Source organism: Megascapheus bottae, chromosome 16 (genome assembly GCF_031878675.1).
Source record: "Megascapheus bottae isolate mThoBot1 chromosome 16, mThoBot2.hap1, whole genome shotgun sequence".
NCBI classification, from domain to species: domain Eukaryota; kingdom Metazoa; phylum Chordata; class Mammalia; order Rodentia; family Geomyidae; genus Megascapheus; species Megascapheus bottae.
Window position 1 is genome coordinate 6,163,482 of NC_143524.1, and position 70,931 is coordinate 6,234,412.

Sequence of the window (70,931 nt, forward strand, 5' to 3'; positions counted from 1 at the left end):
ATCTATTATCTCCAATGAACCACCACAAATCAGAAGTGGACATGTGGCTCATGTGGTAGAGCACTAGCTCTGAACACAGAAGCTCAGGGACAGTGTCCAGGCCATGAGTTCAAGCCCCAGGACTGGCACACACACATGCATGCACACACACACACACACACACACACACAATTTTAAATGAGGGAAAAAAATTAATCCTTAAATTTTCCATTCTCTCTTTGATTTCTTCCCAACACCAATGTCTAAAATGGCAATGGTGCAAGAAGAAACAGTCAATCCCATCTCTCTCAGCATGCCCAGGTTTCATGCCCTGAAGTTTTGTATGGCAAAGCAAGCAGACAGGGCATCTGAGTGTCCACAGGCATGCAAGATACTGGAGCTTAATTGATATCTTTTTCTTTGAGGTTTTTTTTTTTCTTTCACAGGACAAATAGTTCAAGAAAAATAAAGGACAATACTTCTGTGAAAATAACACGGTTTTAAAGAATTCCCAAGAGCTGGTCCAAAGAAGACCAAAATAAAGAGGAAAAATCAAGATGGTATCCTTCTACATGTAAAACTAGCCAAGTGTATAAGTGGAGAAATAAATGCCACCTACATTCATGAAATAAAATATACCAATTTTCCCGAAATAATTGATGCTTAATTCCCATAAAACAAATGCTTGTTTTGTAAAAATAATTATTTCAAAAATTGCTCCAAAATCATCAAGAAAGCAGTAAGGGCATAGGTGTTTTGAGAAAACAAATATTATTATTATTCAAATGATCTAACAATGTCATTACTTGGTATCTATTGAGAAGAAATAAAATTAGCATGTCAGATAGATTTCTGTACTCTCATATTCATATCAGAACTGTTTATAATAACCATGATGCTGATTATTTATTGCTCATTTATTTATGGACAGTTGATTTACCAGCCACATATAGATGAGCAGCAAAGAAACTTTGGCATATGTATTCAATGAAATGTTATTCAGACATAAAGAAGAATGCAATCATGCAGTATGTAAGAAAGTGGGTGTAACGAAAGATAATTATGTTAAGTAAAGTAAGTCATGTCTGAAAATGTCATAATGAAAGCAATTACTTTGTGCAATTCATATACACTAATAAAAATGTGGCATGTTTATACAATGGAATACTATTTGTCTATAAATCATAAAGAAATCCTGTATTTATGATGACATAATGAACCTAAAGGACATTATGGTAAGCACAGAAAGACAAATAATACATGATCTCATTCATGGGAAATCTGAAAAAAAATGGCTCTCATAAAAGTAAAAAAAAAAAATAGAATTAGCTGGGTGCTGGTGGCTCACACCTGTAATCCTAGCTACTCAGGAGGTCAAGATCTGAGGATCACAGTTCAAAGCCAGCCAGGAGGAAAAGTCCATGACACTCTCATCCCAATTAACCACCAAAAAAACCACAAATGGCACTGTTGCCCAAGTGGTAGAGCAATAGAGTTCAGGGACAGCGCCCAGGCCCAGAGTTCAAGCCCCAAAACTGATAAAAAAAAAAAAAAAGAATTGTACGAACTGGAGATTTGGCTCAAGTGATAGAATACAAGCTGTGAGCAAAACTCTGAGCAAGTTCCTGAGGCCCTGAGTTCAAGCCCCAGTAAGAGAAAGAAAAAGAGAGAGTGATTATATAGTGAACTCACAAAATTTGATGCAAAAGCCACTTCGCTTTTTAATACATGCTATATCACAGAAGAGAATATGAATACAAGTTTGTGGTTTTATATGTACATATTCACAGTGTATTGATATACAAAGTACCCTACTGCTACAGTAACAATGAATTTTGTATATATTCTTTGTGTGTGTTTCTGTGTATGTACGTGAATTCATGCTCTTGGAGCTCAAGAAGAGTGCTCTACCACGAAAGTCACAGCTCCACGTCTGGCTTATTGGTGGTCTCAGAGACTTCCCTGCCCCAGGCTGGCTTCAAATCACTGATCTTGGGATCTCAGCCTCACGGGTGGCATGAGCCTCTGTGCCCAGCTAGAGCAAAATTCCTTTCACTTATTACACATATAAATAGATTTAAACCCTCTTGTACAAGTGTTTGAAGACCATAGCAAAACAATTTTCCACTCAAATAAATAGAGCAAGTCAGTCACTTGGTTCTGAAAGCTTTGAAAAACAAGTACAGCATAAAGTTCAATGTTCAATGAGCATTTCTTAGTCTTTATAGGGTCCAGATCTAATCATTGTGAATAATTGCTAGGTTAAGAGTTGTCAATAAATAACTGAAAAGTTAAAAAGAGAAATTTTTTAAATAAAAAAGGAAGAAAAATCATTGAACTGGACACCATGTTTCCTGTTTGTAATCCTAGCAAATTCAGAAACAGAGATGTGGAAGGATTGTGGTTCAATCCAACTCAGGAAAAAAGTTTGCAAGACCCCATCTCAATCAATATAAATGGAGTATGGTGGTATACTCCTGTCATCTCAGCTGTGTGAGAAGTATAAATAGGAGGATTGTGGTCCAGGCCAGGTATAATGCAAGACTCTATTGGGAAAATGATTACAAAAAAAAAGGCTGGGGGGAAGTGGCTCAAGGCTCAAGGCTCAAATAGAGGTTCAGGGACAGTGCCCAGGCCCTGAGTTCAAGCCCCATGACCTACAAAAACAACAGCTGGTGGTGTGACTCAAGTGATAGAATACATGCAAGGATCAGAGAGTCCAAATCCTATGATAGAAGAAAAAAAAAAAGCAGCTTTGAGAAGCTGCTACCACAAAAGGCCTCAGGAGAAAAAAAGGAAACAGGAAATTAGTGAAGTTGGGTAAGCATTCAGTGGAGACCTAGAAGCTGGGCTGCACTAGTGAGAGCCTGTGAGCACGCAGAGCCAGCACGGAAGCTTAGGACTTGACTAAGAAAGAGAAACATCTCCAGTACCTGGCACTGAAGTGGACAATAATACCCGTTCCTACGTGTTGGAAAAATGTAAACAGGTCTGTCATGGCTTTAAAAAAGAACTTCAGGTTGGGCCCACTTATAATCCTAGCTAGTCAGGAGGCTGAGCTGTGAGGATCAAGGTTTGATGCTAGCCTAGCCAGGAAAGTCTGTGAGATTCTCATCTTCAATAAATCTCACACACACACACACACACACACACGCACCCAAGCTGGCAGTGGAGCTGTGGTTCAAGTGGTAAGGCATTCAAGTGGTAGGGCTGTGGTTCAGGTAGTAGTTTTAAGCAAAAAGAAGCTCAGGGACAGTGCCCAGGCCCAGAGTTCAATCCCCAGAGCCAGCAAAAAATAAAGGAAGGAAGGAAGGAAGGAAGGAAGGAAGGAAGGAAGGAAGGAAGGAAGGAAGGAAGGAACTCAGCTACTATATGAACAGGCCCTGCTAGAGTGGTTCTTACGAAACAGCCTACTTCCTTTAGTGATAGCTAGCCAGACCCACACCCACAAAGCACAACTTCGTTTTGTTTAACACAACATCACAATCACAAATTGCAGAATAAAGGATGGGTTGAAGAAGCACAGTCATTGCCTCAGTGCCAAACTCATTGCTAACTTTTCTAAGGTTCTAGAAATTGCAAAACCAGACTAGAAGACTTACCAGGAAAGACTGATAAATGAATGACTTGGCTGGTGAGAAGACATGAGCTCTTAGTTATTCAAATGACCAGTTGAGGACTGGGGCAGAATGACCTGCAGAACAAGGTCATAGTCCTTACAAATGTCACAGCCAGTGGGGAGGGAATCATAGACATGTGAGTGATTTAGGGAAAATTCACCATGTGCCATGGCGATGGAAATTAAAATAGGTAAATGCTACTTGGATGGATGACAAGTCACAAAAAGTTTCACTACAGACACGAACCTTGTGTCCGATGAGAAAGGATAAATCTAACTTTATAAGACAAGAGAAGGCAGGTAAAACAATGTGGACAGACAATGTAAGGAAAAGCTGAGCACCAGGGACTCATATTTGTAATCCCAGCCACTCAAGGTCTGAGGACTATGGTTCAAAGTCAGCCTAATTAGGAAAGTCTGTGGGACTCATCTCTCCAATTAACTGCCTAAAAGCTGGAACTGGAGATGTGGCTCAGGTGCTAGATTGCTTGAACAAAAAAGCTCAAGGACAGAGTTGAAACCCCAGGGTAGCATTGTAGGGAGCAGTGTTTAGTTTGAGTAACCATCTTAGCCTGTGTAACTCCATCTTATTTTGAACAGCCATTCTGTTATGTATGTAAAAGTACAAACTGACCTTGCTGGAAAAAGAAAACCAAAACAAAACTTATTCATACCAACCTGACCATGAAAAGACTTACAAAACAGTTCCCAAAATCGTCAGTTTTCAATAACAGGCCAGGTGGAGGCATCCAATCAATAGAAGCACATATGTAACTGTACAATTTGTAACCAATCAGCCCGTAGCAGCTACTAGTAACTTAGCTGGAAACCCCCTAGACCTAACTTTGTAAACATATAAAAACCCCTCCAGGCTCGAGCTTGTAATAAAACTCTCACATGCATTACATCGGTCAGCTCCTTGGTGGTCTCTGCCCCCCACCCCAAAATCTGGGCATTACAGCACCACACACAATAAAAGGTGATAAAATATTGTGCATGTGAAAAAAAAAAACAGGAGTTGTTATTCCAATATATTTCACAGTTAGAAATCACACTTCTACTGGACGTGGTGGCTCATACCTCTAATCCTAGCTACTCAAGAGGCTGAGATATGTGGATCACAGTTTAAAGCCAGCTGGAGCAGGAAAATATGGAAGACTCTTATCTCCAATAAACAGCTGGAAATGGAGCTGTGGCTCAAATGGTAGAGTGCTAGCCTTGAGCAAAAGAAATGCAAGGACAGTGCCCAGGCCCTGAGTTCAAGCCCCAGGACAAGCACAAAAAGAAAAAGAAAGACAGAAAAAAAAATCACACTTCTTAATCTGGTTTCCTGATTACTTGAAATTTTGTGTCTGTGTCTTAAAATGGCCTAATCCAGGAGCATGAAACTAAGGGCCAAATAAAATGTGCATTTCGATATGTGAGGGTCCTCTGAAACACTCAACACTTCCAATTCTACTCCCAAACTCCAATACCTCTTCCTCCTACGAGCTTCTCCATGTCCACAGTGAAAACTCCAGAGCAGCAACTCAAATTCAGAAGGATTGCACCATTTCTGAATTCTCATTTTCCTTACATCCTACATCCCAGTTCTCATTATCCATCTTGAAATCTATCTGGAACCTAACTATCCTTTACCACCCTGATTGCTTACTCCTGTGTGTGCCTGAGTCTCTGCAATCCCTAGTTTCTTGATTCTACTTTTGTTCTAATTTCCACACGAATGCTAGAGGTCCTTTTCCACCTTTAGGTATATCCTGACCCTCTTCTTCCCACCATAACCTATCATCTGTCCCCACTCCATATGAACCTAAAATCTTCCAGGCTCTCTGTATTTAAAGTTTCCAGAGTTGCAATAACAAATTACCACAAATGTAGATGAATTAAAAAAATGGAGAAGTATTGGCTTGCAGTTCTGGCATTTTCTTGTCTTTATGAGCATAATTCTTGGAGTGGTTTGGTTTGTAGACTCCGCCTGCAGCGTCATGAGAGTCTCCTTGTGTCTGTACATGGTAAAAGAGCACCTTGATAATCAAACCTTATAAAACTGTTCCTTAACATGAACCATGAGTAGTTGACCTCTGCCTCTCTTTACAACCTCCTGCCGCCCCTTGTCCCCAAGCAATCCACCTTCTAGACATACTGAACTTCTTTTGGCTCTTCATATGTACTTAGGAATTAACTATGGAAGTAAAGGACCTTCATGATGGAAACTTTAAAAACCTCAAAAAGGAAATTAAAGAAGAACTAAGGAAGTGGAAAAACCTCCCATGCTCCTGGATTGGAAGAATTCACATTGTGAAAATGGCAATCCTGCCAAGGGCTATCTACAAATTCAATGCAATACCCATCATTATCCCAACGTCATTCTTCAATGAAATAGGGGAAGCAATGCAAAAATTCATATGGAATAATAAAAGACCCTGCATAGCAAAAACAATCCTTAGCAGAAAGAACAGCACTGGAGGAATATCAGCACCAAACCTCAGACTCTATTACAGAGCTATAATAATTAAAAAAAAAAAACAGCTTGGTACTGGCACAAGAACAGGCCTGAGGACAAATGGAATTGAACTGAAAACTCAGAAATCAACCCAGAGACCTATGGCCACATAATCTTTGATAAGGGAGCCAAAAAAATAGGATGGAACAAAGACCCAGCAATCTCATTCCTTGGAATTTACCTAAATGTCCAGAAACAAGGGCATACTAAAAAATAGGATGTAAAAAAGCCTCTTCAACAAATGATGCTCGAAGAATTGGTTAAGCACCTGTAGAAAACTAAAGTTGGATCCTTCTATGTCACCTTGCTCTAGAATTAATTCCAAATGGATCAAAGATCTGGAGGTAAAAGCAGAGACCCTGAAATCTTCACAGGAAGGAATAGGAGATACACTAGGACTCCTTGGCACAGGTCGAAACTTTCTTAATAAAGACGCAGACACACAACAAATTAAAGAAAGTTGGGACAAACAGGACTGCATTAAATTCCAGAGCTTCTGTAGGGCAAAGGACATAGCTAGCAAGTTAAATAGAAAGTCCACAGAGTGGGAGAAGATTTTCACTAGCCATACGACAGACAAGGGCCTCATATCTAAACTATACTTACAGTTCAAAGAATTGAATCTCTCAAAAACAAATCCTCAAAGAAACAACCATCTCATTAAAAGGTGGGCTAAAGACTTAAAGAGAGTCTTCTCTGAAGAGGAAATAAAAATGGTCTATAGACACATGAAGAAATGCTCGACAACCCTGGCCATAAAAGAAATGCAAATCAAATCAACTTTGAGATTCCACCTCATCCCTGTTAGAATGGTCATTATCAAGAAATCTAATAACAACAGATGCTGGCGGGGATGTGGCCAGGAAGGATCACTACTACACTGTTCGTGGGAGTGTAAACTCGTTCAATCACTATGGAAAGCAGTGTGGCAGTGCCTCAAAAGACTAAACATAGAGCTCCCTGTGACCCAGCAATCCCACTCCTTGGCATTTACCCAATCGTCCAGAAACAAGGACATACTAAAGCCTCTAGCACAATGATGTTCATTGCAGCATTATTTACCCTAGCGAAGATATGGAACCAACCCAGATGCCCTCAATAGATGAATGTATCAAGAAGATGTAGTACTTATACACAATGGAATCCTATGCTGCCATTAGAAAGAATGACATCGCCCCATTCATAAGGAAATGGAAAGACTTGGAAAAAAATTGTATTTAATGAAATAAGCCAGACCCAAAGAAACATAGGCTCCATAATTTCCCTCATTTGTAATTATTAGTATGCATCTAGGATTCTCCTAGCAGAGGATCGCAGTAGCTCAAAAGCTATGTATATATGGCCATATAGGATGAGGCTAAGTGAAATGAAGTCTAGGATAGGGAAGAGGTTTATCTTCATGGTTGTAGTTTTCAAATGTACTATGTGAAGTTATTTCTTTTCTCTTTTTTCCCTTTTTGGTTCATTTCATGTTGTTACTGAATCTGACTTTGTTACCTGGTATATTGTATATATGTTTTTTTGAAATAGGGAAGAGAAAGGGAAAAACAAGATGATTGGGAGGGGCTATGGTACCACATACATAGAAAAAGCCAGAAGTAGTGCTGTGGCTCAGGTAGTGGAGGTTTAGCCTTGAGAAAGTCCAAGAACAGTGCTCAGGCCCTGAGTGTAAACCCCAGGACTGGCAAAAAAAAAAAAAAAAAAGTAAAAAGTATAAAAAGTGATTTGGGCTGGGTGCTGGTGGCTCACACCTATAATCCTAGTTACTCAGGAGACTGACATCTGAGAACTGCAGTTCAAAGCCTGAGCACTAAAGTCCATGAGACTTTTACCTCCGATTAACCACCAGAAGACCAGAAGTGGCGGTGTGACTCAAGTGGTGAACACTAGCCTTGAGCTGAAGAGCTCGGGGACAGGGTCCAGGCCTAGAGTTCAAGCCCTACGACTGACCAAAGAAGCAAAAAAAAAATGATTGTGACTTTACTGTGGAATATAATTATTCCACAGTAATGTGAAATATGAAACATATGTAATTACTTAATCTCAATAAAGAAATTGTTGAAGAAAAAACAACAAAAAATAATATTATTTAGGGACCAGGAGTGTGCCCTAGTGGTAGAGTGCTTGCCTAGCATGCACAAATACTTGGATTCGATTCCTCAGTATCACGTACACAGAAAAAGCTGGAAGTGGTGCTATGGCTCAAGTGGTAGAGCACTATTCTTGAGAAAGCCCAAGGGCAGTGCCCAGACCCTGAGCTCAAGCTCTGGCACTGGCAAATATAAATATATATATAATTTAAATTATACAAAATTAATGTCTTCCTATTAAGATGTAATCAAATGGGTAAATAGCCAAAAAAAAGTTTGTCCTTCAAATAAAGAGTGCCTACATGTTAATAAAAAAATAACTAATCCCATTTTTAAAAAAAGAGCAGAAATTCAAATCAATAAGAGCAGAGATGTCACAGGAAATATTATGACAAAAAAAACAAGAAATTCAAATGATTATGAAGGACTACTTTCAACTACACTCACTAAAGAAGGAAAACTTAGCAGAAATGGATGGATTCTTTTTTGCCAAAAGTGATCCAACAGAAAAAAGAGGACTACAGACCAGTTTCTATGATGAACACAGATGTGATGCTCTTCAATAAAATACAATCCAACAGAATCCAGAGACAAATAGTCACACATTATGACTAAATAGACTTTGTCCCACAGATGCAAAGCAGGTTTAACATATGTGAATCATAAATGTAATTCACTGGATCAACAGAGCCATTATCAAGAACCACATGATCATCTCAATAGATGTGGAAAAAGCTTTTTTTTTAAAATGTTTTTTGGCTGGTTGTGGAGCTTGAACCCTGGACCTGGGTGTTGTCCCTGAGCTCTTCAGCTCAAGGCTACCACCCTACCCCTTGAGCCATGGTGCTACTTCCGGTTTTCTGGTGGTTAATTGGAGCTAAGAGTCTCACAGACTTTCCTGCCCGGGCTGTCTTTGAACTGTGATCCTCAGATCTCAGTCTCTTGAGTAGCTAGGATTACAGGCATGAGCCACCATGCACAGCCAGAAAAAGCCATCCAATCCACAACATCCATTCATGTTAAAAGCTTTGGAGAACCTAGGAATAGAAGCAACACTCCTTAAAACAAAAAAGGCTATATATGAGACACCAACAGCCAACATCATATTAAGTGAGGAAAAAATTGAAACCATTTCCCCTAAAATCAGGGGAAATCCCTGAAAGCAAGGATGCCTACTCTCTCCACTCTTTTTCAATATAGTTCTGGGATGGTTAGACAAAGCAATAAGTCAAGAAAAGGGATTCATACGGGGAAAGAAGAAAATAAACTATGCTCATTTGCAGATGACATGATCTAAATGAGGACCCAAAAAAGCTCTACCCCAGAAATCCTAGAGCTGATCAAGCACTTCAACAAAGTAGCAGGATAACAAATCAACCCACAAAAATCGGTAGCCTTTCTATGTGCCAACAATGTACAAACAGAAAAGGAAATAACCCATGAAAACAATGCCATTTGCATAGCTTCAAAAAATAAAAAAAGTAGGAATTAAACTAACCAAAGATGTTAAAGATCATTCTAACAAAAATTATAAAAATCGGGCCAGGTGCCTTGGCTCACACCTGCCATCCTACCTACTGAGGAGGCTGCGATCTGGGGATTGAGGTCCAAAGCCAGCTGGGGCACTAAAGTCCGTGAGGCTCTTATATCCAAGTAACCACCAGAAAAGTGGAAGTGGAGGTGAGGGTCAAGGGTAGGGCGGTAGCCTTGAGCTGAAGAGCTCAGGGACAGCACCCAGGCCCAGATTCAAGCCCCACGACCGAGACACATACACACACCATTTAATTAAAGAACAAACCATTGCGTTAGGCCAGCAAAGGAGGCTCTGTACACTGAAATTCCAAGCCCTGCTTGTTGTTAAACCACCAGCAAAGAAGGGTGGTGAGCTTCACGGTCAGTGGCTTGGCCTGACTCACCCCAAAGTCCATGCCTAATTCAACGATCTGTCCATGTATGGCTCCAATTACTAAGCCTCAGCGGACTGAAGGATTGGTGGCAGAAGCTACCAGTTCTTTCCCAAGGTCCATGTTTCCATTCTTCATTCCGCCACCCAGGAGAAAAACGAAGAGACGCCGTGCTGCACCGCCCCCTCGTGGACGACCTGGCCCTTCACGTCCCAGACGCCCTGCTGCACCGCCCCCTCGTGGACGACCTGGCCCTTCACGTCCCAGACGCCCTGCTGCACCGCCCCCTCGTGGACGACCTGGCCCTTCACGTCCCAGACGCCCTGCTGCACCGCCCCCTCGTGGACGACCTGGCCCTTCACGTCCCAGACGCCCTGCTGCACCGCCCCCTCGTGGACGACCTGGCCCTTCACGTCCCAGACGCCCTGCTGCACCGTCCCCTCGTGGACGATCTGGTCCTTCACGTCCCAGACGCCCTGCTGCACCGCCCCCTCGTGGACGACCTGGCGCTTTGTCCCAGACGCCGTGCTGCACCGCCCCCTCGTGGACGACCTGGTCCTTCACGTCCCAGACGCCGTGCTGCACCGCCCCCTCGTGGACGATCTGGTCCTTCACATCCCAGACGCCCTGCTGCACCGCCCCCTCGTGGACGATCTGGTCCTTCACGTCCCAGACGCCCTGCTGCACCGCCCCCTCGTGGACGACCTGGCCCTTCACGTCCCAGACGCCCTGCTGCACCGCCCCCTCGTGGACGACCTGGCCCTTCACGTCCCAGACGCCCTGCTGCACCGCCCCCTCGTGGACGATCTGGTCCTTCACATCCCAGACGCCGTGCTGCACCGCCCACCCGTGGACGATCTGGTCCTTCACGTCCCAGACGCCCTGCTGCACCGCCCCCTCGTGGACGATCTGGTCCTTCACATCCCAGACTCCCTGCTGCACCACCCCCTCGTGGACGATCTGGTCCTTCACATCCCAGACGCCCTGCTGCACCGCCCTTCACGTCCCAGACGCCGTGCTGCACCGCCCCCTCGTGGACGACCTGGCCCTTCACATCCCAGACGCCCTGCTGCACCGCCCTTCACGTCCCAGACGCCGTGCTGCACCGCCCCCTCGTGGACGACCTGGCCCTTCACATCCCAGACGCCCTGCTGCACCGCCCTTCACGTCCCAGACGCCGTGCTGCACCGCCCCCTCGTGGACGACCTGGCCCTTCACATCCCAGACGCCCTGCTGCACCGCCCTTCACGTCCCAGACGCCGTGCTGCACCGCCCCCTCGTGGTCGATCCGGTCCTTCACGTCCCAGACGCCCTGCTGCACCGCCCCCTCGTGGACGATCCGGTCCTTCACGTCCCAGACGCCCTGCTGCACCGCCCCCTCGTGGACGATCTGGTCCTTCACGTCCCAGACGCCGTGCTGCACCGCCCCCTCGTGGACGATCTGGCACTTCACATCCCAGACGCCGTGCTGCACCGCCCCCTCGTGGACGACCTGGTCCTTCACGTCCCAGACGCCGTACTGCACCGCCCCCTCGTGGACGACCTGGCCCTTCACGTCCCAGACGCCCTGCTGCACCGCCCCCTCGTGGACGACCTGGCCCTTCACGTCCCAGACGCCCTGCTGCACCGCCCCCTCGTGGACGACCTGGCCCTTCACGTCCCAGACGCCGTACTGCACCGCCCCCTCGTGGACGATTTGGTCCTTCACGTCCCAGACGCCCTGCTGCACCGCCCCCTCGTGGACGATCTGGTCCTTCACGTCCCAGACGCCCTGCTGCACCGCCCCCTCGTGGACGATCTGGTCCTTCACGTCCCAGACGCCCTGCTGCACCGCCCCCTCGTGGACGATCTGGTCCTTCACGTCCCAGACGCCCTGCTGCACCGCCCCCTCGTGGACGACCTGGCCCTTCACGTCCCAGACGCCGTGCTGCACCGCCCCCTCGTGGACGATCTGGTCCTTCACGTCCCAGACGCCCTGCTGCACCGCCCCCTCGTGGACGACCTGGTCCTTCACGTCCCAGACGCCGTGCTGCACCGCCCCCTCGTGGACGATTTGGTCCTTCACGTCCCAGACGCCCTGCTGCACCGCCCCCTCGTGGACGACCTGACCCTTCACGTCCCAGACGCCCTGCTGCACCGCCCCCTCGTGGAGGATCTTGCACTTCTGCCCGAGAAGCTGCCTTGCCCCGCTGGAACCTGGAGTGATAAGGGGAAGGGAGGGTGGGTGAGTGGCCAAATCTTACCTACAGAGCCTAGAAAACAAGAACACCCACCGACGCAGCCTTGTCATCCTAGCTACTCAGGAGACTGAGACCTGAGGATCGCAGTTCAGAGCCAGGCAGGGCCACAAGCCCATACGGTTCTTATCTCCAATTAACCACCAGAAACATGGAAGTGGCACTGTGGCTCAAAGTGGTAGGATGGTAACCTTGAGCTGAAGAGCTCAGGGACAAAGTGCAGGCCCAGAGTTCAAGTTCCAGACAAGGCAGAGGAAGAGGAGGAGGAAGAGGGGAGGGGGAGGGGAGGGGAGGGGAGGAAGGGTGGGGGAGGGGAGGGGGAGGGGAGGAGGGGGAGGGGAGAGAACTTCAGGAAATGGAAACAAAATAAAGAAGACTAAAGACAAAAATGTCCTGATGTCCTGAGGGAACTCTATAAGAATTTCAGGGTCATTTACTTATCTTTCCACATTGTCAGAATTCACTGAATAATAACAGACTCACAACTTATAGCAATTTTGTTAGAACCAATTACTGAAGCAATTAATACTCAGAGGCAACTTAAAGGCCAAGGCCAATGGTAGCATAGGTTCTTTACTCCTATCTTTTTTTTTTAACCAGTCCTCAGGTTTGAACTCAAGTCCTGGAGCTCACTGGACTGGTATTCTACCACTTGAGCCACTCCTCCACCCTGGCTTTCTGTGGTTTACTTTGAAGATGGAATCTCATAGACTTTTCTGCCCAGGCTGACAATGGACCATAGTCGTCCAGATCTTAGTTTCCTGAGTAGCTACAATTACAGGTGTGTCACAGTGAAACAGGAGAGGAAACTTGTGGATGGGGACGGGAGGGAAAAAGTGGGAGAGAAAAAAAAAGATGTCCAAAAAAAGATGTACTCAACCTCTCTGTATACCAACTTACAATAGCAAAAAGAAAATGAAACTTTGTTTTTCTTTTTTTTTTTTGCCAATCCTGGGCTTGAGCTCAGGGCCTGAGCACTGTCCTTGGACTTTCTCAAAGCTAGAACTCTACCACTTAAGCCTCAGCACCACTTCTGGCTTTTCTATGTATGTGGTACTGAGAAATCAAACCTAGGTCTTCGTGCTTGCTAAGCAAGCACTCTACCACTAGGCTAAACTCCTGGCCGAAAATAAAACATTTTAAGGAAAGATTACAAGTGTAAGCTGCCAGCACCAAGCTCTTTACACTAATCTTAACTACAAAAAGTCTCTCAGATCACACAGAGACACTTCACAATAAAATAGAGGTTCCACTATGAGCTAGGAAAGGGTTAAAGCAAGGACCACAGGGTTCAAAGAGGCCTTGTCTGAGGGAAAGAGCTGAGAAGGGTACAAGATGCAGAGCGAGTCGCTGCAGGTGGCCACAGAAAGTACTGGTAACTGAGTACTTGAAGCCTGGTTGTGCCAAAAAGCAGTCTGATTTCAGGCAGAGTTCAGTCCAGGCACATAGCTGATTTTCAGGCTGATTGGATCCCAACTGAGGCAGCGTCATTGAAGTGGATCAAGTCAAGCAAGGGGTGGAGCTGAGCAGAAGCCTCAGAGGACGGAGTCGCCCATCCAAGGAAAGTCAGATCAGAGGTCAGTTTGCTTTCATCTCTTCATATACCAAGGTTTCTCTGTATCTCATTCAGGAGAGGGAAATCAATCCTAGATCTGGTGGTTTTGATAAGTTCTTGGGCCTGGTGTGTCTGATATGGGTTTGGTAAACCCATGTGATTTAATTGTTTGTGGTTGTCAGGAAAAATTACAAAAGTCAGGTAGAGGGAGGGAAAGTGGGAGAAAAACATGAGAAGGGGTATCAATGTTCAAAAAGTAATGAACCTACTACCTGACGAATGTAACTGTAACCCCTCCGTATGTTACCCTGACAATAAAATGCAACTTTTCTTAAAAAAGAGTACATTTCATTTTGGACCCTGCCACCCCTTTCCTCACTCTCTCCCAGCTTTGTCCTCTGCTCCCCACACAAAAGTTCCATAGAGGACCACTGATTTTCTTTTAATTACACTATTTGTCAGCGTGTCGAGAGAGGGATTGTTTACTAGCATAAATAAGATGAAAAGCCTTCTGTTTTGGCATTCATACTCAGGATAGAATAGCTTAAGTCAAAGCCCGACGGAGGAGTTGGGGCCAGGCCAGGCACCAGCTTAAAGCTACTGATTTACACAGCTTCCTGGAACCCAGCACAGGCCGGGTCAGTTCCTCTTCTCCACCCTGACTGCTGAGAGATGACCCATGGACTCTGCATGCAGGCAGAAGAATCCCAGGTGTGTGTGTGTGTGTATGTGTGTGTGTGTGTGTGTGTGTGTGTGTCCTGTTCTGGGCCTTGAACTCAGGACCTGGGTGCTGTCCCTGAGTTTTTGTGCTCAAGGCTAGTGCTCTACTACTTTAGCCACAGCTCCACTTCTGGCTTTCTGGTGGGTCACTGGAAATAAGTGTCTCATGGACTTTCCTGCCAAGGGCTGGACTTTGAACCTCAAGCCTCATCTGATCTCAGCCTACTGAGTAGCTAGGATTACAGTGTGAGCCAGGGCGCCCGGCCCTCCTTCTTTCTTTCTTAATGATGAGTTACAGAGGCTTACAACACAGGCTCTGAGCAAGTGGCGTTTAAATGTGGTTGCTAGTACTGTCTCTTTTCCATGAGACTAGATGGTGCCTGTCAGATTCCACCAGACAGACTTGATCCCAGCCACGGGGCTCTAACAGATATACACAGTGTGTGAACTTTGTGAGATCTGCCAAGTGGTTAGAAGAACATCTTTTTTTTTTCTTCTTAATATGATGTCTTAAATACCTTTTGTCAATACAAAAGAATTTGCATTTAATTTGGCAGCAGCGTGTTTTGTGAGCTCAGTGGAATGCTCCATTAACCAGTTGTTTCTGTAAGGTGGCATCTGCTGCTCAAAGCTCCTCTGAAATTGTTTTGGTAATCGTGTCCATTAAGTCAGCTTACAGGATTCATATTTATGAGTGTGTGTGCGTGTGTGTGTGTGTGTGTGTGTGTGTGCGCGCGCGTGCATGTGTGCCAATCCTGGGGCTTGAATTCAGGGCCTGGGCTCTGTCCTGATCTTTCTTCTTAAGGTCAGCACTCTACCACTTGACCCACAGCTCCACTTCCAGCTTTTTTTTTTCCTTGGTGGTTAAGTAGAGGTCCAAGTCTCACAGATTTTCCTGTCTGGGGCTGACTTTGAACCCCCATCCTCAGATCTCAGCCTCGTGAGTAGCTTAGAGGTGTGAGCCACCGGTCCTCAGCTGGGATTTTTTGATTCAAACAAGTCCTTAGATGATGCTTCTTGAGACTAAGAGGCAGGTCGGATGCGATTCTTGATGCTCTCCCAAGAACTCTTCGCAGCTTTTGCATTGGGTTTGATGCTTATTCTGAGTTACTTTCACACCTGCAGGTTGGCAGCTATCCATCTTACAATTTACGTTACAAGTGACTTGATTCTTCTGCCAGTTGTCCTGTGATCACGCAGAATGGCCCTGAACAACACTGTGTCTACATAGGCTATTGATTGCTGAGAAGCATTCCAGTTTTATCTAAAGTGAAATGAGTTTGCCTTCATTTCTTAGATTTCTGCTTCTTGCACCCCTAAAAAAATGCCAAAGGTATTAATACATCCAGTAATGTAAAAAAAAATCGCAATGGTCTTTATCTATTGGTAGTTTCACTCAGGTTAAATGACACGGAGGTGCACTGTACTATTTTGACATGTACTATTTGCTGTGATAAAGTCATCCTTTCTTGCCAGGTGTTGTGGCTCACGCCTGCAATCCTAGCTACTCAGAAGGCTGAGATCTGAGGATCATGCTTCCAAGTCAGCAAAGGCAGGAAAGTCGATGAGACTTTCATCTCCAATAAACCATTCAAAAACTGGAGGTAGTGGCTGAAAGTGGTAGAGCACTAGCCCTGAGCAAAAGAGCTCAGCACCCAGGGCCTGAATTCAAGCGGTAGGTACAGCACTAAAAGGGGAAAAAAGGAAAAGAGCTGCTAACTTCCTTGGTGGTTCAATTTCAAAGGGCCGCTTCCAGGGTCTGGAGGAAACATTCCTGGGCTGAGAAGCTGGGGCGCTGCTTGCTTTTGAGAAGCTATAGTTGCCTGTCAGAGAGGCAGAGAAAGAACTGGAACTGCAAGGGTTCTAAAGGGAAAGGGCTGAAAAAAAGTAGGGAAAGTCTCTTCCCTTTTGGTCCACAGTGCCAGCTAAGCTTATTTTTCTTTGGATTCCCCTTTATACACCAAAAACACAGCCTGAGAGCAGCCTCCCCTTCCTTTCGTCTTTCCTCTGCCCTCACACCCCAAGGGGAGGAAACAGCTGCCCGTAAGTGGGGCACAATGCGTTCCTACTGCAGAATCAGGCCTGGGCCAACCTCAATAGAAGCTTTATAGGAGAAGAGAGGGGAATGTTTTTATTCAGACTTAAGTGAGGCTTTTTTCTTAGCTTTTTCTTTTGTCCCATATATGTCTATGTGCATGTGTGCGTGTGTGCATGTGTATGTGAACACACACACTAGTCCCGGGGCTTGAACTCAGGGCCTGAACTCTGTCCCTGGGCTTTTCTTGCTCAAGACTACAAGACTGGCACTCTACCACTGGAGCCACATCCTACTTCTAACTGTCTTGGTAGCTAATAGGAGCTGAGTATCTCACCAGCTTTCCTGCCCAGGCTGGCTTTGAACCACAATCCTCAATCTTGGTCTCTTAGTAGCTAAGATTGTAAGTGTGAGCCATTGGTACCCAATGCATCCAAAACAATTTTTTTTGAAGATGTAGAAAATGTGAAAGAGCAGTATAATAAAAACTTACATAACTCACCACTTAAGATTCCAAGTTTGTAAACTGTGTTTATTGTGTGGGGGTATACAGCCCTGCGTCGGTATCCATGGAGAATTGGCTCGATAGTCCACTTCAGATGCCAAAATCCATGGTTGTTCAAGTCACTTATATAAAAATGGATGACTATTTGTATTAAATCTACAGACCAGGGAAGTGTGGTGGCTCAGAACGATAATCCTAGATACTTGAGAAGCAAGGATTGAGATCTGAGGCCAACTCCAGTCAAAAATAAAAGCAAACACACACACACACACACACACACACACACGTCTAGGCATGATGGCACAAGGCTTGTCACTCCTGCACAGTACACACACACACAAATAAGAAGATTAAAGTCCAAGCCCTGCTGATCATTAAGACTTTTGAAAATAACCAACATCAAAATACATTGTACTCATAACCTAACTTATTGGCTTGAGATCTCTTTGTACAATTACTTAATAATGATAATAAAAAGAAAAGAACCGACACAGAAAGGGGCTGGAGGCATGGCTCCAGTGGTAGAGTCCCTGCCTAGCAAGCAACTGGTCCTGAGTTCAAATCCCAGTAATGCCAAAACAAAAAGATAAAGAAAAAAAAAAAGCCTCCCAAACTTACATATCACCTCCTAAATTCCTTAAATCTTCTTTAGACTATTTGTAATACCAATGACAATGTAAATGTGACATCGATGGGTTTTAGCCCAGACCGTTTAGGGAATGGTAAATGGGGACCTTGTATGTGTGTGGCTCAGAGCAAAGGAGACAGATAACAAAAGGGAGGCAGACTAGATTAGAGAGCCGCTGTTAGCAGCAAGTTTCTATGTTCTTATTATAATTCTACACTCACTGAACAATAATAACTCCCTTCCTCCCCTCTCAACCCAGGAAAAGCTCTATTCTAATTTCTGCATATTTTAATTTCCCCTCCCTCGGTGGCTCCTGTAAGTAAAAAAATACACAACATTTCTCTTCTGTGCCTGGCTCCTGTAACTCACAGCATTTTTCAAGGCACATCTGTGGCATTGCCAGGGCGAGCCTTCTTCCTTAAGGCTGAATCATGCCGCTTGCATGACTGTGCCATTTCTGTTTATATGTTGTCAGAGGATTTTTACCAAGATGTCTGATTCAAGGCCAGTGCCTCCAATGCGGCCACCAGGGGGCACACTCAGAACGCCAAGGTGCCTGGGGGGAGGTGAAGGAACAGCCCCCCTACTCGGCTCCCCCCCTCACCTTGGCAGGTACCACTGCACATTCAGAAAGTCGAAAATGAGCTGATGAGCAGGGCTGGGAATAGAGGAAGACAGCCAGGAGGTCAGCACAGCAAGAGGGCCTCTCTGAAAGCATGGTCCAGTCCATCAGATAGAAAGGCACCGCAGGCCACCAGCTGTCCTCCAGCCTGGACCACCAGACACTGGGCGAGGTGGTACGGGGAGGTTGCTCTCAGTAAGGCTTGGACTCCATTTCCACCTCTTCCCAGCATCTGTCTTGCACGTGTCTCTGGTAAGGAAACTGAGGCTTAGGGTTCTTAACAGTTTGTTCTGAATAAGTACTGGAGACTGAGCTGCTGGGGCCCCTGAGTTCAACATGGACCCCATAAACTTCTCTTCCGCAGGCCCAGCAGCCTGGTTTCTTTCCCCATGCCGTGACAAGTATGTCTTGGGTCTCATTCCCTGGTTCATCTGTGAGTCTTGCAGCTCACCTGAGACCTTGTGGCCTCTATCCTGTGACCTCTGGTAATATCACCCAAGCTGGCCCTAGCTGTTTTTGAAGTCATCTCAGGCTGATCAGAATTTCCACCAGTGTAAATACCTCTGCTTTCCTCCCATGGGCTGGGACTGAGCCCACCCTTAACCACACTCACCCCCCCCCCGACACACACACACACACACACACACACACACACACACACAGGCGCATACACACACACAAACGTCTTTGGATCTGAGTCCAGGAACTGACATTTATCCCTGTCAAATTCTTGTTCATTCATCTGACAAACAGTTGTTCAGTGCCCACGCCGTACTGTGCACTAGAGATACAGACTGAAAAGACAAATCCCCTCTCCTGAAAAAGTTTATACAGGACCTGGGAATGTGGCTTAGTGGTAGAGTGCTTGCCTAGCATGCATGAAGGCCTGGGTTTCGTTCCTCAATACCACATAAACAGAAAAAGCCAGAAGTAGCGCTGTACCTCAAGTGGTAGAATGCTAGCCTTGAGCAAAAGAAGCCCAGGCCCTGAGTTCATCAAGCCCCAGCACTGGGAAATAAATAAATAAAAGAAGTTCACATATACCAGCGCTGGTGGCTTGCACCTGTAATCCTCACTGCTCAGGAGGCTGAGATCTGAGGGTCACCATTGCAGGCCAGCCAGGCAGGAAATTCCATGAAACTCTTATCTCCAAGTAACCACTGAAAAATTGGAAGTGAAGCTAAAGGACAGTGCCCAGGCCCTGAGTTCCACGAGCTCACACCAGCATCAACCACAGCAGTACCCACCAGTGGGTAAGGAGCGTCTGTGTGCCAGTTACACAGGGCTGCCACTGTGGCTGTCCCTTATCCGCCATGACAATGCAATTCAGGTGCTGCTGTCCCCATTTCACAGATGAAAAAATCAAGATCCAAAGAGTTCTGAGTTTGAGTTGCAGAGGGGATACATAACTCAGTGGTAGAGTGTTTGTCTGCCATTCACAGCCCTCTACACACACACACACACACACACACACACACACACACAGAGCTGCTTCTGCCAAGCCCCACCTCCAATCTGACATCTCTCCTACCCCAACCCAGAAGGGAAATTGGAGCACAAGGCAGGGTTAGGCCAGTGAGATAGAGCCTCTCAGGCTCTGAGCTTCTTCCCCAGTATCGGTGCCTTCTCTTCTCCTGCGTCATCTTCTCCCAGAGGCAGAGCGCATGTTGGGTCACTCAGCTCTTCTGCCATGCTGAGGGAAGCCAGAGCCAGAAACAAGCTTTCCTCCTCTTCCAAAAAGTGAAAGGCTTCCAACTGTCAGCCAGGAACCAGTGACACACAGACAGGATGTGGTTGACAACCTCCCAGCCCCACCTGCCATCTTCACAGCCCTGTGGGGTTGTTGTTTTATTTGGTTTTCATTGTTGGATTGGGGGGAGTGTTACTCTTTGGGGTTGGGGGTTGGTACTAGAGTTGAACTCAGGGCCACAGGCTTACTGCACAGATACTCTACCACTTGAGCCACGCCTCCAGACCTTTTTAACTTTAGCCATTTGGGAGATAGGGTCTCTTGTTTCTGCCCAGCCGAGCCTGCACCGTGAGCTTCCTGTTTATATTTTTACATAGCTAGGCCAGCAGGGTCTCACCATCATGTCAGGTCAGCAGTTGACATAAGGGTCTCACTAAGTTTTGCAAGAGGTTAGGAGATTTTCCTGATTTCTGCCGCCTAAGTAGCTGGGATTACAGGTATGAGCCACAGCTCTCAGTTCACTGTGCCCATTTTTTAAGTGAGAAAGGTAAATGGATTCCAGGGTACATTACCCTTGTGCTGAGACTGCTTCCTAAAAACAGATTGGAGGTTTATAGGGTCCCCAAAGGGTAACAGCAAGACTCTGCCATGATAGACTCCTAGAACAAGAAGAGCTCTCAGAGACCTGTGTAACATTGTTTAAAAGCCTCTGGTTTAGACCTGGGCTCACACCTATAATCCAAGCTACTCAGAAGGCTGAGGTCTGAGGATCTCAGTTCAAAGCCAGCCCATGCACACAAATCCTTAAGACTCTTGTCTCCAGTAAACCACTAAAAAGCCAGAAGTGGAGGTATTGCTCAAGTGGTAGAGTACCAGCCTGCAGAAAAAAGCAATGAAGGAAGGAAAGAAGGAAGGAAGGAAAGAAAGAAGGAAGGAAGGAAGGAAGGAAGGAAGGAAGGAAGGGGCTAAATAAGAGCCTAAAGCCCTGAGTTCAAGCCCCAATATTGGCAAACATTAATTAATCTAAAATTCATCCATCTAAAGTTCCCAGTGTAGATTTTCATCACCACAGTGCCGCAGTGCATCTGCTAAATGTGAAATCACCAAGTTCTGAACCACGACTTCAAACAGCAGCACACAGACCAAAGCCAGGGTCATCTTCACCCCATGTCACTGGGCCAGAAGAGGGCAGGCGCGGAGCCAGCTCACGATACACCATAAATACTACAAGAAGATCAGGCATGATTGGAGTTAAGATGCTGCTCTCAATACCATGGCCCAGGAAGGCTTCCCAGGGAAGCTGACACTTCAAGGGACAAGGAGGAAGCTTGGGGGGAAGATACAATCCAAAAGGCAGGTGCTGGTGGCTTCTACCTGTCATCCTAGCTACTCAGGAGGCTGAAATCTGAGCATCCTGCTTGAAGTCAGCCCAGGCAGAAAAGTCTGTGGGACTCATCTCCAGTTAACCACCAGACCAGAAGTGGCAATGGAGCTCAAAATAGTAGAGTTCTGGCCTTGAGCAAGAATTCAGAAATAGCACTTAGGCACTGAGTTCAAGCCCCATCACACACACACACACACACACACACACACACACACACACACACAGAGCTGAGAGAGGGTGATTGCCATGAGGTGACAAATCCAGCTACTGCCATTGTGTAGCAACATGGCTTTGACAGACCTCAGAGGATGAAAGTGGATGGAACAGTGTGTACTGGGTGCCTGCCATTTGGCCCCCGGTCCACAGATTCTTCTCCCTGCCCTTCTCCCTCCGTGGGTCTATGAACCTCCAAAGCAATGCTGTATGCATCTTATCCATCTCCCATCCTCCCTCCTCCCTCCACATCCATTGGTTCACAAAGCCCATGCTACAGAAGGTTCTGGATAAAACATCTTCCCAAGGAATCACTTTCTGAAGTCCAGCAAGGGAGGAATGACAGGGTAAATCCAAGATGGCTCTCTCTTCCTCTGTAAGAACTCACTTTCGTGGGGCTTAAGGCCCTCTGCCTGGTGCAAGCAGAGAAAGCAGAGGGATTCCAGAAGGGGGGAAGGAGGGAGTCGCCTACACAATTGGAAAATTTTCACACAAACGTCCACATTTCAAGCTATTTTTAAAAGCGCTGAAGATCTAGCAACCCGAAGCCTGCAGATCTCCACGGCAACACCAGCTGGTAGCTGCCAGCCGCTGCCCCCTTCCGACTGGACGCACTGGCTGCAGGCTTCTCACCATCCCCCACGCCCACCCCCACGGCACAGACTGCAGTAACCCTGGAGCAAGACATTTCCATAAGCAAAAGGCCATGGGAACCATGCTATCTCTCTCTATGGCTTGTAGCTAAGCAGCACTGGCCTGAGTTCAAGTCCTTAGGCCGGACACTTGTCCTTGGGGGAGGAAAGGAAGGAGGGAGGGAGGAGGCAGGGTGTGGATAAAGAGGATATGAAGCTTCGCATAAATCTGTACCCTGGGCTGGATTTTTCTCAGAAAGAAAGGATCCCAAAACGACGACTCCATTTTGAGGAAAGACAGTTTGCAAAGTGTACCAGCAGGGGGAGACTCTCCCTGCATTTCCTAAGCTTTGCCCAGCTGCTAGGATCCAAAGACAGGAACATGAATCATCCTTGTGCCCATCGAGATCCCTGTCCTTCGTCATTTGAGGTGACAATAAGGCCCAATGTACCTGATGACTTGAAGGTACAGACAGGCTGGCTGAAGCCTGTACCAGGTGCCCATCCACTTCAGAGGCCTTCCCTCTGTGTCCCGCCCCGTTCTCCCAGCAGCACCCTCTTCCTCCTCTTTGTCCACAAAGACCCTAAAATTAAATACCACGTGCTTTTCTGTGTTTGGGCTTTATATACTCTATTTAAAAAAAAATCCCAGTGGTTCTTGTAGTCCCATTTTACAGGTAAGGAAATTAAGGTTTAAACAGGTTTTTGTTCCTCTTCATCTTCCCAAGGCCACCAGGCAAGCAGGTCGTGGAATCGTCCTGGAACCCGTACTCTGCTCTTTCCCGAATCCCCTTCCCGGGAAGGAAGTCTTTTAAAGTCAACCCACAGATGGGAAGGAGGATCAGGGTTGGGGGCAGAGGCCATCCTGAAGCCATCCCACACGAGGCGCTATTCTTTTGGAGTTAGCAAGAACAGGGACTGGATCTAGGGTCTCTAACAAGCAGGAGATGAAGTGCAGGGCTGAGAAGCCACTGGGAAGTTCCTGGTCTTCCAGAATTCACTAAGTCCCTCCCCTTTCAGGGGACATTCTGAGTGGTAGGCCAGGCCCAAGCATGCTACTACAGCTCCTGCTTTAAATCCTTGACAGGAAGAGAGCAGCCAGCTAGCAGCCAGCTGCTAGAATCTTCATAAGAAGCAAGAGACCCAGAATCTGCACCGAGTCAGCCTGCCTCAAGCAGCTCCTGGGGCCTAGTGGGTCAAAAGCCTCCAGAGCTTTCTTGTTTCCATTCTTAGGAAAATAGAGAAGACTAGAGGCCCATCAGCCCTTCTGAGAGATGTCCTAGCCCTTAGGACCAAAGCCACCATCCCAGGGTGGGAAGATAGGTATGATGTGTGTGTGTGTGTGTGTGTGTGTGTGTGTGTGTGTGTGTGTGTGTGTGTGTATACCAGTACTAGGGCTTGAAGTCACAGCCTGGGCACTGTCCGTGACCTCCTGAATAGCTAGGATTACATGCATGAGCCACCACATTGGGCTTATTTATAGTCTTTTTCTTCCCACTATGACCAAATACCTGACTGAAGTAACTTAAAGAGAAGAAAGGTTTATTTTAGTCCATTGTGGTCGGGAGGGCGCAGCGAGCAGCTCACATTGTGGTGGGCAGGATACCTGTAAGGGGACAACTTTTTTCTTTTCTCATCTTATCCCCTTGCCTCTGGGATACATGCCCCCCCCCCATTCACAGTACATCTTCTCCTCTTAATAATCTCTAGAAACACTGTCATGAACACATCCACACATGCACTCTACAAATCTCCAATCAAAATGAACTCTCATGACAGCTGCTAACCAAACTCATTTTATCTCCCATTTTCTTTTCGGTGCACTCACATCCGCTGACCTTATCCTACCCCAATCATCAGAGCTAACGCCACCTTCTCCAGATAACACTCTCTCCTGCTCCTCCACTCTGGTCATCTTATACAGCACTGACATCAGCCCTTCTTTGTGTTATAATTGTTTCTAAACTGCTGTCTGCTCTGACGGGCAGACTGGAGAGAAGTGGAAGTACCACAGCGTGGGGCCTCAGATGTACAAGCTCATAATACACTCGGGTAGATGGATGAGTGGATGAATAGATGGGTGGGTGGATGGGTGGGTGGATGGATAGATGGATGGCGGGTTAGATGGATGGATGGGTGGCTGGGTAGGTGGATGGAGAGATGGATGGATACTGAGTGAATCGATAGATGATGGATGGATGAATGGCTGGGTAGGTGGGTGGGTGGATGGATGGATCGAGGATGGATAAGTGGGTAGGTGAGTAGATAGATGGGTGAATTATAAATGGGTGATTGGATGGATGGATGGGTGGATGGGGGATGGATAGATGAGTAGGTGGATGGATGGTGGGTGAATAGATGATGGATGAATAGATGGATGGGTGGATAGATGGTTGGATGGATGGATGGATGAACTAATAGGTAGATGGATGAGTGGATGAATGGTGGTTGGATAGTGAATGGATGGTTAATGGATGGACAAATGAATGAATGAGAGATAGGAACATAGAAAATTCAGTGAGGCTTCCTGATATCCTAGGGCTCCTGAGAAATGAAGTAAGATTCCCCTTTCTCAGTCTCTCCTCTTCTAGGAAAGCTGAGCTACAACTTACATTCTCACAGATAAGAAGAGGACCTTGGACTAGATGATTTCAGAGCAAAGCATGCGCTCCTAGCAGGATCTAGCAGAGCACAAGGAAACGAACCAGACCTAGCTCAGCTTAAAGGAGACTCTGAGAGTTCAGACAAAGATAAAACAAAGAAGAAGAAGAAGAAGAAGAAGAAGAAGAAGAAGAAGAAGAAGAAGAAGAAGAAGAAGAAGAAGGAAAAGAAGAAGAAGAAGAAGAAGAAGAAGAAGAAGAAGAAGAAGAAGAAGAAGAAGAAGAAGAAGAAGGAGGAGGAGGAGGAGGAGGAGGAGGAGGAGGAAGAGGAGGAGGAGGAGGAGGAGAAGAAGAAGAAGAAGAAGAAGAAGAAGAAGAAGAAGAAGAAGAAGAAGGAAAAAGAGGGAGGAGGGGAGTGAAAAGAGAAAAGGGGGAAACTATTTCAATATCCCAAATTTTGTTTAAAAAGCCAGGTTGGATGCATTAAATTTAGATCCATATCAGGTAAGAAAAGGTAGATCGCCTAACAGAAGAGGCCTCTGACAGGGATAGCTTGGGGCAAAGGATGCCAACCAGAAGGACAACTGGGGGGGTAAGGAAAGAAGGGGAGACTTTTTTAGATGCCTTCTCTCCCACTTTAGCCAAAGCAGCTCCTCAATCCTCTGCTTTATATAGCGATCTTATGAACCCAATATATTGTTTAAATAAAAGGTCTTTGAAGGGCAGGCACCCTTCAAAGGTGTCTGTAGTCTTAGCTACTCAGAAGGCAGAGTTCTAAGGATTGTGGATTGAAGGGTGGTGGGGCAAGAAATTCCATGAAACTCTGATCTCTAATTAACCACTCCAAAAGAAAAGACGTGGACTCAAATGGTAGAATGCCTGCCTTAACAAAAAAAAGCTCAGGGACAGTGTCTAGTCCTAGAGTTCAAGCCCCAGTACCAGTACACAGAAAGGAAGTAGGGAGGGGGGACTCTTCGATGCTTTTTTTTTCTTTTTCCCCAATACCACTTACCTAATGAAGAAAAGCCAGAGACACAGGGAAAGGTAATTCCCTCCTCCCTGCCCGAGGTTAGACAAGTGTATCACACATTCCCTAATATAGCCTTGAATCTGGTTCAGGTACCAGGATTCCAGATACATCCACCACGAGCTGGAGGCCAGGCCTGGACGCAGGGGCCCCTCACCGGCCCCTTGCTGGGCAATTGGGGATGTACATGCTGTGGCTCCACCCACTGACCTCAGGGAAGTCACCAGACTTCTTTAAACAATGCTGGGGAGACCTACAGGACCCAAGCCAATTAGAAACCTGAACATTTCTAAGCCCAGTGAACAGCGGAACCAGAGGGGAGGCCTTGGGCTGCAGCTCAACTCCCCCCCTCCCCCCCCCCCCCCTCCCGCAAGCCTCCCAGTCAAATACCTTCCTCAAGCAAGTCCATGGCTGCCTTGAGGGTATAATTTAATCTTCCTTTGATGACTCCAGATCTTGCTCTGCCTCAGGCCACTTGGAGAAGAATTTCAAAAACTGCTGAGCCCAGGTGGTAAGGAGAGGGGAGGGGGGAAGTCCAGTTACCCAGCTGACCCTGCAAGGAGGGTGGGAAAGAGCTGGCTGGCACCCCAGAGGGAAGAGCCGGCCTGAGCCATAGGAGATTGGGCATCCAATCTCCACTTTCGTGGAGGAAGAGGACCTAGAAGAGAATGGAAAAATCTCACCCCAGCCAAAATGGGGAGCCCTCAGTGGACCCCTCTCTAGTACCCTCCCCCCAACAGATGGGACAGGGGGCAGTTTCCAGGGGTTCCTAAAAGTAGAACTGGGCCATTAAAGACAGCTAAGGTGGCACAAAGGGAGTGGAGCAACCCTCAAACTTCATAGAAAATTCTGGCTCTCCAGGATTCTTCTGTCTTTTCCTGATACTTCCTGGCTGGGAGACCCCCGGCAGGTGACTTACCTTCTGGCTTTTCTCATTGGTAATGCTAGAACCGTAACCAGGCATCTATGAGGGGAAAATGTACCTAAAGGTGACTGCTTGAAGACAGGGTCTGAGATACAAGTCTCTGCCAGAAAGGACTAGAAATTGTGGACCTAACTTGGGTTGGCTCCAGACTGGATGTTTGGTTTGCTTTGGTTTGGTTTGGTTTGTCAGAATGTCCTACATTTTGTGCAAGAAACACCATGTGTGAGTACATGTATGTGTGTGAGCATGCTTGCTTGAGTGTGTGTGTGTGTGTGTGTGTGTGTTAGTATAAGAGCTTGTACTCAAGGCATGGGCACCATCCTTTAGCTTTCTGGCTCAAGGCTGGTACTCTGCTACGTGGAGCACAGCTCCACTTCTGAATTTTTGTTGGTTGATTTGCAGAGTCTCATGGACTTTCTTGGCCAGGCTGGCTTCAATCCTCAGATTTCAGCCTCCTGAGTAGCTAGAATTACAAATGTGAGCCACCAGTACCTGGCTTCAAACACACAGTATTTTCATTATGGAATTAAAATCATATTCAGGGGAAAGAAAAGGAAATGCAGTCAGTCCCCACCCACTCCAAGGCAGGCAGCTAGCAGAAGAGGAGCAGAGTGGTGGAGGTGGGATGGAAGGCTGGCTGAGTCAAGGAAGACTCAGGCCGGAGGCTCTGGCTGCCCTGGACCCAGGCATGGTGACCCTGAGCCCACAAGCATGGATGCTGGGGAATTCTGCCTTGGGTGTATCAATCATCTTCTAGAACGCAATCCCCATACATCTGTCACATGAGCTTTGAGGGTTGCAAGACCCTCAACACTCCAGCCAGACCCCTTCCTGGACCCTTCCCTTGGAAAGCCTTCTGTCCAGCAAGTGGCCCTCTAGGCTGAGCCAGGCCATTCCCCCACCCTCCCAACCCCCTGCCCTGCCAGCCTTCGCTGAGGCAGCCCTTTCAAGCTGGGCTTGGTGGGTTCACAAAAATTCTCCCTGCCAGTGATACTAATCTTCTAAAGAAAGTCAAACATTAGCCCAGGAAACAGCTTATGCCTTATATAAGGCCCCCTGAGGGAGGCACAAACACAGCTTGTCAGAGCTGAGCTCTTGTCTAACAGCTGCCAGACCCCAAGACAGAAAGAACACGGACTCAGCTACCTCTGCCACCAGCCCCGCCGGATCCAGCCCAAGCCACAAGGTGAGAATGGATGGATGGTCTCTCAGCCCAGAACCCAGGGCTCACTGCCCCCCCCCCAGGCCCTGCTTCCTCAGAATGGCCAGTAGAGTCCCGGATGTCCTCTGGACCCATTTAGGCTCTTTCTGGTATTCTAGTCCAGGGGAGTGAAGGCAGAAACGGGAGGCTCTAGGCCAGGGGAGGCCCCTCAGTGTGGTCAGGCCTGGTGGGTCTTCCTGGAGCAATGCCCCCCAGCTGCTTCCACCACACATCCTATAGACTGGCCGACCTTGTGTGGATGTGTGAATGCAGCATGTGTGACCAGCCTAGTGGAGCATGTATGTGTGTGCAGACACGCACGCACACATGCAGCATGTATGACTAGCCTAGAGGAGTATTGTGGGTGCATGCACACACACATGCACACACATACATACTGCACATATGACTAGCCTAGGGGAGTAAAATGTGCTCACAGAGTGCACACACACTCACATGCACACACATGCATATACACGCATGCTGCATGTGTGACTCACCTAGGGGAGTGCATGTGCTCAGGTACACACACACACACATTCATGTACATGCACACACACACACACTCACACACATACTCACAGCTGGGCCTTTATACACCAGGCTAAAGATTCCCACATCTGAGGATGCCTCACCTCCTTATTCTGCATGTAGAGACACAAGAGCTAGCCGCTCCCGGCCGGTACATCTATACCTTCCCCATACACGCACACATGCATCTGTGTGTGTGTGTATGTGTGTGTGTGCCAGTGCTGGAGCTTGACCTCAGGTGCGGGAGCACTGTCCTTTTTTGCTCAAGACTGGCACTCTACCACCTGGACCATCACAACTCTACTTCAGGTTCAAAGCCAGCCCGGCAGAAAAGTCCATGAGTCATAGGACAATAAACTATTTAGAAAAAGCCAGAAGTGGCACTGTGGCTCCAGAGCTAGAGTGCTAGCCTTGAGCACAAACAGGCCCAGGCCCTGGGTTCAAGTCCTAGGATTGGCAAAAAAAATAAAAAAATCTCTGGGCTTTGTCTTTTGGGGCTGGCTTTGAACCATGATCCTCACGTCTCAGCCTCCTGAGTGGCTAGGTGTGAGCCACTGCTACCCGGCTTCGTCCTGGCATCTCTTACCATGTACATGCACACAGCCCCACCCGCATCCACACACATGCCTGCATATATCCTCGGATGTGTGTTTCTGACAGCTCCGTAGGCCAGTGTGTGTCACACACACACACATGCACACACTCACCCTCCCCGTTCTGCTTCCTCTCCCCCAGCAGCATGACCTTCTCCGAGATTCTGGACCGTGTGGGCAGCATGGGCCCCTTCCAGTACCTGCACGTGGTCCTGCTCGCACTCCCAATCCTCGGCATGGCCAACCACAACCTACTACAGATCTTCACCGCCACCACCCCTGCCCACTTCTGCCGTCCTCCCCCCAACGCCTCGGCCGGGCCCTGGGTGCTCCCCAGGGGCCCGGATGGAAAGCCTGAGAAATGCCTCCGCTTCGTTCAATTGCCCAACACCAGCCTGCCCAATGAGACCCAGGGAGCCACGGAGCCGTGTCTGGATGGCTGGATCTACAATACCACCATGGACACCATCGTAACAGAGGTATGGCTGCCCCCACTCTTCCCCTCCAGTGACTGCCAGGCCGCCCACATACGCTGCGGCTGAGATTTCAGGACAAGATGGTAGACTGGCAGAGGAAGGCTCTGGGTACAAGTGTGTTACTGATAAAGAGGGTTCCTTTGCAATCCAAGTCAAAATATTGATTTCTCCCACCAAAAACTTTAGAGGTTGTTCTCCATGGCTGGCTCAGTTCTGAGCTCTTCAGGTAATAATAATAATAATAATTAATAATAATAATAATGCCAAGGTAGTGGTGGCTCATGTCTATAAATCCTAGCCCAGATGAAAGGATCTGGTTCAAAGCTAGCCCAGACAGACAAATCTGAAGACTCTTACCTCCCATTAATTAATTACCAAAGCGCAGGAAGTGGAGCTGTGACTCATATGGTAGAGCTCCAGCCTTGAATGAAAAGCAAAAAAAAAAAACAAAAAAAAAAACCAGTGCTTAGGCTCCGAGTTCAAGTTCCAGAACCAACACACACACACACACACACACATACCTGTGTCCTGCAAGGTCTTCAGCCTAGTGGGGTAACACCAATGAATGAAAGCATCAGATAGAAGTTTAGAAAGTCCATATTTCAAAGAACATCGTGCAGTGTCTTTAGCCTCTGACTGACCCCTGGGCTGCATGGGGGACAGAAGCTGATGTGTGTTAGAGAAACATTCCCAGGTGCTGGGATGTGAGTGGCGGAAGGGGTTAGCCATACCATGAGAGGAAGGAAGAACCCTTCATCTTGTGTCAAAGGTTGTAAGGTGAAAGAGATTTCAAGGATCAGAACAGACACTCCGTGCCCACTCCCATTCACCCCATCCCTTCCTGGATCTGCTGGCTCTCTGAAATTAGAGTTCTTCAGTGAACTGACAGGCTAGGCAGAAGGACATGACAGGAAGAAGAGGAAGAAAAGAGCCTTGTCATTGACTCAACTACTGACCTGCCAGGTCCACTTCAGTGCACTGCAGGCAGATGGTGTTTGATTCCAGCAATATTGCTTTGCTGAGAGAGCATCTATCTCCTTAATGGATTAACAATAAATAGCAGGGAGATGGTATCTCATGCCTGTAACCCTTCCTACTCAGAAGCCTGGGATCTAAGGATTGAAGCACAAAGCCAATGAGCGCAGAAAAATCCATGAAACTCTTATCTCCAGTTAACCACCAAAAAAGCTGGAAGTAGAGCTGTGGCTCAAATGATAGAGTATCAGCCTTGAACAAAAAGCTAAGAGACAGCATCCAGGACTTGAGTTCAAGTCCCAGGACTACCAGACAGACAGACAGACAGACAGAGAAACAAGAGACAGAGAGACAACAAGGCAGAGATAGAGACTAAATAAAACATATTAACTGAGAGAAGGGAAGCAGTTATTCAGCATCCCATAGCCGCTTAGTCTCACGGTTGGAATTGAAAGGTAGAGTTCATATGGACAGAGTAATAAATGTTCGGAGGTATTGAGAAGAAAGCTAAATGACAGGAGGGCAGCTTGGCTTTAGGGTAAAGGCAGCATGTGAGGTGAGAGGAACTTTTCATTCCTCTTTGGAAACCATGAGCCCCTCAAATGCAAGACCTACATCATCATGCCATAGTTCATGTCACCCTGTGGGGATAGGTTCTTATAATCCCAGGGGATATGGTCTCCTCTAGAAAAGTATGATGATCTCTAATTAACAGATGAAGAAACTAAGGCCCAGCCTGGCTTACAGATTTTCCTCTAAAGGTAGAGTTTGCATTTCAGTCCCAAAGGATCTGTACATGGTCTATGTAATTGTCCTTCCTTGAAAACAACTATTTATGTTTATACAAAGCACTTGTCATGTGCCAGATAAAATGACAACAGTCTAGATTTCTCTGGACAAGTAGTTAGGGTTCCCATCCCATTTGTTTTAGCTAGATAGGGAAACTGCAGCACAGAAAGGTTGAGTCATTTGCTGAAGGTCACAGGTCTATTAAGTGGCAGAATCAGAATCTGAATTCAGGCCCTGGCTGCAGAGCTGTGTTCTAACTATTCCCTTTCCGACTCTAACTTTACCCCCAGAAGAAAATTTCTCCCTGTCAAGTTCACAACCCCTCCCCTGCATCAAACGTAGTATTTGGAGTATATGAAGTATTCAAAATATTTCTTGATATTCAGTACATAAGAACTAAGGCGATGGGGCCTAAAAATTTACTCCCCCCTGCCTGCCATGTAGGAGCTAGCCTCTAAGAGAGGATGGAGACCTACTCTCTCTAGAGTTCTGGTGGTTTGGGGGAATCTGCATACTTCTGTATATAGGTATTCCCAGATGCTCGGCTGCCATCTGTATCCCCAGCTTCTCTAATAATGTCTGGTCATAGAGGAGATGCTCTGTGGAATACATGAATACATGAATGTGCCTTGTGATCTCACAGCATTCTCTGGGAGCCCGGAGGAGAAGGGTTTGAACTCAGGGCCAAACTTGCTTGACTGGTGCTCCCGTTGTTTTCATTAGTTCATTGAAGATGGGTCTTGAGGACATTTCTGCCTTGGATGGCTTTGAACCAAGATCCTCCAGGTTTCTGGAGTAGCTAGTGTTACAGGTATGAGCTATTGGTGCCTGGCTCCGTGGAGATGTTTCTAAACAGCCTAGAGAAAGATCCAGAAGGTTTGATGAAGGCAGCAAGGGCTTCACTGAGTGTGAAGGAGAGATGAAATGAGGGGAGTACAGCTGGTACCCCCAGACACAAGTCACAGTATGAGAGGGGCCAAATGCAAACACAGAGACAAGACTGCAGATCCGAGGAACAAGCAGAGGGTGTGGAGACTACTGACCCTAGAGCTAAGAAGACAGGAGGAGGGCCTGGCTTGATCAGGAAGACAGAGATGGGGCCTCTTGTAACCAGGGCAACAAGGAACCATTGAATGCGAGTGGTATAAAGAGAAGGTAGACAGTGGCTTGCTCAGATCAGCTTCTCAAGCCATTGACAAGGTGCGAGTGGCTGGTGGTGTTTTAGTCTAGCAGCTGGTTGAGCCATCAGCACATTTTGTGCAAGAATCCAGGACAAGATGACAGTAGGACTGGTTGAAATAGATCCTCTGAGAGTTGAGCAGGATGACACATACCTAAAATCCTAGCACCTAAGAGGCAGGAAGATCACAAGACCAAGACCAGCCTGGACTACACAGGAACAGCCTATCAGAAAACAAACCAACAAAGAAATAAACAAAAACTAGAACCTACGGGGGCTAGACAACAGTGGTTCATACCTATAGCTACTCAGGAGGCTGAGATCTAAGGATCATGATTCAAAGGCAGCCCGGGAAGGAAAGTTTGTACTTTTCTTTTTAGGCCCTAGAACTGGCATACACACATAGTCTACAGGGAGTGCTTCGATAGAATCATCACCAACACTGTGTTACCCATACTGTCACAACTGAGCACGTTTAATGGTCAGCATCTTGAGGATCCCATTTTCGTAGATGAGGAAACTGAGGCACAGGTCACTAGCCCAAACCACTGCAGTTGTAAAAGACAGAGTGAATTCCGGGGAAGCCAGGCCCCAGATCATGGGCCCCTTCGGATTGTCCAGCTCCTAACCCCAAATCTGTCAGACTGCCTGTGTGCCCTCGGCAAGGTGTTGACTGATTGACCTGTTCCACAGATGGGCCTTCCTCCATAGTGGCAGCTTCTCCAGGGTATGACGGGTCTCTCTCTCTCCCTGTCACCTCAGGACTAGGTCCGTAGTCCAGTGCTCATCTGGGGCTATGCAAGATTCCCCTTGGGGATGTGACACTGCCGCTGGCATCCACAGGGACACATCCTGGCGGCTGGTGTGTCCAGTTTTCTTTCCAGGTTGAAAGCAGAGGTTATAGGCTTAGTACCCAGTCAAGTGTCAGTTCACCTCTGCCAGCCAAGTTCCCAGTCACCAGTCACCGTTCCCGCCGTTGGGGCCTGCAGCCCCAGGGGACTGAATGTGTATCCCTGTCGGGTCTCATTTAACATTGCATGGGACTCTAGCTTTCTGGAGACTCCCTACTGTGAGAACTCATGGAGGAGAGGAGGTGATGTCTAACCAGCCCTTGAAGCTTTAGTGGGCAGACTCAGTCAGCAAGGGTGGAACCCTCTGTGTTTTCTGTTCATTCAACCATGGTGAGTACAAGCTGTATCTGCCTGGGTTTCTGGCTCCTACACCGTGGATGTGGAGTGTGGCTGAGTGTCTCTAGTTCAGGAATAGAGGCCTGGATGTGTGTGGGCTCTCAGCGTGAGAGGCACAGCGTCATTTCCTAGACCAGCAGTTGGTCACCCAGAGGCAGACGGCCAAGGTTCAATGCCAGCCTGGGCGTCGACCAAAAATATGTCACAGCTCTCAGAAAATCTGTTTCCTCATCCATGAAAAGGGACGAGAAAGTGAGTGAGAACGTAAAGGAACCAGTAGGTAGCTCCAGCACTGGAATGACAGCACTCAACTTAGCACAAGGCCTGCTTAGAGCCTCTAAGGCATTTAATTAACTTAGCAGCAGCTGCTGCTGTTGTGAATGGGAAAGTGAGAACCAAAGGGCTAATCCAGAAGTGGGGGGCTCCAGGAAATGGGGAAGTCCCCATACCCTTCCTCTGGTGGCCCTGGCTAGCACCTCCCCTCTCTGGGCCAAGGGTAGGGAGGTGTCTTCGTCCCTCCTTTGATTCCCTAAGCTTTCCTGGCTGAGGAAACTCTACATTCCTTTCTCTTGGTGCAGCAAAGGAGAGGTCAGGACTTTCTTGAAGGAGCTTTGCTAGGACATCCAGAGGAAACAAAGGCCTTTCTTTTATGTCTGCAAAGTGTGTGAAATCCCTGCCTGCATGCTGGGCCCTAGGTTTCCTGAAAAGGAATTAGAGCTCACAGCTCCCACCAGCAGGCCTCAGCCCCATAATCCTCTGGCCTGAGAGCACATAAGTGAAATGCAGCCTTCTAACACACCTGGGGTTCCTTGCTGGGGCTTGAACCTCCCAATCCTGTCACACACACACACACACACACACACACACACACACACACTGGAAAAGCAAGGAGTATGCCCAGCAGGAGAGGAGCTCCACTCTAGGGAGAATGCCCTCTTGAGGAGTTACCGGTCACACCTCTGACCCTCTTCTATCACCAAATCCCCAGACACTCAGGTCAAGGACATCTGTCCATCTCTCAGATCCACTCTGTTCCAGCTGCATTCCCCAACTGCCCTGCTGGAATCCAAGCCCTGGACATTTTCTCTTCTGCATCTACTTATATGCAGGCCCTGAGTTAGCAGTGCTTTGCATTCCTCCTGCTGTGAACCTGAAAGCCATGATCTGATACCATCCCCACCTCACAGAGGACTCCACTGAGCTCAGATCCAAGAGGGAGCCTTCCTACATGTGTGGTGAATCGGAGAGTCTTGGTCCCAGAATCCACACCCCAGCTATCACATCACATAACCCACTGAGCCTCACAACCTCACGTGAGCATCACTACCGAATGACCAGCCTGAATTAAGGACCCACTGTTTTCCAGGTGTAGTGCTGGAGGCTCAGTACTCTAATGTCATTATTTACCGTCCTGCAAAGCAGGAGCCATAGGCCTACCGGCACAGATAGCCTGAACCAAAAAAGGGTTAGTAGTGGGGCGGAGAGTTTGGCCTAGTGTTAGAGTGTTGCCTAGCATGCACGAAGACCCGGGTTCAATTCCTCAGTACCACATACATAGAAAAAAAGCCAGAAGTGGTGCTGAGGCTCAAGTGGTAGAGCTCTAGCCTTGAGAAAGTCCAAGGACAATGCTCAGGCCCTGAGCTCAAACCCAGGACTGGCAAAAAAAAAGGGGGGGGGGGTTAGTAGCTACCACACAAGCCCACCGCTCTTAAGTGGCTGAGCTGGGAATCTATATTCTTTGGTTATCCCCCACAAGATACTTGGCTCACAGGGGCAGAAGTCAGTTCTATGAGGTCCGAGCTGGCTCCAAGGGGCTCCCAAGATAAAGAAGTTTATTTCCTTGCCCTCAGTGGGGTTTGTGTGAAGTCAGATTTCCCCACACTCAGCAGGGATTTCTGTTGATCACCAGGACTGGTACGCCCTCTAGAATGCAACGAGTGTCTACCCCCTCAGGGGTTCACTTACCCCTTCTGCTTATTGCTAGTCTAGTTCCTAAGTCTGTCTTCACTTTACCCTTTGGACTTAACCAGTTCACCACGTTCTAACCCTGCCTCCTTCCTCAAACCACAATTCTGCCCTGAGCTACACTGCTTTACCATGGCTCAGAATAACGGCTCCCACATGGATGCCTTTTGTCTGGCAGTTCAAGGCTCAGAGCATAGCACACAGTGGAACTTCGAGAGCAGTGTTTATGATCAAGAAGGACCCCAGGGGATTCATCAGAGCTGAGTCTGAGGATTTTCCTTGAAACGAACAGAGCTGTGTTTGAATGCTTCACTTAAAGCCCAGCTTCTGGGGTGGGGGGGGGGATAGCCATAGTAACCAGAGCCTATGTGACTTGGGAAGCTTTCCTCTGAGCACAGAAAGCCTTCTCTTTCTTCCTCATCACAATCCTAGGGCCTCAGCCCATGCAGAACTCAGCAGAGAGGATGCTCTGCCCTTTCTCTCCAGAATCCTGTTCCCTTGTGGGCCAATTACATTCCAAGAAAGGAGAGTTAAGGTCAGTACTGGATTTAGGATATGAGGAGCGAGCGTGTTGTGCAGAATTTCTCCACGTGGAGGGGCTAGATGCCTGGCTCCATTCGACCACCCTCACCCCCAAACTATGTCCCCTAACCCAGTCCTGTGTAACTCAGTCATTATCCATTAAACAAATATTAACATTGGCTATTGCCAACTATTCTGCTAGCTGCCAGGGATAAGAAGTCAAATAAGATGCCCTCTGCCCTCAGTGACATGGCAGAATGTAGAAGAGAAACAAAACAAGTAAATAAGAAGCTAGAGTGCCATGAGGCATGCATGCCCTCTGCTGCCAGTGAGACGTTAGGAGTGGAAGAAGGGAGGTTCGCCTCACTCACAGTGGAGGTCTGGACATTTCTAATTGTCCACTTCTTAAATATTCACTGACCTGCGCGGATCAGGCACCCAGAAAGGAAGTAACTAGCATTAAAAAATTATATATAAAAAAAAATATATATATGATCTTGAGGAAATTTCTGAAGGACTGCAACCTTACCAAAGAGTTCTTAACAAGTACCAAAGACCTCACACTTACTACCTCCCAATAAGCCACGTTCACAGCTTCCTCCCTTTTTCCCCCCACTTGTTATTTTGAGGTACGATCTTGCACCAGGTACTGGTGGCTCACAACTATAATCCTAGCTACACAGGAGGATGAGATTTGAGGATCACAGTTTCAAAGCCAGCCTGGGCACAAAAGTCTGTGAGACTCTTATCGCCAATTAACCACCAGAAAACCAGAAGTGACACTGTGGCTGAAGTAGTAGAGTGCTAGCCTTGAGCTGAAGAGCTCAGGGACAGCACCCAGGCCCAGAGTTCAAGTCACATGACTGACAAAAAAAAAGATCTCGCATTTTCTAACCAGGATGGCATCTGGACCACAACTTTCCAATTTTATGCTTCCCACCATAGCCAGGGTAACAGGTGTGCACCACAAAAACTAGCTTCTTCTATTGAGATGGAGTCTGGCCAACCCTTTTCCCCAGGCTGGTTTGGGGCTCATTCTCAACTTCCCACAAAATTGGGATGACAGGGGCTGCCACCAGGCCTTCAGGATGCGTTGAGACGAATTATAATGAACTTATTTTTCCCCAGGCTGGCTTCAAAGATCATAATTCTTTCCATCTCAGCCTCCTGAGTAGGTAGGATTATAGGCATGAACAATAACTCTCAGTCACAAATCACACCTCAAATGTTAATCAGGCTTTCTTGTATAGGTTTTTCTTTTTCTTTTTTCCTTTTGTGCAAGAACTGAGGCTTGAACTCAGGGCCTGGGCACCATCCCTGAGCTTCTTTTGCTCAAACCTAGCACTCTACCATTTGAGCCACAGCATCACTTCCGGCTTTTGCTGTGTATGTGTACAGAGGAATTGAACCCAGGGCTTCATGCATGCTAGGCAATACTCTACTACTAAGCCACATTCCCAGTCCCTTGGATAGGTTTTCTTAAGAGGCCCTTCTGACGGGGTGATTGCACCAGCAACTAAAGTATGCCAAAATTCTATCTCAGTATCTTTCTTTCCCCCAAGTCTCAGCAATGCTTTTAAAAACCTCTCTTTGCTCTATGCTTAATTCCTTCATTGTCATGTTCTATCTAGTTCCAGTCCTTCCTGTCCCTGTCACTACATCACAGAGTTTCAAACATACAAGAAGCTTGGTGTATGTTAGCTTCCAAAAAAAAAAAATACCACATTTTAAGTGGCTTAATACAAAAGAAGTTTTATATTCAGATCACAGATCTGGAAGCTACAAGTTCAAAATCATGGTATTAGTATGATCTTTATGAAATGTCCAGGACAGAAATCTTTCCTTGCATTTTTATAGCTTCAGGTGATTGCTGTTAATTTCTAATATCCCCTGGCTTGAAGGCCTCTTCCTGCATTGTAATATGGTCTCTCTGTGTCTCTCTGTCTCTGTGTGTTTCTCTCTGTCTCTGTCTCAATCATGGGGCTCTAACTCAGGGCTTGATCACTGTCTCTGAGCTTTTGTGTTCACTTTCAGCCACAGCTCTACTTCCAGTTTGGGGGTGGTTAACTGGAAATAAGAGTCTCATAGACTGTTCTGCCTGGGCTGGCTTCAAATTACGATCTTCAGATGTCAGCCTCCTGAGTAGCTAGGGTTCCAGGCATGACCTACCAGCGCCCAGCTAACATAGTATTATCTCTGTATGTCTCTCTCTCCTCTTTCTACAAGAAATGAGGAAGTAAGGGCTTACTCTACTCCTGTATGACCCCACTTTAACTTGGCTAATTATATCTACAACTCTATTTACAAAGGTCACATCCTGAAATACTAAAAGCAGTGCTCCAGTCTTTGAGGTGGGGGATATAATTCAACTCATAATCATTGTAGATGTCAGGTCTGAGCCCCATGGATTTGTTTTGCCCTGCAGGGCAGCCACAGTCACATTTTTTCTTATCCGTTCTGATGAGCTTCATTAACCATGAAATCTCTGGGAGCAATTTAGAGCACAATTGAAGTTCATTTTTAAAAAATATTTAACCACAAGGCAGCCCTCCTTTTGAGCGTTAAAACTTCACTGAAGTATGGTAATGGCCTGGTAGAAAACTGGCAGATATATTTCTGCAGTTCAGTTGTGAAGAAATAACATTTCTCACTGACTTGTGCCTGTAGATTTGATATTAGATACTGTCCAGGCTCACTCTGAAGAAGAGTGCCCGGTCTCTTCCCCATATTGAAACTGTAGACCATAATACCTCTCCTACAGACATAGATATATAATAAAGCTTTTTAAAAAAAACTTTTGTTTTTTCTGTGGCATGCTTACTCATTCAATTACTGAGTGCCTATTAGATGTCAGGCACCTGCTCTAGACAATAAAAAGAAAATCATAAACAAATCAGTCCTGGGGCTTGAAGTCATGGCATTGTCCCTGAATTTTGTGCTCAAGACTAGCACTCTACCACTTGAGCCATAGCTCAAGCATTTTTGGTAGTTAATTGGAAATGAGTCTCATGGGCTTTTCTATCCACACTGGCTTCAAACCACAATTCTCAGATCTCAGCCTCCTGAGTTGTTAGGATTACAGGCATAAGCTACCTGTATCAACTAGATCCTTGATTTCTTAAAAGTATTTAGTAACATGAAGGTTAAGATGCAAATCTAATTTTCGTCTTCACTGTCTGATGGGATATATCCAGATAGATTATGCCACTACAATAAAAGAACCAGTAATAATTCGTGGCTTAAAGAATATAGATGTGTTTTCTTTCTTACATGGTCCTTCAGGGCCTCTGCTGTCTTCAATATCTACCTTTCACTCATTGTCCTGTCCTCACCATTACTATTCAAAGGAAGGGTAAAAGAAACCAAGTTCAGACCAGGGGATTCCCTCTTAAACAAATGAGGTAGAAATAGCCAGTGTATCTTCTTCCATTTCTTTATCAAGAACCACATGGCTCCATCTACCTGAAAGGTCACCTGGGAAATGGGAGACTGATTCACATTGTAAATGAATTTATGTGGACGGTAGATCTTTCCTGTAGATTTTTCCTTCAGGGCTTCAACACACAGCATGCTATTAAGTCCCAGCAAGTCTCTCAAGCTACTGTGCCAACTTCTGCCAATTTCCTTCTCCGACCATGCAGGCTCCTTCCTAGCAAGCAGAGATTGCTGGCTTTCTGGGCCATGCTGAGCTACTCTACGACAACTTTGGGACCTGAATCTTCATCAAACCTCACCCTCCCTTGCTTTCAAAAGAGAAAAGTAGGAAAGAGTTCTTGGCTGTGTGACACTGTCTCAACACTGTTTTACATTCTTAGGAGGTATTTCTAAGCCCTCATTACACAAGTCTTTCAAGATGGTTGGGGCAAAGGGTGAATGCTGGTATTAGCAGGAGATTAGAGCAGACAGCTAGGCCAAGATCAGAGCACAGAAAGCTTTGTAAACTTGTCCACAGAGTTTTAAACAAAAGGCAAGAGGGAGCCAGGGAATACTTTTGATAAAACAGAAACATGATTGCAGTCAGAGGTGTCCAAAGCAATTCTGATCACTGGGGAGAGAGTGGGAAAGAAGGAATTAAGAATGAAGACTGGCCAGGTGTGGTGGCTCACGTCTGTAATCCTAGCTACACAGGATGCAGAGATCTGAGGATCACAGTTCACTAACATACTTGAGACTCTTATCTCCAATTAATCACTAGAAAACAGGAAGTGGTACTGTGGCTCCAGGGGTAGGGCAGTAGCCTTGAGCTGAAGAGCTCAGGGACAGCACCTAGGCCCAGAGTTCAAGCCCTATGATTGTCAAAAAGAATGAAGTCTGGAGCCAGGCACCATGGCTCACGAGTGTAATCCTTGCTACTCAGGAGGCTGAGATCTGAGGATCGCAGTTTAAAGGCAGTCCGGACACTAAAAAGTCTGTGAGATCTTCTCTCCAATTAACCACCAGAAAATCAGAAGTGGCACTGTGACTCAAGGGGTAGGGTGGTAGCCTTGAGCTGAAGATGCTGGGAACAACACTCAGGCCCAGAGTTCAAGTCCTATGACTTGAAAGAATGAAGTCAGCTATTGGAGCAGGTGACATTACCTGGGGAAAGTCCATAGAGAGGAGGAGCCAGAGCAGTCCTGAGGGAAGTTTGGGGCTCAGTATGAACATAAAGAGGAGCCCAGGGAGGAAAAGGAAGAGTGGAAGGGCAGAAGGAAACAAAGTATCAGTAAGTCCCCAGCTACCAAGATCAGCCAGGTTCACATAGGGTACACAGGACCCCATGTATTGATTTAAAAAAAAAAAAAGAAAGAAAGAAAGAAAAAAAAGGTAGTGGAGCTAGGAGTGTAGCCTAGGGGTAGAATGCTTGCCTAGCATGCACGAAGCCCTGGGTTCAATTTCTTGGTACCACATACACAGAGAAAGCTGGAAGTGGTGCTGTGGCTCAAGTGGTAGAGCACTAACCCTGAGCAAAAGAAGTTCAGGGACAGAGCCCCAGGACTGGCTAAAAACAAACGTCCCAGATGGCTTTAGTCAAGGCAAAACTGAGAGGAGAAGAAAAGCCGGGGTGGGGGAGGGGAGGGGAGCAGCTACCACACTCTCCACTCAAGAGATTTGGGTCTTTCTGTCTTGTCTTGTCTTTTTTTGTGGGAGACCAAGTCTGAAACTGGGTATATGATGCTTTATGCTTGTTGTACCCTAACACCACCGGACCCATGCCAAAACCCAAAAGATTTGTCTTAAAGGGAAGAAAGGAATGGAATGGGAAAGGAAAGAGTTTCTTTTTTCTTTTCTATTTTTTTTTTTTTTCTGGTCAGTGGTGGGGCTTGAACGCTAGGCCTGGGTGCAGTCCCTGAACTCTTTAGCTCAAAGCTACCACCCTGTCCCTTGAGCCACAGCACCAGTTCTGGTTTTCTAGTGGTTAACTAGAGGTAAGAGTCTCACAGTCTTTAGTGTCATGCCCGGGCTGGCTTTGAATCGAAATCCTCAGATCTCAGCCTCCTGAGTAGCTATGATTACAGGCCTGAGCCACTGTGCCCAGCTAAGAATTTCCTTCTTTCCTTCTTCTTTTTATTTTTTTTTTGCCAGTCCTGGGACTTGAACTCAGGTCCTAAGCATTGTCCTTGGGTTTTTCCTTGAGCCACAGCACCATTTCTTTTCTATGTATGTGGTACCAAGGACTCTTCATGCATGCTAGGCAAGCACTCTACCAGAGTGCCAAACGCCCTGCTCCAAGGAAAGAGCTTCTAAGATATAGAAATTTAGTATGCGTGCATGCATGCGTTTGTGTGTGTGTGTGTGTGTGGACACACACATATGTGTCTGCACACATGTGCCAATTCTAGGACTTGAACTTAGGGCCCCACTCTCTTGCTTAGTTTTCTCACTCAAGGCTGGCACTGTACTGCTTGAGCCACATCTCCACATTTTTGGTTTTGTTTTTTTTTTTTCTTTCGGGATAGTAACTATTTCTCTTTGGCAGGAAGTTAGTTCAGGGCATTATGGTTAAGTGTTACTACTCATGCTTCTACCTGAGCGGACATTGTGTTAGCACAAGAACAATCACCAAGATCAAGTCAGGTTCATCCACCTTCTAAAGTACTCACTTTAGTTTTGCTGAAGATTTAAAGATATGAATAGCATTAACTAGCTGCCCATAAGAAACACCACACAGCCCTAAACAAAGACAAAATGTCTGACTTGAACCAGGAGAACCCCTTTTCACTTCTTCTTAGTTCATAGTCTTTTCTATTCCCCATGATCAGGTCTACTCTCTCAGTAGTGCTTCATCAAAGAGTAAAAGAGGGCAATCTGTATCTCAGAGCGAAGGATTTACATAGCCACCATGTTCTGTCATTTCTTCACAATGTTTCAATACCACTGAACCCGACCCTGCAGCCCTTCACGATGATTATCATGCATTTGTCTTGGACAATGAATTTTAGAAAGCTTCTAAACTGGCATAAATATCAAACACTATATTATCTTCTAGAGGATATTTTCCCTTTTGATACAGGATAAACCATAAACATAAGAATATTAATTGCAGGGGCTGGGAACCTGGCCTAGTGGTATAGTGTTTGCCTAGCATGCATGGAGCTCTGGGTTTGATTCCCCAGAACCACATACACAGAAAATGCCAGAAGTGGAACTGTGTGGCTGAAGTGGCAGAGTGCTAGCCTTGAGCAAGGAGTGTCCAAGGACAGTGCGTAGGCCCTGAGTTCAAGCCCTACGACTGGCAAAAAGAACAAAAGAGAAAAAAATATTAATTATAGAAACAGAAATGCATAAAGTACTACTATCTACAAACTGACTTCCAGGGCACAGCTCTAAGTGCAATAACTCAGCTTTTCTATTTTATCAACTACCTAATTTATAGAGTAACATGTGACTAGTTAATAGGAACACATAAAAATATCATTTTGCGAGCCAGGAGTTTGGCCTAGTGGTAGAGTGCTTGCCTAGAATGCAAGTAGACCCAAGTTTGATTCCTCGGTACCACATACATAGAAAAAAGCCAGAAATGGTGCTGTGGCTCAAGTGGCAGAGTGCTAGCCTTGAGGGAAAAGCCCAAGGACAGTTCTCAGGCCCTGAGTTCAAGCCCTAGGACTGCCCCCCCCAAATATATATATATATATATATATATATAATTTTGCTAAGAAATAGTGCCCTCGCATTGGGCTTTTTGATGGTTAATCAGAGATAAGAATCTCATAGATTAGTCTACCGGGGCTAACTTTGGACTCTGATCCTTCGATCTCAGCCTCCTGAGTAGCTAGCATGATAAGCATGAGCCAATAGTGCCTGGCAAGATGAAAAAATCTGAACACACACAGTCAGGAGAAAGACTGAGGGTGTGGGGAGGTGGCAATAATAGGGCAATGTCCCTGTGGAGACAGAGGGTGAGGTCAAGGTGCAAGGAGGAGAGACTGGCCTTGGATTTGTGGAGCGAGGAGCCGCAGGGACCTAGGCAGGGTAGAAGGGAGGAGGTTGGGGCCAGCTAAGCAGAGGTAGGAAGCCATGTGACAGGCTACGCATACTTGAGGGATGTTGTTGTACAAGCCTGGGTCAGGGCCAGCTATCAGTGGCTCACACCTGTAATCCTAGCTATGAAGGAGGCTGACATCTGAGGGGAGAGGTTCAAAGCCAGCCCAGGCAGGAAAGTCTGTGAGAATCCCAAAACCAGAAGTTGCCCAGTGCCAGAGGCTGAGGTCTGTAATCCTAGCAACTCTCGATCTCCAGTTAACCACCAGAAAATCGGAAGTGGTGCTATGGTTCAAAGTGATAGAACACTAACCTTGAAGCTCAAGGACAGCACCAAGGCCCTGAGTTCAAGCCTAAGTAATTGAGCATGCGCGTGTATGCGAGGAGGCGGAACAGGGGAGCAGGAGGGAGAGGTGGGGGAGGGCCCACGTGTGCAGGCAGGTCCCCTCTGAGCTAACTGCCCCCTTCCTTGCTCTTGTGCAGTGGGATTTAGTGTGCAGCTCCGGCAAACTGAAGGAGATGGCCCAGTCCGTCTTCATGGCAGGCTTACTGATTGGAGGGCCTGTGTTTGGAGAACTCTCTGACAGGTGAGACATGGGGGGACACAAACCTCTGACGACCCAACCCATGGGGACCTCCCCTTCCCTACCCTGTCCCACCCATACACTCCCAAAGAGGCCAGAGCTGGAGGAGATGGGAGGGAAGAAATGACCTTGCTGTGTGACCTTGATCACTTAGCATTTCTCCTCAAAGCCTCTGGCCTCCCCAGAGCCAGCAGAAAAGCATTGCGGCTCTCTGGCCTGAAAGCTGCTGAGGTGATCAGTGGTCTACGATGGGCCAATTGGAGATAAGTGGTCCTTTGACCTCTGCTCTGTCAGCTAAACTAGAGGTGGAAAAAAATAACTCATTAACTCTGCACTCTAACGACAAACTTGCTAAAGAAAACAGCAATTACTAGCAAGGCTCTGTCTTGGGGTGAGACGGGGAGTCAAATGCTCCACAGGTCCTTGTCATGGAGGAGGGGAGTCAGCCCTTTGTCCCCTAGCCTGCAGAGTCACCGGCCCTGGCACACACACAGTGGTAAACCTGGCCCTTCCTTTCCTTTGAGCTGCAGGTTTGGTCGGAAGCCCATCCTGACCTGCAGCTACCTACTGCTGGCTGCCAGCGGCTCGGGCACTGCCTTTAGCCCTACCTTCCTGGTCTACATGTTCTTCCGCTTCCTGTGTGGCTCTAGCATCTCCGGCATCACCCTCAGCACCGTCATCTTGAGTGAGCCACGGGGGTAGGGGGCAAGGAACAGGGCCGTGGAGAGCTCTAGGCAGAAGCTGAGAGAGATCGGGCTTCAGTCTGCTTCCATCAGAGGGTTTGTATGGGCCTTGATCAAGGTACTTCAGAGGCCCTAGATTTAATCACAAACATAATAATGGCAGCTCAATACTGAGCTGTGCCAAGCACTGTGCTAGGCACACAATTTCATTTAACGTATACATGGTCGGGGGGGGGCTACATCTATCTATTATACAGATCAGGAAATCCAGGCAAAACAAAGGAAGTCACTTGCCACTGGAGAAGCAGTGGTCAAGAGTATAAAATGAAAACCAGGCACTGGTGGCTCACACCTGGAATCCTAGCTACTCAGAAGGCTAAATCAGAAGGCATTTCAAAGCCAGCCCAGGCAAAAAAGTCTGTAAGATTTTTTTTTTCTGCCAGGTCTAGGGCTGGAGTTCTAGATCTGGTTGCTATCCCTGAGCTCTATTTCCCCAACTTGTGCCACAGCGCCACTCCCCAGCTTTTTCTGTGATTAACTGGTGATAAGAGTCTCACAGACTTTTCTGCCCAGGCTGGCTTCAAACCCTGATTCTCAGATCTCAGCTTCCTGAGTAGCTAGGATTCATGGGTGTGAGTGCCTGGCACTGTGAGAATCTTATTTCCAATTAAATGACAGAAAAAGCGAAAGTGGCATGGTTCAAGTGATAGAGTGCTAGCCCTGAGCAAAACAAACTCAGGGACCACACCCAAGCCCAGACTGCATCCAGACTGGGCCCTCCTGCCTGGGCCTGGCCCTGAACCTCCATCCTCAGATCTCAGCCTCCTGACCAGCTAGGATTATAGGCATGAGCCACCAGCACCTGGCTGACTACCAGCTTTGACTGTAAAAACCCAACAAGATCATAAGGCCCCGAGTTCAAGCCCCAGCACTGGCACATATGCACGCGCGTGCACACACACACACACACACACACACACACACACACACACACACACACACAAAGGAGTATAGACTAGGAAGTAGTTGGACCCAGGCTTGAGTCCTGTATCCTGGGCCTCAGCTATAGCTCAATGGGTACAGTGCACCACTGGGAGCAGAATGGGGTCCCATAGCTAGAGCAAGTAGAAACTGGTACCTCTTCTTGGGTGGGGGGAGCAGCTATTGGGACTCTAGCCTGTCCTTAATCTCCTTTCACAGATGTGGAGTGGGTCCCCACCTGGATGAGGGCCATCTCATCCACCTCAATCGGGTACTTCTACACCGTTGGGCAGTTCATTCTGTCTGGCCTGGCCTATGCTATCCCCAAGTGGCGCTGGCTCCAGTTAACCGTGTCTATGCCCTTCTTCATCTTCACCCTGTCATCCTGGTATGTGGTCTTCTCTTTCTCTCCCCCTCCCTCCACAGGCACCCATAGCACCAAACTGGGGGACCGCAGTTTGGGGCCAACTCTGGCCCCAGGACTCTGTTCCCAGAGTCAAGGAAGGGCACTCCAGGGAGGAGGAGCTACAGACGCAAAAACAAGCTGCAGGGCTCAGCACCGGTGCCTCACACCTAAAATCTGAGCTATAATCCTTGTGAAGCTGAGATTCGAGGATTGCGGTTCAAAGCCAGCCCAGGCAAGAAAGTCTGCGAGACTTATATCTCCAATAAACTACTCCAAAAAAGCTAGAAGTAGTGCTGTGGCTCAACTAGTAGAGTGCTAGTCTTGAGAAAAAGCTCATGGATAGCACCCAGGCTGTGAGTTCAAGCCACACATCTGGCACCAAAAATAAATAAATAAGCATGTTGCAGGAGGAAACCAGTATGGAGAGGACACTTGGCAACAGCCTGAAGCTAAAGAAGGGGAGGTGAGTTGAGGTAGAGCAGATGGGGTGAGCAAAGTACCACGTTCATGTGGAAAGCTTCCAGAAGGTTCTGTGAAGCCACCTGACCTACACAAGGCTCTGTTGGTGAAAGAACAGCCCAGAATGGACCCCCACGTGGGTGGGGGAGACAAGCAACAGAAGAGAGCTTTGGGGGAACAGATCCGAAAGATAAATGTGAAGGAAGAATCTACAGAATGAGGGGGATTTGTAAATATGAAATATGAAAGAAAGGAAAATTCAAACAGGAATCCCAGCCTGGGAACCTGTGCCAATCCAAGTGCCTGATCCTGGACACAGGGCCCGTTACCCACATGTCATTACCCACCAAAAGCCACACTCACAGACGGGAAATGGGCTTCCAGAATTCATTATTAGAGCCCTGGTCCTGGAAATAACAAGTGAGCCCTGGAGAAAATGTGACATCTTGGAGTGACCTTGATTGAGCATTTATTACTAAGCATAGCCCCTATCCAGACTTCCACCTCTGTCATGTCTGACCTTTATAATACCTCTGTGGGATGGGGATATGAATGTCTATCCCCCTTTAGCAGATAAGAAAACTGAGGCTCAGAGAAGAAAACAGTTCTGCAAGGTTACATGGAAATGAAATGGAAATAGAGGGCAATGAGACGGAGGGAGGAAGAAAAAGAGGGAGAAGGGGAGAGAGGGAGAGAGACAGACAGAGACAGGGAGAGATGGTGAGTAAGCCTTGGATAGAACTAGAGGACTATCTACATGCTAAGATGGGAGCAGAAAAGGAACAGGAGACCGAACAGGAACATGGTCAGCAGAGGGTCAGCAGAGTACAACTGACAGCTTAGGTCTCTTAGTTGTATAACTTGATATAACCTGGGCTAGCTACTAGTGCTTCATGCCTGTAATACTAACTATTCTGGAGATTCACATCCGAGGATCAAGTTTCAAAGCCAGCCTGGGCAGAAAAGTCCATGAGAATTGTTTCTCTAACCGGCACAAATCCAGAAGTAGAGGTATGGCTCAAGTAGTAAAGTGCCAGCCTTGAGAGGAGAAGGAAGAGGAGGAAGAAAGAAGAAGAAGAATTATTCAAGCCCCAGCATATGCAAGAGAAAAAAAAAAGTCCTGTGTAACTTGGGCAAGTCTCACCCATTCTGAGCCTCAAAGGTTTTCTCAGTAGATTGGAGATTAGATCCCCTGCCACTCCCTAATTGGAGATCATACTGCCGCTCTCAACTTGAAGAGACTGAAGTCTTTGGTAGTCTTGAGGACAGCAGGCTCAGAAAACAGAAGGCCATGAATATCTACACCCCCCCCCCCCGAGGGTCCTGGGATCTAGGAGATCCTGCTCTTTCTTCACCAAAGAAATAAGAAACAAGGCTGGGGAGGTAGAGGCACAGGTACTCCAGATGTGTGGCCTGGAACATGTCCCCTCCCAGGCTACCTTCACCTACCGCCTGGGGCTTCCTGGCAGAGGATGAAAATACCAAACAACAACAAGCAATCTACATAGGAAGCAGAGGAAAGGCTCATCTAGAAGGGTTAGGAAGGGAGGGAGGGAGAGGGGGAGACAGACCAAGAGAATATGCTAGAATTTGTCAAGGCTACAGGCAACCCAGATGCAAACCTGGGCCAAATCTAAATTGCTTGGAATCCAGTCAGGCTGGGTTCCCTAGGCCTCCCATCCCCGTGGTCCTGATGGCTTATATTCCTTCAATCTCTCCAGGGGGGCGAGGGGGTCCGCTGGAATGGGGGAGCCCTTAGGATTTGACTCTGTCTATCTCCAGGTGGACCCCAGAGTCTATCCGCTGGATGGTCCTGAATGGAAAGTCCTCGAAAGCCCTGAAGACGCTTCGGCGGGTGGCTGCCTTCAATGGCATGAAGGAAGAAGGGGAAAAGCTCAGCTTGGAGGTTGGTGTGGGGCGGGGTACGGTGGGAGCTTAGACCCTGTGCTTTAGAGCTTGTCTCTCCACTTGCCCCCTGCCCCCGTATCATTTGGTTCCCCAAGTGAGGCCTCTGTAGGCACCAGGCTTGCCTTCCCCTCCCTTCCTCTGCCCACTAGCTAGCTGGCCCTCTAACCCCACCCTTCCTTCTCCTGTATCCCAAGGAGCTGAAACACAACCTGCAGAAGGACATCTCCCAGGCCAAGGTCAAGTATGGCTTAGCTGACTTGCTCCGGATATCTATCCTGCGCCGCATAACCTTCTGTCTGGCCTTGGCCTGGTAAGCCACCACCCACGTCTGCCCATCCCTGCCAACGACTCCCCCAAGGGCAAGGCTTAGGGCCCCTGTAAGAGAAATCAAGGGAATGCCTTTCAATCTAGCCATGGTCCAGCCTCAATCCCAGACACCTGCCACATCCCTAGCCCACATCCAGGTCCAGCCATCAGAGGTCACTCGTGCCCCATAGAACAGATACTCCATTCCCTGCCCAACTTACACCCTGCCATAACTGTTTCCCTCATGCTTTTCCTCTCTGTCACTGCCACCCTCTGGCCTAGTTCTGCCTCTGGAACCCCACAGAGCAAGGCTGATCCCTCTAGACCGAAAGTATACGCCTTCTGATGCACAACACTCTACAGCACCCTCAAAACCCTTTCTGGAGCCTGTGACCACACCCCAGGGTTCCCCTATAAATTAGGATCCAACTTATCTAGCATTGTGTATAAGTGATTCTGACAGATGGAAGAGAAGTTCTTGATCCCTGCACACAGCTTTACTTTCACCTCTCCCAAGCTGGTTGTTCAATTCTACTACTCAACAAGACTGATCATTTATTGCCACCGCCATTGGTGCCTCGGAGTCCCTCCAGCCTGTTACTCTCTGGGGTCAATTGCCATCATCTTTGCCATGACACCCTAGACCATACCTGTGTCAGACATGACCAGTCGATGCCAGAGCTCTCCCACTAAATCCAACACAATTCACAAGCCTCAAAACCACATGCAAACAGAAAAAAAATCTACTATAGATGGCACAAAAGAATAAAGCTATTCATCAATCCTCTCTAGGGAATCCTCTCTAGGGGAAAGGAAGGGGAAAAGCTCATGGGGAGAGGCCTCAGCCTGGTTGAGACATGAAGATACCAGCCAATCCATCTCTGTCCTTCAGGTTTTCCACTGGTTTTGCCTACTACAGTTTGGCTATGGGGGTAGAAGAGTTTGGAGTCAATATCTACATTCTCCAGATCATCTTTGGTGGTGTGGACATCCCAGCCAAGCTGATCACCATCTTTTCTCTCTCCTACCTGGGTCGGCGCACCACTCTGGTTATTGCCCTGCTCCTGGCAGGAGGAGCCATCTTAAGTCTCATCTTTGTACCTTTAGGTGAGAATCTGGGGATTTTCCCCACAAAACCTCATGAAGAAGCTGCCACAGGCCGGAAAGTAGGAGTGACCCAGAAGGGGGTGATTCAGGATTCCAGCTCTGTTAGCCCTGTCTTGAATCCCTGTATGCTACCTTTAATCTCTCTGGAGCTCAGGTCAGTCTTGTAGACTCCATTCCAGATCCAGCTGACTCTATAATAGAGGCCAGTGCTCAAGAAAGCACACACACACACACACACACACACACACACACTTCTTCCACCGTGATCTTTTTTTTTTGGGGGGGGGCAATCCTGGGGCTTGAACTCTGGGCCTGAGCTCCTTTTGTTCAAGGCTAGCTAGCACTCTACCACTTGAGCCACAGCGCCACTTCCAGCTTTTTCTGTGCCTAATTGGAAATAACAGTCTCACAGACTTTCCTGCCTGGACTGGATTTGAACTGCAATCCACAGATCTTAGCCTCCTGAATAGCTAGGATTTCAGGCTTGGGCCACTGGCACCAGCAAAAGGCTACTTTTTATTTTATATACATGTTTGTTGAAAACACCAACAGCCTTCCAACAGAACTTAAAAGTGTTTTAGAACCAACACGTACAGTGAAATATAAATAAGATTAGGGAAATCAAACCAGAGGAAAATCAGAAACAAAGAAGAATGCAACAGGCATAGCTTTAGGACTAACAGAGAGGCTGTTATCCAGTCATGTTTGAATTTGAGCTTTCTGACAGTGGAAGCAAAAAGGGAAAGAGGGCTGGTAAAAAAAAAAAGGGGGGTCCTGAACTCCACGGCGCCCTCCACTTCTCCCTTTGAAGACATGCAGATCGTGAGGACAGCAGTGGCCGTGTTTGGAAAGGGGTGCCTGTCCAGCTCCTTCAGCTGCCTTTTCCTCTACACAAGTGAACTCTACCCCACAGTCATCCGGTAGGCACTGGACCCGGGGCAGGGCATGGGCAAAGACTACAGGGCCAGATGGGGCTGTGGCATTCCCCTGCCCCGGGGCCATCCTCTGAGAGCCTCACAGGCCGCCAATCCCTGCTCCGAACTCTCCCAGGCAAACAGGTATGGGCATCAGTAACGTGTGGGCCCGCGTGGGAAGCATGATAGCCCCACTGGTGAAAATCACTGGTGAGGTTCGGCCTTTCATTCCCAATGTCATCTATGGGACCATGGCTCTGCTGGGCGGCTCTGCGGCCTTCTTCCTGCTTGAGACTCTCAATCAACCCTTGCCAGACACTATAGAAGACTTGGAAAACTGGTGAGCTATCTGCCTTCAGCCACACATACGACATGGGGGAAGCACAGGTCGGGGTGCAGAGCTTTTCCTAAGCTATCTGTCCTTAGGGTCCAGCAAAGAAAAGAGACAAAGCAGGAGTCCGAAGCAGAAAAGGCAGCCCAGATGATTCCTCTGAAGCTTGGTGGATCAGGCCCAGATCCCAGCTGAGGACAACAGAACCCCTTCTTCTCTTCCCTCCAGAGACGGATCCTAACCAGCACCCTCCCTGCCTCTGAGTTCCTCAGGCACCTCAGGGTTGGGGGCGGCTTGGATCGTACGGGTCCAGGGTCCAAGAATGAAGCTTTCTCAGGCTTCACCAGAGCCCTCACTCCAGCCCTGGCCTGTTTGAACTTTGTTCCCTGGGTCTTTCCCTTATCCATTCATCCTTCCTGCAATCCAGACCCAGCCATTTTTCTGTCTGTTCCTTCTCTTCCAGCCACTTTCCCCTCTTTTGCTGAGGCCTCTCTACTCAGCCTACCAGAGACACTTTCCTCGTTCTTCCCCAAATCTTTTTCTTTGGTGGGAATTCTCAATAAACAGTGATAAAGAACTCCACCCATATTGCTCAGAAACGGGGATAGGAAAGAACTCTGGTAACCCTAGAGTCCAGTGCGCGTGCGCACACGCACACACACACACACACACACACACACACACACACACACACACACCCCTGTCCATCTGTACTTCAAGTATATACTGATGTGGGCACACTACAGCATGCCAGCTGGGCCCATGTGAACATGTGCTGTCTGCCCTATGTCATGGTGCTATAACAAATGACCACAGGCTAAGTAAAGGAGTTCTACCTTATTGCCAGATTCATGATATGCCATTCGGACCAAGCATATTCAGAAAACTATTAAATAAAAATCTAAAGATATTTCAAAACAGTATTTGTTAATACACACACACACAGTTTAGTTGATGCAGAAAAGCTCCTGGCCCGTTGTTAAACATTAATTGCGTTTAAATTGTTGATTACTGAACACTTCCTTGTCCTTAATTTGGTGAAAAATCTGCCTCCCCAAGCTAGATGCCAGGGGCTAATACCTACAGTTCTACCTACTCAGGAGGCTAAGGTCTGAGGCTCAGGGTTCAAAACCAGCAGGAGCAAGAATGTTTCTGAGTCTCTTTTCTCCAAAAAGCACCAGAAAATCTGGAAGTGGAGCTGTGGATTAAGTGATAGAATGTTAGCCTCGAGCACAAAAGCTCTGGGACAGAACCCAGGCCCTGACTTCAAGCTCCAAGGATGGCAAGAAAAAAAATCTGCTTTCCCAAAAGCAAATAGTGCCCCCCCCACCAAAAAGCAAGATAAAAGTTATAATTCCACTCAAAACGGGTAAATAGGGGCTTAATTTAAGCGACAAAGTGGAATTTTTTTATTTATTGAAGGTTGGCATGTGTTTAGCAGAAATTGAACAGGTGATGGGGGGAAAATGGATCAAGCAGCCATAGTAAAGCATGAAGCAACATCTAGTTTGGGTGAGTAGTATAATATGTGCAAGAGTAATTTTATAACAGCAACACATTCTACTCGATGCAATTTCAAGTTATGGATGTTTGGGCATACTATGTATACAGGATAGCTACAATGGGGTAATTTTAGAGTATTGAACACTATGCATCCTGCTATCTGTGGGCTTTCTTCTATGGAAGAAATCCTTACTGATTCCAAGGGTCATCTGTCATTTCTAGACAAAGACAATGTATCGCTCACAGTCTGGAGACTGGAAAGTTTTGGGATCAAAGCATCATCTTTCAGTATTCAACAAGGACCTCTTTGCTGTTGTCCTCATGTGGCAGAATAGGAAAAAGAGTAAAAGCCCAAAGCCTCCTGTCTTCTCAGAAGGCATTAATCCAGTTATGAAAATGAATCTGTTTTAGTCAGCATTCCAGGCTGTAACAAAGTACTGTACCTGAGATAAACAACTTGGAAAGAGGAACTTATCATTTTTGACTCTCAGTTCAGGATTTCAAGTCGTGGTCACTTGGTATGTGGCTGTGGTGACACGATAGAATAATATGCTGGGCGCTAATGGCTCATGCCCGTAATCCTAGCTACTTGGGAGGCTGAGATCTGAGGATCGTGGCTCAAAGCCAGACTGGGCAGGAAAGTCTGTGAGAATCTTATCATCAATTAATCACCAGAAAACCAGAAGTGGTGTGGTAGCTCAAAATGGTCAAGCACTAGCCTGAGCAAAAAAGCTCAGGGACAGCACTCAGGCCATGAGTTCAAACCCTGTACTGACAAAAAACCCAAAACAAAACAGTATGATAGGGAACATATGGTAAATTATAACTCACCTAATGGTAGTCCCAATATCACTCTCAAGAACCCATCCCTCGGCCCCACCTCCTAAACAGCCCAACCCCTTTCAATAGCTCTGCCCTCTGGGGATCAGAGCCTTTCCACATGACCCCTTGGGGGATATTTAAGATTCAAACCACAACAAGAGCAAACAATAACTCCATCACTCCTCCCAAGAGATCCCATCTCTTCATACCAACCCAATAGGGGTTCAATTTCAACACCCATACATGTTGGGAGACATTCAGGCTGCCTACATGAGTGCTTTGTTGTATGTGTCTATCACACATGTGCTCAGAAATGTCACGTCGTGTGTAGACTAGACATCCCAACATGCCAGTGAACAGATCACAGAACCAGCTGCAGAGAGAAGCTGGAGTTCTCTGGTCTTGATCTGTGTCCCAAAACTGAGCTTGATGGACAGTTCTCACCCTTATTTACCCAGTTCATAAACTGCCCCAGCCCTTCACACATGACCCGCACTTGACCTCTCCCCACCCACTCATCCTTAAGGCCCCAACTCAGGGGACTTCTTCCCAACCCTCCAAAAAAACAATCCTCTGTGGCTCCCACAGTCTTGGGTGAAGGCCCAGCAGTACCTCCCCTTACTGAGTTTCCATTGGAGGGGGAATTGTCCCCACATTGTCTCCCCATCCTTCAGCAGTTCAAGAAGCAAGATGGTGCCTACAATTTTTTGGCTATGATTACTCCTGCACTGTTTCAGAGCACTTATTGCAGACACACAGTGAGCAAAGAGAAGACCCCAGGAGAGCACTCTGGACTCATGGGAAACTGGGCCATCAAATCCCCATTTCCCCTTTTCTCCATTGCTGCCAATACTCTGTACCCTCAGCTGTCCCTGAGCCAGGACCTCTATTAGCTTGAGAAAAGATCACCCAATAGAGACCACCTCTCTTGGGAATAGTCCTCAACACCTCCTTGGTCACTCATCTCATGCTCCTGATATAAATGTCAAGTCTAAGTGAATTTAGCATCTCTACCACTCAGGAGAGTCAGAGCATGAGGCACTAAGTTTGGTTTGGCGGAGAATCTCCCCTGTCAGAATGGTGAGGGAGGCTAGGAAGAATGTGGGGTCTGCTGAAACCAAAGGGTCATTGCAAACCCGTGCTGAAAGCATGTGAGCTCATGTTATTTACATGAAAAAAAAGTTACCAAATAATAAAACTCACCTGTAGCCCCATAGTTTGAATCCCAGGTGTAGGGAACTCTGAAAAGTGTAAAAGTTGTAAGGCTGCCGCATCAGTATTCTGAAGGCTAAGAATTGGGCCCTGCAGAGGTTGAAACAGAGAGCTCTGGAGGGGGTAAGAGGCTGGAATGTCACAATTTCTTGCTAGAAGGGCTGAGAACTGGACCTTGAAAGACAAAGTAGAATAGACATTTGAATTGTGTCTAGGCTGCAGTCTTCACCCCCCCCCAAGCAATAAGGGAGTGAGTTATTCAATATGTACACAAGCTCAGTCTCATGTCAATGGCTATAACAACAAAATGGATGGATGTCCTGTTTTCTGCACATATCTATGGTGATCCCTGTACTAAACTAAATAATAGGCTTGCTTATGGGACTCTGGTGTTCAGGAGCCAGTCAGCACTGAATCCCCTGGTTCCCTGTTTAACTCTTTCTCTGGCTGTTCTCATTTCTCCGGCTCTAGTTTCCTGCTTGGTGCTGTCTCAGGATGTAGACGTACGTAACAGAATAAAGTTATACAAAGCACTTATCCTAGATTTTTCTGGGATATATACAAAGCTGGTGGCTCACACCTGTAATTCAGAAGGCTGAGATCTGAAGATCATGGTTTAGAGCCAGCCCAGGCAGAAAAGTCTAGGAGACTCATCTCCAATTAACCCAGCAAAAAGCTAGAAGTCGAGCCGGACACAGTGGCTCACATCTGTAATCCTAGCTACTCAGGAGGCTGAGATCTGAGGATCATGGTTCAGAGCCAGCCTGGACACTAAAGATCGTGAGATTCTTATATCCAATTTAACTACCAGAAAATCGGAAGTAGTGCTGTGGCACAAGGGGTAGGGTGGTAGCCTTGAGCTGAATTGCTCAGGGACAGCACCAGGCTCAGAGTTCAAGTCCCAGGACCCACAAAAAAAAAAAAAAGCTAGAAGTAGAAGTGTGGCTCAAATGGTAAAGGGCTAGCTTTAAGAAAAAAGAAAAGAAAAGAAAAAGAAAGTCAAGCAAGAGCATGATACCCTGAGTTTAAACCTCACTATTGGCATCAAAAGTAAAAGGAGAGAGAGAGGGGGTAGGAGGGAGGGAAGGAGAAGAAAAGAGGAGAGGGGAAAAGAGGAGAGGAGAGGAGGAGAAGGGGGGGGTGTGGGATCTGCACTGTAACACAATCAGATAAAGAAAAGTCAAGAGCTGAATTCAAGGTTTGATTGCTGTGTGGGAATGGATAACTCATTCGCCTCTCTGGGCCTCAGTGCCCTACTCTGCAGATGCCCTCATCGGGTGATGGTGTGAGGCTCTGTGGCTCTGAAGACGTTCCTGCCCTGTAGCTTGAATTCCTGGATGTGACATCTTCCTACTATGCAAGGCCAGACTGTAAATCACAGTCCAGTTAGCACATCTAAGTTCTTAGTACCCATATAGGGAGTGTTCCTGGCTCTGCAGTTCATTTCCCAGAGAGCATTTGATCTGGAAATTCTCCATGAATGGAGAGGGGGCTAGGGAACCTCTCATCCACACAGATAATCCCCCCCACCCCACTACCCCGAATCTCCAGGCTGGTTACTGATAAGGAAGGCATACTTCCCAAGGTAGCTTAGCCACAGGCTTGGGGAGGGAGGTGCTTATAGGGGCCGCCATCACCCCTGCTGCCCTCAGAACTCCACTCACTCCCCTAGGAGGGCACCAAGTCCTAGCTGGAAACTGGCCCTGTAGTCCCCCAAGCTGTTTGTCCAGCTGTCCTCCTCCCCATGCCACAGGCTCATATATACCTTGGCCTGGAGAATGTTGTGAGGCATCTGGACGGCCCTTGGGCCCAGGCCAAAACCAACACGGGTGGAAGGGGGAGGCTGGAGTGAGGCACAGCAAACCACACAGCTCTGGCCTCCCCTTCCCAACCACCTACGAGACCAGGTCATCGTCCCAAACACTTTGGCTGGGCCATCCACACATCAGGCTGCTATTAAAAAAAAAAAAAAAAAAAAAAAAAGCCAGGCACCAGAGGTTTGTGCCTGTGATCCTAGCTACTCAGGAGGCTGAGAACAGTTCAGAGCTGGCTGGGGCAAGAAAGTCTGTGAGACTTTTTTTTTTCTTGAACGCAGGGCCCTGGGCGCTATCCCTGAGATGTTTTGCTCAAAGCTAGAGCTCTACCACGCTGAGTCACAAAGCCACTTCTGGGTTTCTGGTGGTGAATTGAAAATAAGAGTCTCACAGGCCAGGCACTCGTGGCTCATGCCTGTAATTCTAGCTACTCAAGAGGCTGAGATCTGAGGATTGCAGTTCATAGCCAGCCCAGGCAGAAAACTGTAAGACTCTTTTATCTCCAATTACCAGACCAAAAAACCAGGAGTTGAAGGTGTGGCTCACCAGCCTGAAGTGAAAAAAAAAGTAAGGGAAAGCACCCAGGATCTGAGTTCAAGGGCCAATACTGACACGGAAGGGAAGGGAAGCGGGGGGGGGGGGAGGAGGGGGGGAGGGAAGAGGAGGGGAAGGGAAGGGAAGGGAAAGGAAGGAAAGGGGAGGGGAAGGAAAGGGGAGGGGAAGGAAAGGGGAGGGGATGGGAGAGGATGGGAGGGGAGGAGAAGGAAGGGAAGGGAGGGGAGGGGAAGGGAAGGGAGGGAAGGGACCTTAGAAGAGAACCCACTTGATATGGGTCTCCTTCTCAAGAGGCAACCTCTATTGTTTCTTCCAGTTGAACAAAGTCAATCCTGTAAGATCTTGTGAGCTGTCCCCAGAACACCAAAGAGAGCGGTTACCCAATTTAGCAAATAAGAATACAGGATGCAGTGGTGCTGTGGTTCAAAGTGATAGAGTGCTAGCCTTGAGCTAAATATCTCAGAGACAGTGCCCAGGCCCAGAGCTCAAGCCCCATAACTGACCCAAAAAAGTACCAAACAGGATGCATCAGGCACCAATAGCCCATACCTGAAATCCTAGCTACTTGGGAGACTGGATCTGAGGATCACAGTTCAATGCCAGCCATAAGACTCTTAACTCCAATTGATCACCAAAAAGCCAGAATTGAAATGGTGGCTCAAGTGTTAGAGCACTAGCCTTGGGGAAAAAAAAACAAAAAACAAAACAAAACAAAAAAACTCAAGGGGCCTAGCACCAGTGGCTCACACCTGTAATCCTAGCTACTCAGGAGGCTGAGATCTGAAGATCAAGGTTCAAAGCCAGCCAGGCAGAAAAAACTATCTGTGACCCTTATCTCCAATTAACCACCAAAAAAAGCCAGAAGTGGAGGATGGCCCAAGTGGTTAGAGCACCAGCCTTGAGCAAAAAGAGCTCAGAGACAGCACCCAGACATGGAATTCAAGCCCCAATACCAACATCAAAAAAGCTCAGACAGTGTCCTGGTGCTGAGGTCAAACTCCAGGACTGACACCAAAAACAAACAGCAAAAGAAAAAAAACACACACAGAGGATGCACCAGGAACCAGTGGATCATGCCTATAACCCTAACTACTTGGGATGTTGAGAATGTAAAGCTGAGGGTTCAAGTCTACCCCAGACATAAAAGTTCATGAAACCCCCTTCTCAACCCATAGCTGAACTGTCATCCTAACTACATAAGAAAGCTGAGATCAAGAGGATTGTAATTACAGATGAGCTCAGTCAGAAAATTCAGCAAAACTCCAACTCAACAGAAGGAACCAGGGATGGTGACACACATCTGGTATCCTAGCAACAATGGCCAAAATAGGTGGATTGCAATCCCAGCCTGTGCTTCAAAGAAGAATCAAGAACTTATCGCAAAAAGAACTACTGAAAAAGAGGGCTGGAGGCATGCCTGAGCAGTAGAGGACCTCGCTAACACGCATGAAGCCCTGAATTCAAACCCTAATACCTCCAAAATGAAAAAAAGAACACAAGACGACTAGACAACAATGAATTTCAAATCAATGAATAATGTTTAGTGTAAGTGTGTCCCATGTGATATTAGGGATAAACACATACTTCAAAAAATATAGCTATGCATTGATCTGAAGTCCAGCTTCAGCTGGTCCTCCTGTATTTTCTCTGGCAATCCTCCCCAAAGACAGATGGTTTGGATCCAGTCCACTAAAAAGGACAGAACCCTCTCAAGAGTCCATCCCAATTCCCACAGTCCCGTTTCCTCAGTAGAAGGAAGACAAGTTTCCCCTGCCACCCACCCATTCCCTTTCTGTTCCTCCTCGGGCGCTCACAGGACAACCCCTCTCTCTACTCCCATCTCCATCTACCTCTCCTGCCCTTTATGCCCACTTGGAGAATTTCCACTGACACAAGGGTTAATCCTTCGGATACCAAGTCACACTTTAACTCATGCTCTCCAGGCCAAAGATTAAAAACTGCTGGGAGAAGGGTCAGGGCTCCAGCACACCCTGAGAGCCCAGTGATCCCCGACCCCCCCCCCCCCCCGTAAAGTCAGGAGAAGCTTCAAGGGAAAGGGAGGGACAGAGCCAGACAAGAGGAGAGAGGAGGGGCAGTCCACCATGCTGTGATCCCCCACAGAGCCCGCTCAGTCTCAGCTCCTGAAGCCACTCGGCTGCAGAGAGAGCAGCAGCCCAGCTCCTCAGGAGAACGACAGACAGATAGATAGACAGACAGACAGACAGACACAGGTCTTGGGACTAGAAATCCTCAGCCCCCCCAAACCACTCGGGCCAGACTGGCCCCCAGCCCCATGGCCTTCAATGACCTCCTGAAGCAGGTGGGGGGTGTGGGCCGTTTCCAGCTGATCCAGGTCAGCCTCGTGGTCCTCCCTCTGCTCCTGATGGCATCCCACAATACCCTACAGAACTTCACTGCCGCCATCCCTGCCCACCACTGCCGCCCACCTGCCAATGCCAACCTTAGCCAAGACGGGGGCCTGGAGGCATGGCTGCCCCGGGACGAGCAGGGGAAGCCTGTGTCCTGCCTCCGCTTCACCTCCCCCAAGGAATTGCCTTTCTCCAATGGCACTGAGGACAACATCACGGGTACCACGGAGCCCTGCGTGGACGGCTGGATCTATGACAACAGCACCTTCCCGTCCACCATCGTGACCGAGGTGAGGACTCGGGGCTCTGGGACTACGCAGATGTCAGAGAGATGTGGGAGCTGTTAAGGTTTTTTGTTCCAAAATGTTCTCAGCTACCGAGACCAGGGAGACAGGGAAAGAGGGTGGCATGAACCCCCAAAGGACCAGCCTGGAGGCAAGTAAAAGGGGGCTTCCTTGCACCCACGCTAAGCTCTGCCTGATTCTCACTCCCCGCCCCTCCCCCTCCCCCACAGTGGGACCTCGTGTGCACCCACAGGGCCTTCCGCCAGCTGGCCCAATCCCTGTTCATGGCAGGGGTGCTGCTAGGAGCCATGGTGTTCGGCTACCTGGCAGACAGGTCAGTCCTGGGTAAGCCAAAGGGCTGGGCTGGGAAGTGGGGGGGACTTGGCTGGACTCAGGGTGGGTGATTTGTCTCCCCAGCGGGGCCTTACTGACTTCAGGGCTATCCTCCGTGCCAGCCTCATTAATGAATTCTTCATGATCTGCAAGAGACCCCAGGCCTCACCCGGGACCGGAACTCCTGCCCTGGGCTCAGTCTGGCCCGCAGAAGTTCACAGGCCCCTGTCACAGGCCTCCCCTGCCCCCACCACAGGCTAGGCCGCCGGAAGGTGCTGATCTTGAACTACCTGCAGACCGCCGTGTCTGGGATCTGTGCAGCCTACGCACCCAACTTCTCTGTCTACTGTGCCTTCCGTCTCCTGTCCGGCATGTCTCTGGCTAGCATTTCTATCAACTGCATGACACTGAGTGAGGATGGCTGCCCGTCCAGCCCCCTCCCCAGCCCCCTCCCCCAGTGCCCAGCCTCTGAGTCCCAGTGGCTCTCAGGCCACTTCAGTCAATGAAGTGACCAGGGAAGGCCCAGATCAAGATCATTAGGGATTGGAAAGAATCATAGGCAGAGGAAAATTAAATCCCATCCAGACAGGACAGAAACACTCAGCCACTCTAACCAGCCCAACATCTAAGGGCAGTCAGATCTCCGCTGCCCTGCCTGCTTTCATTCATGCTTGTGTTTTGAGCCTAGGCTGACCCTGAATCCCCAGTCCTCCTTCCTTAGCCTCCAAAGTGCCAGGGATTACAGGCCTGCACCACCAAGATTGCCTCTCCCCTTCCTTTTTTTTTTTTTAAAGTTAATATAAAATGTCTGTTTAAAAAAATAATATATATATATTGCAATTAGCCCTGATAGTTCCCCTTTTTCTTCTTGTTTTTGGCAGCATTAGGCTTTGAACTCAGGACTGAGCAATGCCTAGTCCTTTTTTTTTTCCATTTTAGTTTTTTCAGATAGGGTCCCTCGCTTTTGTCCAGGCAAGGCTCACAAGCCTCAGACTGCACTCCTCCTACCTCTGCCTCCCGAAGATAGATTATAGATATGCACTACCATGCCCAGTTTGCTTTAATGATAGAATCTCACTTCCTTTTTGCCCAGGTTAGTCTCAAACCCTGATCTTCCTTTTCTACTTCCCAAGTAGCTAGGATTAAAGGTATAAACCACCTCGTCTGGCAACTCTAATATTCCTAAATGTAGGACAAGCCAGCATTCTACAGCCCATAGTTATGGACTGAGAAAGGTATTTTCATCGGCCGTGAATGTGCCTCCTCTGATAGATCACACATGCAAGCACATGTGCATGCACGCACACACACACACACACACACACACACACACACACACACACAATTTCACAATTTCTTGGATGAGGAACCTGAGGCTGGAGAGAAGAGAAAGGATTTACACATCATCTTCCAAGACCAGAAAGGATAGAGGGTTCTCTGGACTAAAGGAAGTAACTAGGACAGAATGCTTGAGGATTTAGTTCCAAAGTCCAGTGTTAAGCATTCAAGTGTCTTCTCCCATGCACACTCAGAAGCCAGCTGGGCCTCTTCAGACAGTAGCCAAGAGGCAGCCTTAACCCCACCTCGACTAGGAAAAGCCATTGCTCTGGCCACAGAAGATAGAATGCAACCTAGAACTGAAGAAGAGCCAAGGAGGGTAGACTGAACGGTCACAGCTGTTCTAAAGGGGGTTCTAGCTAGGACAGTGGGGCAGCAGGGATAAGGAGAGGAAGTTACCGAGGATTTTGAATGCACTTCCCTATCCCTACCATAAGTCCCTCGGTCTCCCTGTCCTGGCACCTAACCTCATTCGAAGTATCTCTCACAGGGGAAGGGGGGAGGGAGGGAGGGATTCTCTCTCACCTAGCAGCCCCGTTAATTGCTCCATCCTGCTCTAATCCTCTTTCCAGATGTGGAATGGATGCCCATCCACACACGTGCCCACGTGGGTGCCCTGGTTGGCTATGTCTACAGCGTGGGACAGTTCCTCCTGGCTGGATTGGCCTATGCTGTGCCTCAATGGCGCCACCTGCAGCTGCTGGTCTCTGTGCCTTTTTTTGCCTTCTTCATCTACTCATGGTGCGTGGGGTATGGGATGGGAGGCAGTGTCACAGGAGCTCCTCTGGGCACAGGATATCTCCCAGACCTGGGCACACATGTCGCCCCTCAGCATCAGTCAAAGCTAGAAAGCCAAACTTAAGCCAATGTTTCCCTGGGATTTGAACCCAACACTGTGGGGAGAGGGCGTCCTATTCTCAAGCATTTCCCAGTTCTCTAGGTTGGCTACATTCCCCTTACACAACCCTCACCACCCAGCACCCAAGAGCTGACCTTCTAGGCAGGGGCATAAGCATTACCAAGCTGAGCACTGTCTACTGGTACTAAGGGCAGGGAAGGGAATGTACAGGGGCCCTTTGATGCCAGCCTTAAATAAAACTCCACTGCAAGTGCCTGGAATAGCCTTCACCCAGTCCAGATGAACAGAACTGGGGTCATACCAACCCCACCCCTCATCCCCATGCCCAGGTTCTTCATTGAGTCTGCCCGCTGGTACTCCTCCTCTGGGAGGCTGGATCTCACCCTGAAGGCCTTGCAGAAAGTGGCCCGGATCAATGGAAAGCAGGAAGAAGGGACCAAGCTAAGCATGGAGGTGAGCCATGGCCCAGACTTCCTAGGGCACTCCAGCAGGGCTCATTCTCAACCTCAACACCCAGGACCAGGACTTGGGAAGGGGGGAAAATCTCTGAGCAAGGGGTGCGGTTGAGAGGTCTTTCCTGGAAGAAGTACAGCCCCTGTGTCCTGACCATCCTCTCAGATGCTCCGGTCCAGTCTGCAGAAGGAGCTGACCATGAACACAAAGCAGGCCTCAGCCATTCAGCTGCTACGTTGCCCCAGCCTCCGGCACCTCTTCCTCTGCCTCTCCATGCTATGGTAAGCCCCAAGACAGACAGACTGACACACAAGTAGATGCAAAGATCAAAGGCAAACTACGGAGGAAATGAAGGCTATGGATGGAAGAGACATACAGACGGAACACAGGACCACACTGCTGTTCAAAGCAGCAGTAGGAATACTGAAGAACCAGAGGCCTTCCACCCGAACTCAGTTCCAGTGCCCAAACTGGATGTCAGTCTCCCTAGCTTCTCTCCCCAATTCTGTTCCCATATGAAAACATTTAGCCAGGACCACTGGCAGTGAGTCAGCAGGATTACACACCAGCCTGGCACACAAAACACTAAGAAACTTCACCAGCCTGGTAGTGCCTGTTAGGCACAGACCATAGCAGAATGGACACTTAGCTCTGGCTGAGGATGATGTATAAGCCTAAAACTTTCCATTTTCTTTTACAACTCTGCTTCTCATCACCTTGGCAATCCCATGACCACCAAAAGGAGTGTGGTTAAAAGAAATAATCCTAAACCAGGCACTGGTAGCCCATGCCTCAGGGAGGCTGAGATCTGAAGATTCAGAATCAAAGGCAGGCAAGCCAGGAAAGTCCATGGGACTCTTATCTCCAATTAGCTACAAAAGGCTACCAGTGGTGCTGTGATTCAACGAATAGAGAACTAACCTTGAGCACAAATGCTCAGGGATGGTGCCCAAGCCCAGATTTCAAGCCCAGGACCATCAAGAAAGAAGAAGAGGAAGAGGAGGATGGAGGATGGAGGATGGAGGGGGAGGAGGAACAGGAGGAGGAGGAGCAGGTGTAAAAGAGGAAGAAATTAACAATTCTGCCAAGGAATTCTTTGCTTCTGATTTTGAAGTGCAACATCCATTCCAGGACCATGGACAGATCCTAGATGGCTTTGTTTGGGGAGAATTTTTTAGTAGGTTTTTTTTGTTTTTGCTGTTTCTAAAAGTTTATCCCTAAAGATGTGGTTTAGATATCCAGATGTCATCCTTTAGCCCAGTATCAATAGATCTTAGACACATGTCGATTTTTGCATGCAATTCCTACATAGCGCTGGGCGCTGATGCCTCACGCCTGTAACTCTAGCCACAAAGGAAGCTGAGATGTGTTGTCTAATAGTAGAGAACTTCCCTAAGGCTTAAACTGTACAGCTTAAGCATACAATGAAATGTCTGAAGAAATACTAGCCAAGACAGATTCCAGGACCTTCCTTAAGCAGGCTCTTTTGAACATGCACCCTCCTTTAAAACTCTCTAACAAACTCCATATCCTCTCCCTCTTCTCCTCCCCGTCCCCGCCCACCGGCACTCAGGTTTGCCACTAGCTTTGCCTACTATGGGCTGGTCATGGACCTGCAGGGCTTTGGAGTCAGCATCTACCTAATCCAGGTGATCTTTGGTGCCGTGGATCTGCCTGCCAAACTAGTGTGCTTCCTGGTCATCAACTCCCTAGGTCGCCGGCCGGCACAGATGATCTCGCTGCTGCTGGCAGGCATCTGCATCCTGGTGAATGGGGTGATACCCCAGGGTGAGCATTCAGGAGCCCCTCGGCCCTTCATCTGTACCCTTATCCCTACACATAACCCAATTTCCCAGCAAAACAAAGAGGCCACGTTCTCACGGTTCCCTCTCTCCTTTCTCTCTAGAGCAGACAATCGTCCGTACCTCCCTCGCTGTGTTGGGGAAGGGCTGCTTGGCCTCCTCTTTTAACTGCATCTTCCTGTACACTGGGGAGCTGTACCCGACCATGATCCGGTGAGTGGGAGCCTAGTCGGGGGGAGGGGGGGCAGCTTGTAGAAAGACTTTTTTTTTCTCAAGCTTCTAATTCTACCTAGTCAGCTGTGTCTGAGATCTGAAGATTGTGGTTCAAAGTCAGACCAGACAGAAAAGACTGTGAGACTTTTATCTTCAATTAACTAGAAAAAAAGATGGATATGGAGTTGTTGTTCAAATGGTAGAGCATCAGCCTTGAATGAAAAAAAAAAAAAAGCTAAGGGCAGCAGCCTAGCCTGCAGAACAGTGTCGGAGTTCCAGGTCCACATCTCAATATTCATGGGTACAAAGCCACGCCAGTGCATACTTCTGGCTAGCCCACATGTGGCTGCCTCTAGATGACCCCAGAAGATCTCAAAAAGGAGTCACCAACTGGGACTGAGCAGGAAACCAAGAGACATGTCTTAAGAGCCAATGAATTGAAACACAAATTAGTAGCTACCACCAAATCTAAACTTGACCTTAAACTCAATGGTACATCTGAAACCAAAGACACAGACATGAGCATGAATTCCCCACAGGAACCACCCCTGATGAGGTGCCAGCAGCATGCATAAACATAGCATTGCCAAGATAAGGGGGGGGGTGGGCCGAATTTCACTGAGAAACATAGCCAGGTGCTAGTGGCTCATGCCTATAAGCCTTAGCAGCTTAGGAGGCTGAGATCTGAGGATCAAGGTTCAAAGTTAGCCCAGGCAGGAAAGTCAGAGAGGCTTTTGTCTCCAGTGAACCACCAAAAAGCCAGAAGGGAAGCTGTGGCTCTAGTGGGAGAGCCACCAGCCTTGAGTGAAAAAGCTAAGTGTTAGAGTAAGGCCCTGTGTTCGAATCCCAGTACCAGCACTTAAAAAAAAAAGAAATTCCCAGGGGATCTGAGAATCCTTGGCTTAACCCAACTGTGTCATTTGACAGCAAAGGAAACTGAAGCCCACAGGGTGAAAGGGACTTGTCCGACCAAGACCCTGCAGAAAAAGACAGAGGCAACACTCAGTCATCAGTTTCCCAATTCTATGACCAGAACCCTCGTAGATGTGGCCAGTGCGCCTCACCAAAGCCCTGACCGATGCCCCCGCCCCAATCCCACAGGCAAACAGGCTTGGGAATGGGCAGTACCATGGCCCGAGTGGGCAGCATCGTGAGTCCACTGGTGAGCATGACTTCTGAGCTCTACCCGACCTTGCCTCTCTTTATCTACGGGGCTATCCCCGTGGCTGCCAGTGCTGTCACGGCCCTCCTGCCAGAGACCCTGGGCGAGCCGCTGCCTGACACCATTCAGGATCTGGAAAACAGGTGGGCTCTCATTTGGCGAGGAGAAGGGACTTCTCGACACAGCCAGGCTGGGGTGGCATTGAGACTCCAACTCAGGCCTCCAGATCAGAGCTGGTTGATGCCTGTTCCAATTCTCCCAGGAATATCCAGCTGGGGCAGGGTCGTTGGGGGAGGGCAGAGAGCCCAGGGGAGACCCTATCCCCACCTCCCTAAAGACTGCATGACCAAGGACCTGCATTTCCCATTTTCCTTCCCCCAGGAGGAAAGGGAAACTGAGGCAACAGCTGCAAGAGCAGCAGAAGCAGATGGTCCCACTGCAGTCCTCATCACAAGAGAAGAATGGACTCTGAGGACCCAATGAGCCTGCCAGAACTCTAAAGGGAGTAAGGTCGTACAGGTCCTCTGACATCCCACACATGGGGTGGAGAGAGGGTGCCAGCCAAAGTGCCAGGGAAACATTTCAGGGAAGTCCTTCCAGGTGGTTCCCTCCCCAAACTGACCCTTCTCAAGATCACATAATGAAACGGTTAGCGCACGAGCAGCATCTGAAATGGAATGACCACTCCAGATCCGCCGCCTTCCAGACCCAGAGGCCACCGAGTGCCAGCACTCCCCCACTTCTTTCCACTGTCACCCCCACAACATTATAAACCATCAGACACCTAGAAAAGACTCTTCTCTTACCTTAGCCCCTCTCCTTTCCCTGCTTTCTTTCCTCCTCTCTCTCCTGTAACCCTATTAAGTACCTTTAAGAGTTCTAACTAAATAGCCTAGGCCCCACCCCATCTGAGAAACTGACTGGAGACAGGAAGGAAAACAGCCAATCAGAGACTTTGTCTCAGGCTCCTCCCCCTCTAGGAGAGCAGGTGAGAACTTGGCAACAGAGGAGATAAAAGAGGAGATAAAAAGCTTGAGGGGGAGGGTAGGAGGGAAATGGGGACCATATCATGAGAAAGGGTATCAATGTTTGTGAAGTTATGCACCTTCTACCTGGTGAATATAATGTAACCCTTCTATTAATCACAATTTTTAAAAAAAGATATCAGTTTGAGGGGAAAGTGGGTAGGGACTGAGGGCTCACACCTGTAAAATCCTAGCTACTCAGGAAGCTGAGATGGGAGGACTGCAGTTCAAAGCTAACCCAGGCAGGGAAGTCTATGAGACTTTTCTCTCCAAATAACCTCCCAAAAGCCAGAAGTGGAGCTGCGGTTTAAGCAGTACGGCACTAGCCTTGAACAAAAAGAGCTCAGGGGTAGTGCCCAAGCCCTGATTTCAACCCCAGCACAAAAAACAAAAAGCAAAACCCTCACAAGGCTGTGGGAGATGGGAGATTTCCCAGTAATTCATCAGCAGGACTCAGGACAAATCTGGCAGAGCTAAAAAGAGCATCACCTGCTCTTTTCCTAGACTCTCCTGAGGCTTGCTTTTTCCCATTTCTACTTCCCAAAGAACTTAAAGAGGAGACAGGACTGAGAGTGGGAGATGGGACAACCAAATCCCATCCTATTTTTACAGATCTCGAACACCTTGAGACCAGGAAAGACCCCTGCTTCACAGTCCTGCCGGCAACTCTGACATGCTCTGACTCTTCGTGTGGCTCTCTCATCTCTGCACTCTCAGATCACCTGATGCCTGCATTGACCTCAACAAAGGCTACCCAGAGCTAGCTGCTTCATCGTACAAGTCCTGAATACTGACTGACTTGCACAGTTCATACCAACAATATAGAACCGATGCAACTCCTGGCCTCCACACGTGCTGTGACACTCAGCAAATAGAACTTGTATTAGTCTGTTTCCATTGCTATGATGTCATACCTGAGGCAGGCAGACTTTATAAAGAAAAGAGGTTTAATTTAGTTCCTGATTCCTTCCAAGGTTGAAAACTCACATCTAGTGATGGCCTTCTTCCTGGCAGAGTCTCCAAGCAGTGTGAGTGTCATATAGCAAGTGGCAGGAAGCATTCCTGTGTCTCCTTTCATCTTTTCTCATGAAGTATTAAATCTTGCTGGGTGCAGGTGGCTCATGCCTATAATCCTATCTACTCAGGAGGCTGAGATCTGAGGATCACAGTTCAAAGCCAGCCCAGGCAGGAAAGTCAGAGAAACTCTTATCTCCAATAAACCACTCAGAAAAAACCTGAAGTGGTACTATGACTCAAGTAGTAGAGAGCCCAAAGAGGCTCAGAGACAGTGCCAAGACCTGAGTTCAAACCCCACGCCTGACTTTAAAAAAAAAAAGTATTAAATCTTAAAAGTTATATCCTGATAGCCTTACTGAATCTTCAGAATTTCCAAATTCCTCATCAAAGGACAGGCTAAGTTTCTGTACTCTTAATACCTTACAATAGGGAATAAATTTTAGTGCATAAACTCTCAAAGGACATACTCAAAGTATATTTAAGCCATAGCACAACCCTTCTTCCCACACACTTATTTTTCTTCTTTCTTTCATTATTTTCTTCCTTTCGTTTTCTCTCCTTCCTTCCTTTCTTTCTCTTGCTTCCTTTTTTGTGCCAATCCTGGGGCTTGAACATAGGGCCTGTGTGATATCCCTGAGCATTTTTGCTCAAGGTTTGCACTCTACTATTTGAGCCACAGCTCCACTCTGGCTTGTGGTGGTTAATTGGAGATAGGAGTCTTTCCTGCCTGGTTGGTTTAACTGTGACCCTTAGGATCTCAGCCTCCTGAGTTACTAGGATTGCAGAAGTGAGCCACCAGCACCCAGCTTCCTTTTCCTTTTTGTTAGCATCAATAACTTGCACAGTAGGTTTCCTTTTGCATGTCTATATATGCATACAGTGTATTGTGATCATACTCATTATCCCCATCACTGCCCTTTGTCTTCCCCTCCTTGAGTTGGTTTGGTTGGGGTGTGTGTGTGTTACTAGAGTTTTGAACTCAGGGCCTCGTGCTTACAAAGCAGAAACTCTACTACTTGAGCTACTCTCCCAGATCCAAGACTTCTTAATATTATTATTGGGGTTTGAAGTAAGGCTTACATTTGCTAGTCGTGCATGCTATCAGTGAGTCGCTGCTCTGTCCCCCCTCCACCCACTTGTAGGCAACTTTTGACTCTACCTCCTCAAAGAGTCACTCTACTACTAGCCCTGATCTCATGCTCTGCTCTTGGCTCTGAGGCTGAGTTCTGCCCCAGCCCAGTGGCCTCAAATGCCACCTCTAGTTAGATCCAGAATTCTACCCTCTGCCAGTGTAGCCCTTCGCGGCCATCCTCTGTTTCTCACAACGGGCTAGTTCACTCAGATGACAGTAGCAAACCACCCATTCTAGCTGCTAGCTTCCTCCCTAGTCAGCCAGTAAGTCTGTTAAAATCAAAATCAGACCACATCTCTCTGCTCAAAAGCTTTCCAACGCACGGTGGCTCACACCTGTAATCCTAGCTACTCAGGAGGATGAAATCTGAGGATAATGGCTCAAAGCAATCCCAAGCAGAAAAGGCCATAAGTCTCTTATCTCCAATTAACCAGCAAAAAGCCAGAAGTGGAGCTGTGGCTCAAGTGATAGAGCACCAGACTTAAGTGAAAAAGCTAAGGGATGATGCCCAGGCTCTGAGTTCAAGCCCCAGTACCAGTACCAAAAATAAATAAATAAATAAAACTAAAATTCAAAAGATTGGTGGCTTATGGCTATAATCCTAGCTACTCAGGAGGCTGAGCTCTGAGGATCATGGTTCAAAGCCAGCCAGGGCACTAAAGTCCTTGTGAGATTCTTACCTTCAATAAACTACTCAAAAAGCTGGAAGTGGCGCTGTGGCTCAAGGGGTAGAGAGCTTGCTTTGAGCACAAAGAGTCTCAGGGACAGCACCTAAGCCTGAGTTCAAGCCCTATGACAGAAAAAAAAAAAAAAAAGACTGGATCTTTTTGCCTTGGGGTGTGTGTGTCACCTTGAGATTCTAGAGTCGTCACCAGCAAGACTGCCTCACCACACGGAACTCTTTGACTGTGAATTAGACTCGTCGTGGACCTTGATACAGGAGTCAGTAACTCATAGATGGAGTCCAAGAGACCCATACACTGTGTCCACACTCAGACACAACAGTGTCTTGGTCAGGCTAGTTTCTTGGCCACACTGTTCAAAACTAGGTTTTCCCGTCTTCTCTATCATTCTCCCAATTTCCCAAACAACTATCAATAAATTCCATTGCTGATTGAAAAGTAAAGTAAGAGCCAGATGCCAATGACTCATCTCTGTACTCCTAGCTACTCAGGAGACTGAGATCTGAGGATTGCACTTCAAAGCCAGCCCAGGGAAGGAAAGTCTGTGAGACTCTTCTCTCCAATTAACCACTAGAAAACTGGAAGTAGAGCTGTGGCTCAAGTGGTAGAGCACTAGCCTTGAGCAGAAAATGTTAAAGGTCAGTGCCCAGGCCTGGTTCAAGCCGTGGAACCAGCACAACACACACACACACACACACACACACACACACACACACACACACACACACGTCTGAATTGTGTCTGTGTATGTGGTACCAAGGAATTAAACCCAGGGTTTTGTGCATGCTAGACAAACACTCTACCACTAGGCCAAACTCCCGGCCCAGAAATAGGTTGCTTGAGCCAACATCCTCAGCCTCCAGGAGGAAAGTGACAGCACTGGAACATTCCTGCACAAGAAACTCATCTAGAAATAGCTGCCGGTATT

At 47.7% G+C, this 70,931-nt stretch overlaps 3 protein-coding genes across 3 annotated transcripts in view; all 3 read left to right on the forward strand.

The window, feature by feature from the left end:
- Positions 1-1,139, forward strand: part of Slc22a24 (solute carrier family 22 member 24) — a 20,514-nt gene extending 19,375 nt beyond the window's left edge. Inside the window, exon 10 of the mRNA XM_090347480.1 lies at positions 426-1,139. Within this exon, the coding sequence (XP_090203606.1) occupies positions 426-483 (58 nt within the window). The 3' untranslated portion in view covers positions 484-1,139. The remainder of the gene's footprint in view (positions 1-425) is intronic.
- A 28,200-nt stretch (positions 1,140-29,339) lies between these two features.
- Positions 29,340-52,004, forward strand: Slc22a8 (solute carrier family 22 member 8). Its single transcript, XM_090347481.1, has 10 exons — positions 29,340-29,672; positions 44,232-44,335; positions 44,863-45,017; positions 46,216-46,384; positions 48,644-48,767; positions 48,964-49,079; positions 49,968-50,182; positions 50,994-51,102; positions 51,233-51,436; positions 51,523-52,004. Exons 1-10 carry the CDS (start codon positions 29,340-29,342, stop codon positions 51,620-51,622), a joined length of 1,629 nt encoding a protein of 542 aa, XP_090203607.1. The 3' UTR covers positions 51,623-52,004.
- A 7,346-nt stretch (positions 52,005-59,350) lies between these two features.
- On the forward strand, positions 59,351-68,933 carry Slc22a6 (solute carrier family 22 member 6). Its single transcript, XM_090347482.1, has 12 exons — positions 59,351-59,992; positions 60,217-60,320; positions 60,576-60,730; positions 62,230-62,398; positions 62,846-62,969; positions 63,135-63,250; positions 64,543-64,757; positions 64,838-64,842; positions 64,881-64,984; positions 66,086-66,289; positions 66,528-66,656; positions 67,784-68,933. The coding sequence occupies exons 1-11, from the start codon at positions 59,627-59,629 to the stop codon at positions 66,616-66,618; spliced, it is 1,653 nt and encodes a 550-aa protein (XP_090203608.1). The 5' UTR covers positions 59,351-59,626; the 3' UTR covers positions 66,619-66,656; positions 67,784-68,933.
- The last annotated feature ends 1,998 nt before the right edge of the window (positions 68,934-70,931 follow it).

Bases quoted from the DNA above. Each gene is read 5' to 3' on its own strand.
- Slc22a8 (XM_090347481.1), top strand. From the start codon at position 29,340: ATGACCTTCTCCGAGATTCTGGACCGTGTGGGCAGCATGGGCCCCTTC. The intron at 44,336-44,862 runs GTGAGACATGGG...TTTGAGCTGCAG, and splicing joins TTTGGAGAACTCTCTGACAG to GTTTGGTCGGAAGCCCATCC. The intron at 50,183-50,993 runs GTGAGAATCTGG...CTCCCTTTGAAG, and splicing joins TCTCATCTTTGTACCTTTAG to ACATGCAGATCGTGAGGACA.
- Slc22a6 (XM_090347482.1), top strand. From the start codon at position 59,627: ATGGCCTTCAATGACCTCCTGAAGCAGGTGGGGGGTGTGGGCCGTTTC. The intron at 63,251-64,542 runs GTAAGCCCCAAG...ACCGGCACTCAG, and splicing joins CTCTGCCTCTCCATGCTATG to GTTTGCCACTAGCTTTGCCT. The intron at 64,985-66,085 runs GTGAGTGGGAGC...CCAATCCCACAG, and splicing joins CTGTACCCGACCATGATCCG to GCAAACAGGCTTGGGAATGG.